Source organism: Strongylocentrotus purpuratus, unplaced genomic scaffold (genome assembly GCF_000002235.5).
Source record: "Strongylocentrotus purpuratus isolate Spur 01 unplaced genomic scaffold, Spur_5.0 spur5_scaffold_19, whole genome shotgun sequence".
Lineage (NCBI taxonomy): Eukaryota > Metazoa > Echinodermata > Echinoidea > Camarodonta > Strongylocentrotidae > Strongylocentrotus > Strongylocentrotus purpuratus.
In genome coordinates this window covers 20,372,488-20,437,745 of record NW_022145604.1, presented here as the reverse complement: position 1 = coordinate 20,437,745, position 65,258 = coordinate 20,372,488, and the positions used below count along the sequence as shown (strand labels likewise).

At 38.6% G+C, this 65,258-nt stretch overlaps 2 protein-coding genes across 2 annotated transcripts in view; both read right to left on the bottom strand.

The window, feature by feature from the left end:
• The window catches only part of LOC115925920, a 2,911-nt gene extending 340 nt beyond the window's left edge, over positions 1-2,571 (bottom strand). Inside the window, exons 1-4 of the mRNA XM_030989961.1 lie at positions 2,360-2,571; positions 1,996-2,117; positions 1,348-1,615; positions 165-409 (exon numbers count right to left, since the gene is read on the bottom strand). Of these exons, the coding sequence (XP_030845821.1) occupies positions 1,359-1,615; positions 1,996-2,117; positions 2,360-2,475 (495 nt within the window). The 5' untranslated portion in view covers positions 2,476-2,571 and the 3' untranslated portion in view covers positions 165-409; positions 1,348-1,358. The remainder of the gene's footprint in view (positions 1-164; positions 410-1,347; positions 1,616-1,995; positions 2,118-2,359) is intronic.
• Positions 2,572-51,982: 49,411 nt separating this feature from the next.
• Positions 51,983-64,409, bottom strand: LOC115926105 (coiled-coil domain-containing protein 89-like). The gene is made up of 8 exons (XM_030990554.1): positions 64,317-64,409; positions 60,451-60,743; positions 59,652-59,831; positions 58,614-58,711; positions 58,193-58,329; positions 56,912-56,994; positions 56,290-56,383; positions 51,983-52,139 (listed from the first exon to the last, which is right to left on the bottom strand). The coding sequence occupies exons 1-8, from the start codon at positions 64,371-64,373 to the stop codon at positions 52,053-52,055; spliced, it is 1,029 nt and encodes a 342-aa protein (XP_030846414.1). The 5' UTR covers positions 64,374-64,409; the 3' UTR covers positions 51,983-52,052.
• Positions 64,410-65,258: the final 849 nt, after the last annotated feature.

The following is a 65,258-nucleotide window of genomic DNA, read 5'->3' as shown; positions in this document are numbered from 1 at the left end:
CATTTACTAATTATAAAATAGAGGAAACATAGCAGTTACATACTCTCCAAAATGATGAGGACATATGCAAACAGAAGCACCATGTACTGCTATAATGTTATAAAGAACTAATTACTATTTCAAACATACACTGTATGAAGCCTAATAATGAACAGTACACATACCTTCTTGGAAATAATTTACAGGCGGTCAAAGAAAGAGAATGGCCTCCGGCGTCTACCCCGACTGACCACACCCAGTCTTTCTTGACCACGATAGTGCAGCGGGCCTGGTTTGAGTGACCATGCACTACCCGTCTCGGCTTCCTCCCTACTACTCCTATAGCAAGGCGTTTACGTCCCGAGAACCTCAGCAGTGTTCGACCCAGTATCCCCCCTCGGTCTCCCCCCTGCTGCTTCTGCGAATCAGTCTGTAGGAAAGAACAAAGTGAGTTTTTAAAAAAAATCATTCATACTAAAAGTGGAAGTCCACCTTGATATCAAGTTGGTTGTAATGAAACCATAAAAATTAGATTGATATTAAACAAAGTAGTGCAATATTAAATTAAAAACATGAAAGTTATGAATGTGTTAAGCTGTCATCATGTAAGCTCCTCTCCTACTTGCTCTGTACAGATTTTTTTTTTTAATTCTCTTAGTTATTGATGACGGAATAGAAACGTTTCATACAGGGGTTGTATGAAACCAAACTTGCAATGATTATACTTAGGGTTAATATATGATTGAAACATTTCTTAGGTGAAAATATACGTTTTTAAGATTTTTGGGGGGAAAGGACACCGGGAGGCGGGCTCACGTCACGTGAAACGTCAGAATCGCCAATTGTGTTTGATTGCTTGCTCCCATAATAACTTTCTTATTTTCAATCGGTTTAATATGCTCAAACTTTCACTGGCCTGTTTCTCTCATTTATCTGCTTCTATTAAAACCAACTTAATATCAGGGAGTACATACATCCCCTTTAATTTCATTATGAGCCAGATGTTTGGTTTCATACTTCTTTTTAACGTACTTAACAACAGAATATGCATTCAGTTTAATTCATTTTCAGAACCCCCTATATATAAGTGGCAAATAAAATGTTGCTGTTAAGGCCCTTTAGGGATCGATGATAAAAGAAACATTGAAACTACCTCGGCTCACTTTGTTTCAACTAAAAATAAACAGTTGCTGCTATGTTGGTAAAGTTTGGGCAGATTCGCAAGTCTTCAAATTTGAGATCTTTTGTTTAGGTACATAATTATATTTTGAATACATTGTATGCTCGTCTATTTTTTGGGGGAGGGGGGGGGGGTATTGTTATAATTATAAAAATAGGCGAGCGAAGAAATAAAGTAATTTTACTTACCCAGGCTATTATCACACATTGCCTCGCCTCGCGGCAATCCGGGCCGACCTCCGCAGGTTCTGGTTTGCCCGATTGGCGGCACGACGTTGCTCCCTCTCTGCGGCGAGCTGAACAGCGGCAGCGGCGATCTCTCGCTCTACCAGACGCGGTGACCTTCGTCTCGGGTGGAGTTGCTCACGCTCCTCCGCCCTCCTACGCTGTTCATCCTGCTGTTGGCGATTAGCAGAAACGACCTCCGCACGGCCGTTCTCGCGATGCAACTTGTTGACTGTATAAACCAAGCAAAATATAAATGTTAGGATGTATTTCATGGTATTTCACAGATGACATTAAAATACACGATTCTCCATTGATATTTGTTATATAGATCTACCCCCCCCCCCTAAAAAAAGGCCAAATGGTGGCCCAACTCCTTAACCTGTCACAGTACAAAGCGTACACTTTGAATGATCCATCATCTTACATACTTAGAAGTTATAGCTATAGGGGCAGTGTAATTAGTCTCAAAATATTTTCGTCATGAATCAATATTCACGATTCTATACATACTATTTTTAACCAGTAAAGGTCTATAGTCCACAAGACTGCCTTTTAAACAAATGAGAAGTAACAGTAATGTTGAGAGGTTTACTTTGAATAAATACATACCGTGTTGCGTGCAGTAGAGTTCAACGGCGTTTTCGTCTAGCGTGTGACGTCCACGCCGGCTGCAACGTCTGCCATTCCCATGAAGCCCAGTATGTGCAGAGCACTGGACCTCGGCTGGCTGTCTGTAATACAGGAAACATAAAACAAGGACAAATTACTTCTAGATTGCCAATAATAATAGATTGCAAATAATTATAAAGTGCACATGTTACAATTTTTAAACACTTTTGATTAGGTAAATTGGCAAAGGATGACTCTAAAGAAACCTACGTCAACTCACTTAGGGGTCATTATACTTCTTGAATGTATAATCAACTATGGTTGGTAAATTGGGTTTTAATTTAGGAGATTATTGTGTACTTACTGACGGTGTTGCCAGCACTCTCCTTCAATTCCTAAGGCTAGGGGAACCTTCCTCAAACAACGCGTACCCTTCTGGGTATACTCCACACAGTTATCGTTGTACCGGCCAGCAATCATTATGACACTAAGCAATACGACGACGACGAATTCAATTACGAAGCAAAAACTAAGTAAAAATCTCCAAGCGACTTGTCTAGGACAGAATCTAGCAGAGACAGGCAGATTTTTAGCTCTTCATCTTACACGAAACCTAAAATTTGATTTGCGCGGGCGGTTTCTTTGAATGCATCACGTGGTTTGAGCAGACGAACGAATCACATTCACCCAAGACAAAGGCATTTAATAATGGCAACGGGTTCCAAAAACGTACTGGTGATAATGACATTTTCCATCGGAGCTTTGACCCCACTTTGCATAATGTATGCAAGAGTCGCGTGGCGGGAAGGTTGAATAAGAGTAGGGCGTTGGTCATTGACTGCTATCTATAAACGAGGCAGTGCGGACCACCCGATTTTAAAAATTCTAAAAGAATTGTTCCTTCTTTACAGATTCTTTAGGAAAGTTGAATTTCATGCTTATGTTCTGCATGACTAGATGGTGCCAGGGCTTCGCAACCTTGCCTTAACAGGAGATGTGTGACAATTGCCTTAGTTTGCTTACAAGTTTGGCTCGACAGGTAGAGTTGTTCAATAGATTATGCTTAAAAGGTTGGCTTGACAGGTGTAAGAACGCACATTGACGAAAAGAGGTGTTCTTTTCATATGCATAAGTTTGCATACGTAAGTATTTTGAGAAGGTATATATCCCCGGCCCCCCCCCCACTCAGTGTTATTTAGGGTACGCCTATGCGTGTTCCAACCGACCCCCCCCCCCCCCCCCTTTTCAGCAAAAGTCCGGTGTGTAAAGTCAATACGGATCGACCTTTTTCTTTTGTATACGAGCCTTTTTCAGCACCCCCCCCCCCCCCCCCCACCTTTCAGAAAAAGTCCGGAGTGTAAAGTCAATACGGGTCGACCTTTTTCTTTTGTTACGAAAAGCATGGGGTCCGTCCAATCTCGGAGTTGGGGGGGGGGGGGACGGGTATATATCAAATTTCATTATCCAAGATAACCTGTGTGTATTGTTACTTGGTGCCAGTAAACGAGACGTCTGCAGCCGTCCTAGAGGCTGTTCACACCGCTATGAGATAGCGCGGTCTATCGTAGCACCCCCTTTTTTCTAGCGCGCGCTAGGCCGCGCTCTCTCTCGTGGACCACCCCAAGAGGTGGTCCAGTGGCACGCCGTTTTGGCTCGCCGTGGCTCGCTGTTGGGCGGACCAAAACGACGTTGTACCTCCCACACCGCAGAGATAGCGCGGTCTAGCGCGCGCTATCTCTGCCGGTGTGAACAGCCTCAGAGATGAGCGGTGCTCCCCTAAGTGTTTGGAAAGTAATTTTAATTTTCTTCAGCAGGTGGGTGAAAGCGCGATGGAAAATAATTTATTTTCGTTTGAACAGCGTGAATTAGAAAATAACTGTCATGCTATTGAGCCCACCGTGCTAAAAATATATTGTCATGCTAATATAATGTTGGAATTCCAGCGAACCTCGTACTTTCTATCGTCTGATTTGTAGAGGAATTGCTTGAAGCTATCGTCTTCAGCTGTTGATTTATAAGGCTATGCATGTACTGGACATACTATTGTGCTCCTGAATAGGTGATCAGTAAAGTGTGCCCCGTATGGCGTGAGCGTCTTTCTTTCATTTTGATGGACACGCAACAATAAACCTGCAAACAAAATTGGTGTCAGAGGCAGGCACGTAGCCACGGGGGAAGGGGGGGGGCGTCCCCCCAAAAAAATTCCAAGAACGGTTGAACCTTTTTTAGACCCCTTTTTGGACCTCGATCGATTACATGTATGTGCCCCCCCCCCCCCCCCCCCCCCAACATCAAACTCTGGCTACGTGCCTGGTCAGAGGAGACAGTTAGAAGAAGAAGAAGACGAAGAAGAAAGTGAGCAAAGTGTGGAAATATTTCTTTTTTGATATCACTAAAATCGTCAAACAATCAGACCGCATAATAGACTTACATGTATTTCCCCTATTTCGTCAATTTGTACAATCTGTTGAATTGGAATGTTGTATTGATTTGCCATGAGACAAACACAGATTTACCCTTCTATAATCACCCAAACATCACATCACTTGTGTATTCTACCCAGTCCGGATTCTACCAATAGACCAATTTGTAAGTCATGTTACGAGTTTAATGACCCCAATTTCCAACAGATTTTGGAGATGGCGCTTTTTGCATTTGAGAATAATCGCTGCTAATGTGATAGCGGTGCGTTACGATTCCCCCTTTTGAAAATAATACTTTCACTTGTGTAGGTACCATGCATGTCATGGAATTCACTTTGATTACGTAATTTCCATGACCTCTATCTGTTGTAGATCGTAGGCTATCATCGAAATAACTGCATACAAACATACAAAACAAGCCCCGCGAAACGTTTTAAAAGTGTGGCGAGGGGGGGGGGGGGGGGGGCTAAAGTATTTACGATCAGGTAAGTTCAAGTTCATTTTATTCAAAACCACACAAAACATGATATGATCTTTTACCTAAAAAAGAGACTGGTAATAGTACATTAATCATCATATATTAACTTGATCACATCATAAAATGAATGGTTTTAGTACCCCTTTAGAAGTTAAGCTTGTGAGCGGGGCCCTATATAGTCAACAAAATACATACATTAACAATAAGGTGAGCAAATAGAATGTAACGTAACTGTATATACAAGGGATGAAAATACTAAGCTATAAAATGTAGAAAACACACACACGCACGCACACACACACAAACACACGCACACCGCACAGTTAACCTTTATTATACTCGCACACTGTTCGACAAATAAATTATCGCCCATATCATCGAGTGAACAGTCAAAACCAACGTAAGGAAGCTGTGAAAGTCAGTGGCGAACAATCGAGAATAAAATAGAACAAAATTAAACACTGAAATGACTGACTCAATACTTGAGCCAGAGAAAAGGAAGCAGCACCATCTAATCACCATTGTTAAATGAATTGAAAAACAGTATATAGCCAGGCGGAAATAATCTTTCAGATTGGACAGACATAAAACTCATTTCTATAAATTGATTAGCTGTATAATTCCGGTATAATTGTAAACATGTGTCCATTTTGTGTGTGTTCTTGGTATATAATCTGTATGACTGTATTTGATACTTTCATAAAATGTGTTTTTTATGGATTCGAATTGAAATACAACTTGAAACTTGAAACAACAAAAATATAATTCACTCTAATGCAAAATTATGTCCCCAAGCAGACAAGTATTAACTGTAACTGCACCAGAAAAGAGGAAGGAGAGGTGGGAAAGGGAGGAAAATGTGCGTTGACGGGAGTGAGGGAGGGGGGGTCCAGACCTGCCGCCCCCGCTTTATTTAGTTTAATATATAATGAGCGATCGCTCCAATCACTCGGCAGGAATATCAAGAATCGTAATACTATACCATCTGCTTCATTTTGTTCTAAATCTATATCTTAAAGTTTCTTTTAAAGACATGTTAATTATGCGTAAATGACTATGCAAAATATAACATTCAAAATCAAACTATATAGCCCGAATTCACAAAGGAGGTTTGTCGGCAAAGGAGGTTTATGTGCGTCAAATGACGCGATTCGACGCGTTTCAGACCAAGGTTTGTCTGAACATTGGTCTGAAACGCATCGAAACACGTCATATAACGCACATAAACCTAGGTTTGTCGGCAAACCTCTTTTGTGAATTCGAGCCAATATAGCGGAAAGGAAATTTAAGTGTACGAACACGCTCTTAAACGTTCAAGCAACTCCTGCGGGATCTAGGAACACAAAAAGAAATCATATAAAAGTGGTCATGGATATGTTAATGGTGTAAATTTTCACTCAAAATTGTATGTCATTCAAACAAGCAAGCAAATAACATAACAAAAACAAAAAAAAATAATAATAATCAGTGGCGGATTCATGGGGCACAGGGGGCACATGCCCCCCCCCCCCGGTTAAAAAATAAAAAGGGGGAAAGGGGAAAAGAAAAAGGGAGAAAAGGAGAAAAAGAAGGAAAGAAGAGAGGAGAGAAAAGGGGAGAGGAGAGAAAAGGGGAGAGAGAAAAAGGAGAGGGGAATGAAGAAAGGGAAAGAGAGAGGAGAGAAAACGCGGAAAAGTAAGAAAGGGGGAAAGACGGAGGAGAGAAAAGGGGGAAAGGGAGAATAATGAGAAGGGAAAAGAAAGAAAGGGGGATGAATATAAGAAGGTGTTTTTACCAGGAAAGGGGCGGGGGCACGTAATTTTACAGTGTGCATAATATGGGGTCCCTCTTGCCAGGCGTGTAGCAAACATATTAGATCAAACAAACGATCAAACAAGGAATAAGATAATGTGCACCTCCATTGACCGACTCACAACTGCAGAATATCATTCATGAATTAAAAAGGTAAGTTTTCAGCAAGGACTTAAACTGGTCAAGAGAAGACACAAATCCTAACTTGGGTTTAAGCACAATCGCATTATGAAAGACCGAAAATACCTTGTAAGAAAGTTACAAAAAAATACATTAACTATCTAGCTAGCATAGCGAGCGTGCTTTGGGGGAAATTCGAAAGGAAAGTTGCTCGTATATAGGCGCTTGAAATGAAGGGCACATGTTATGGAGTAAGGAAAAGGGGGCACTTATATCAGAAGGGAAAATAACACTTATAAGAAAATAAAAGGAGCGCGTGTCGCTGAGTAAAAAGATACACTTCTTGTTTATCAAAAGGGGCACTTATGAAAATAGAAAAGGCCCTTATTACAAAGGAAATGGGGCTATTGTCGAAGGAAGAGGGACATCTATTAGATTTTAACAGGGGCATATAGGTGAGAAGGGGCATTAATGAGAAGAGGAAGGGGCTCTTAAAAGAAAAAGGTCACTTAGTAGAAAGGGAAAAGGGCAATTAGATATCTTCGAAGGCCAAAAGCAGATATATATTGCTATGAATTTATGCGAGACCTTCTTATCTTTTCAAGTTCACTTTTATGGTATTCTATGTCTTTAAATCTCATATGAGCCGCATTTGATTTCAAAGTCATACTAGGGAATTATAACCTTTCTTAAAGGTATATGTCCCGTTTGCAGTCAACATCAAATTCTGTAGAACTTTGCAGGATTATGATTATGTCACGTATGTCCTATCTGTTAAATTTAAACATTAGCAGTGTCCTAGAATTCAAATTATGCAAGGAAACCCGTTTACCTTCTGGACTTTACCGTCATACACTATTGAGTGACTGACTGGCATCTTTTTTCTTTGGTAATAACATAAAGTGAGCTGTAACAGGTACATTAGCATTTGTCTACATCAATAACCCATTACTTGTAATGGCCAAAATTAAACTGATTGAATCTTTGTCAAAGAAAGCGTACGACCATTCGATAAAAGGGTCTGAAAATCAGACTAATATTTAGATGATTGTAATCACCTAAATCGATTCGACAAACAATGGTCGGTATTTTACCACTAAAACTAAAAGCCATTTCAAGCCCTTTTGTTTTGAGGGAAGTTCTTAATTAGTAATGTCTTTCGAATGCTGTTGGAATTTAACCTTTTTATTTTTTTTAGCCCGCGAATGGGACATGGTACCTTTAAAGGGAGCACGCTCCACTGAAATGTCTTGTTTACCTAACGTCTTTGCTCTGGATTAGTTTAGTTTAGTTTATTATTAACTCAATAACCCATCGGGGGTATGTGAGTAAAATAATAATAAATCGATAACGATACAATGTTTATGTTTTATCAACGTATGTACAAGCTAGCATTGACAAGATCATCTTGACAATAAAGGTATCACTAAAAAAAGGTAAAAGAATTTTTGTTTAATGTTGTACCTTGTTGTACTACCATGTGAGTACAAAAAAAAAGGTTACGCTCAGAAAATTGTCATTTATTTTAAAAGTCAGCTATGACCAAAATGTTATCATGTTTTGAAAGAGTACATATCCCGAATCGTTTGGTATTATTTTTGTTTGGTATGTGTTCATGCTTGGATGAACATGAGGCATAATTATGAAGCATACACAATTATGATAAGGAATTAATTTGGTAAACAAGCTGCTCCCCATATACTAAGAGATCGTGACGATTAAGTGCAATTTTCCCAGTACGACATGTCTTTTTTTCTTCGTTTCATGAAAAGTAAATAATATCTTGCTATGACCATTCAGTGTCAGTGATACCAGGAAGAACCTTTAGTCAATCGTCATATTAAGTGATTCACATTTTTGGATGAATATCAAGACGTGTGGTATGAGACACTTCGCACGGAGTCGCCCAAAGGCGGTTTCAAGTTTGCAATTGATTTGGAATAAATTACCACTATAAAAACGGGGCTCGATCGATCTAGTCTAAATTTTCTTTTAATTCATTTTATTCGCGTATTTTTTTAATAATTGGATTTGAGTCAAGTCTCAACATTTTTAAGTTGACACTATTTCGAAATTTGCCATCATTCAATTCGGCGGTTCTTTGCCTTTTTAATTGTTTGGATAACATTCAATCCGCCTTCACTTACTTTTGTATTCATCCCTTACAACTCATGCATTTCTTGAAATATTTATTGGAAGAGAAAGAAGAAGGCACTAAACCAAGAGGGAAGGCGAGAACTTACTGGGAGGAGAAGACCTGGAGAATAACGAAACTGCAAGAGTGTAGTAGAATGGCAGATAACAGAGATGTGTGGAAAAATATTGCAATCAACCTCTGAGCTGGAAGAAGATACCTTGATAAACAAAGAGCTCATAGACCGATTTTCTTTCATTTTTGGTATAAATTTTATTTTATTCACACTTATGTTTTTGCAAAATAAGGACAAGGCTACTTTTTTTATTCCCTTTCCCCAATACATCTCTCCACTTATTCCTCTCTCTGTCTCACTTAATCTCATTTCCTCTCTTTATATCTCTTACCCTCTTCATCTCTTTCTCTCTCTAACTTTCTCTGTGATCGTTTATTATCGTTCTCCCCGTTTTCTCTGAGAAGATACCAACGCTATACAGAAAGAGAAGACACAAATCTCATTCCAAAGACCTTTTCTGATTTATTTCCATTTGCATCATTTATTTCAAGAGCTATGTTTTGTAGTCCTAAGCAGTTCATCGAACTTTGAATCATAATTCACGAATCAATACAATGGTGTATTCATCTTCCTTCCATCATTCTTTTTACTGCGGATGAAAACGTCTTCCTGTTACTCAAAGTAGAACCTCTGCTGGCCCGTCTTTCATCTGACCTTTGACACCTTGCAATGATATCGCTGAGTCACTCCTTCTTTTTCTCCATCTTGAATTCAGACGAGAATACCATAGGCGTAGTCGTTTTACTCCCTCCCTCCAACGTCATACAATGAACAATCATGGCCGTCATGTGAAGTTCATTGGATAATGGTGATCAATCAGCCCTGTTCTCAGTATTTTTACCGTATCTTGGTCAGGTTGTTGGTTGATCGACTGTTGAAAACACATGTCCTATATGATGAGCTTTCTTATAAACATTTTTTGGTGCCGAATATCTGCTTGTTTTCCTTTTCACAGCGAGGTTTGGTAGCAGTCACTCTAAGAAATTCTCGGCAGTGTTAAATTTGGACGGATTCTGCATTCTTGTTGAGATTTATTCGTTTCATGAGCTCTAGTTTGATTTGCTCTAAAGAATTTGAGTTGCTGAAGACAGTACTAATCTCTATCTATTAAAAAGTTGGTGATGTGCAAGGATTTGTTTCTCTCTAATTCTTCTACATGCATCTGAGTGAGAAAGAAAGATAAAAAAAGGGCTTTTTTTTAATGGTTTGAAAATGCATGCATGTAAAATCCAACTGTATAAAACTATACGTTTACTATTATGTATGCAGCTTTCCTATATGGATAACACTAAATCAGAGGATTTTCTTCCACAAAATTTGCGAATACGAGAAAATGTTATCTTAACTATTTCTAAATATTTACCCCCCGCTTACATTTCACTATACAACATCACACGATATACCAAAGTGCTTAAGGAAAATTAAAAATGCTCACCACAAAATGATAAGTGGTCTTTGTGTCATATCAACAGAGTATCTCTTTGATGAGATCTGTATGATCTTCACTGCTCATAATCTGAAGCTGGTTTCAGAGCTTAAGCATGATATGATCATGACTTGGTCATTTATCCTGCTTTGCTGCAGTTCCAATCTCTGTCTCCTGATGTTGTCTTCTGAAGCTGGTTTCAGGGCTTAGGCAGGTTATAATCATGACTTGGTCATTTATCCTGCTTTGCCGCCGTTCCAATCTCTGTCTCCTAATGCTGCATTCTGAAGGCGGTTTCAGGGCTTAGGCAGGTTAGTCATTTATACTGCCTTGCTGCAGTTCCAATCCTTGTCTTCTGAAGCTGGTTTCAGGGCTTAGGCAGGTTATGATCATGACTTGGTCATTAATTATCCTGCTTTGCTGCCGTTCCAATCTCTGTCTCCTAGTGCTGCATTCTGAAGGCGGTTTCAGGGCTTAGGCAGGTTAGTCATTTATACTGCCTTGCTGCAGTTCCAATCTCTGTCTTCTGAACCTGGTTTCAGGGCTTAGGCAGGTTATGATCATGACTTGGTCATTTATCCTGCTTTGCTGCAGTTCCAATCACTGTCTCCTGATGCTATCTTCTGAAGCTGGTTTCAGGGCTTAGGCAGGTTATGATCATGACTTGGTCATTTATCCTGCTTTGCTGTAGTTCCGATCTCTGTCTCCTGATGCTGTCTTCTGAAGCTGGTTTCAGGGCTTAGGCAGGTTATACTCATGACTTGGTCATTTATCCTGCTTCGCTGCCGTTCCAATCTCTGTCTCCTAATGCTGCCTTCTGAAGGCGGTTTCAGGGCTTAGGCAGGTTAGTCATTTATACTGCCTTGCTGCAGTTCCAATCTCTGTCTTCTGAAGCTGGTTTCTGGGCTTAGGCAGGCTATTCATTTATACTGCCTTGCTGCCGTTCCAATCTCTGTCTTCTGAAGCTGGTTTCAGGGCTTAGGCAGGTTATGATCATGACTTGGTCATTTATCCTGCTTTGCTGCAGTTCCAATCTCTTTCTCCTGATGCTGTCTTCTGAAGCTGGTTTCAGGGCTTAGGCAGGATAGGATCATGACTTGGTCATTTATCCTGCTTTGCTGCAGTTCCAATCTCTGTCTCCTGATGCTGCCTTCTGAAGCTGGTTTCAGGGCTTAGGCAGGTTATGATCATGACTTAGTCATTTATCCTGCCTTGCTGCAGTTCCAATGTCTGTCTCCTGATGCTGTCTTCTGAAGCTGGTTTCAGAGCTTAGGCAAGGTTATAAGCATGACTTGGTCATTTATCCTGCCTTGCTGCAGTTCCAATCTCTGTCTCCTGATGCTGTCTTCTGAAGCTGGTTTCAGGGCTAAGGCAGGTTATAATCATGACTTGGTCATTTATCCTGCTTTGCTGCAGTTTCAATCTCTGTCTCCTGATGCTGCCTTCTGAAGCTGGTTTCAGGGCTTAGGCAGGTTATGATCATGACTTAGTCATTTATCCTGCCTTGCTGCAGTTCCAATGTCTGTCTCCTGATGCTGTCTTCTGAAGCTGGTTTCAGAGCTTAGGCAAGGTTATAAGCATGACTTGGTCATTTATCCTGCCTTGCTGCAGTTCCAATCTCTGTCTCCTGATGCTGTCTTCTGAAGCTGGTTTCAGGGCTTAGGCAGGTTATGATCATGACTTAGTCATTTATCCTGCCTTGCTGCAGTTCCAATGTCTGTCTCCTGATGCTGTCTTCTGAAGCTGGTTTCAGAGCTTAGGCAAGGTTATAAGCATGACTTGGTCATTTATCCTGCTTTGCCGCCGTTCCAATCTCTGTCTCCTAATGCTGCATTCTGAAGGCGGTTTCAGGGCTTAGGCAGGTTAGTCATTTATACTGCCTTGCTGCAGTTCCAATCCTTGTCTTCTGAAGCTGGTTTCAGGGCTTAGGCAGGATAGGATCATGACTTGGTCATTTATCCTGCTTTGCTGCAGTTCCAATCTCTGTCTCCTGATGCTGCCTTCTGAAGCTGGTTTCAGGGCTTAGGCAGGTTATGATCATGACTTAGTCATTTATCCTGCCTTGCTGCAGTTCCAATGTCTGTCTCCTGATGCTGTCTTCTGAAGCTGGTTTCAGAGCTTAGGCAAGGTTATAAGCATGACTTGGTCATTTATCCTGCCTTGCTGCAGTTCCAATCTCTGTCTCCTGATGCTGTCTTCTGAAGCTGGTTTCAGGGCTAAGGCAGGTTATAATCATGACTTGGTCATTTATCCTGCTTTGCTGCAGTTCCAATCTCTGTCTCCTGATGCTGCCTTCTGAAGCTGGTTTCAGGGCTTAGGCAGGTTATGATCATGACTTAGTCATTTATCCTGCCTTGCTGCAGTTCCAATGTCTGTCTCCTGATGCTGTCTTCTGAAGCTGGTTTCAGAGCTTAGGCAAGGTTATAAGCATGACTTGGTCATTTATCCTGCCTTGCTGCAGTTCCAATCTCTGTCTCCTGATGCTGTCTTCTGAAGCTGGTTTCAGGGCTAAGGCAGGTTATAATCATGACTTGGTCATTTATCCTGCCTTGCTGCAGTTCCAATCTCTGTCTCCTGATGCTGTCTTCTGAAGCTGGTTTCAAGGCTTAGGCAGGTTATGATCATGACTTGGTCATTTATCCTGCCTTGCTGCAGTTCCAATCTCTGTCTCCTGATGCTGTCTTCTGAAGCTGGTTTCAGGGCTTAGGCAGGTTATAATCATGACTTGGTCATTTATCCTGCTTTGAGGCTGGGATCTACTAGGCTCGACCAGATATATATGCACACCAATGATCTCTGGCTGAGAAGAGAGCAGAACATGAATTGATTGAAACATAAGATGGAATGATTGATTGACTGATCCAGTTCCAATCTCTGTTGCTTGACTAATCGACCGTATATTAGTTTATTGACAGCATGACAGGCTGAATGATCGATGAATTGTTTGATTGATGGAATAACTTAGGACATGAATATTTAACTGACGGATATATTGATCTAGTTTGTACTTTAAAACTCAATATCACCTTTAAATATCATTTTCCTGTTGGCCATTTTATATCATTTATTTTCTTCATCCTAGGCACAATATTAAACATAATCATATATAACATAACCTTATATATCATAGTAACTGGAGATACAGAAAAACAGGAAGGGAAAAAACCGCTTACCATAATCATAGTCTCCTCAGTCATTAGAGCGTATTCCAGCTTCGTAATAAGAGCTGTATAATATTTATTTATCAGCTCTCATCCTCCTTCCTCCCTTCGTTCTCCAGTCCTAGCCCCAGTGTCTACCAGATGTACTCATCGCTAGACACATCCATGAAGCGCTCTGCAAAAAAAACCCAGAGTGTTTAAGGTGATTGATTGGTTGATGGACCGATTGAGCATGATTTAGTGTGTCCGTCTTGTTTGATTGGTTGGTTGCTCATACTAGTTGAGAGTGTAAAATCAAATGAATATTTGATTGATTACTTGGTTGCTTAGTTGGTTGATGGACTAATGGTTCAGTGACTGATTCTGTTATTATTTTATCGATGATAATGTTTTCGTGAGACGTTGTATTTGTGCTACTCTTTTGTAATATATACTTGCAGAATAAATTCAAGTTCAATATAAACCATGATTATTTCACAACTCACTCCTGACAATGAAGTCGTAGGTGGCGTGCTTGTCTCGCTTGTATGAGGTCGAGGGCTGGTCGATGTCAGTCTCGGAGTCCGTCTCGAAGTCAGGCGGGAAATCTTCATCCTCTTGGTGGCCTGATTACGGTTGTATAATAAAGGTTCAAAGAGGGATTTTTAAAAGCACAGTTATTGCAAGAATATGAGAGGTTTAATTGTCTCTTCATCAACTGTAATGCAACGAATCGTTATTATTCATTCGAAACTTCAAAAGCTCTATTAAAGTGATCCAAAGATTGCACCCTTTTAAGCTGACATATATCCATTATTGTGTAACACTATAAACAAATCTGAAAATGAATAATCTCTAGTAAGAGACCTAAGTAACACCTAAGTAAGATACTAATTACTTTTTACAACCAAATAAAATTAGATAATTCCGGTATACCTTTGTTTACAATCTGTCACATATTGATTCTATAATACTAAATGTACGTGGAAAAACTTTTTACAACATATTATTTTAGTGAACCGTGTTTTGTTATTTCATTGGACCTACCTATCATAACTTAAAAAACTTGAAACTGCTTTTTATTCTAATATATCCATTTTGTCGGTATATTAATTGTATTCCTTCCTCCATCCTTTCATTATATTTCCCGATTTATGATTTCAAACATTTACAAAAAAATACAGTTAGATCACTCCGGTTTGCGTTTTTTTCCAACATATGTTTTTACATATTGATTATATAATACTACGTGATTTCAAACCAACCTGAGGGAGTATGATCTCCAGTCTCCTTACGTTCGACAAGGGCCTTCCCGTCATCATCGTGGCCAAAGATGTCCAACACATTTTCCATCTTTCTGTCGATGTCGACGAAGGCCCAGAGGAGAGCGAAGGCGACGCTGATGTTGACGTGGGTGATCCAGGAAAGGGAGACCATAAACAGGAAGTCATTCTCTTCGACGAAAACATCGTCGATCTCTGATGATGCTCCGTCGTCACTGGTGACGTCATTAGCTAGAGAGCCGCTGGAGAGATAGACGCTGCTACCCTCCTCTGTATAGGAAATGTTATTGAATGAAACGTTCGAAAGCCTTATTCGTATTTTGTTAATTTAACATCTTGAATTCATAATCAAACAGCATTAATTTGGTAAGCTTTAAAATATTTGTAAGCCATAATTAATTAAAATTTCGTTCAAAAAGTATCAATTTGGCAAACCTAACATTATGATATAGAAATTATTTGGATAAATCATAAATTTTGTTTCATAAAGTTATAATCTTATATCATTAATTTGGGGGACTTAACATTCCAAAGCCATAGTCGTATAGTATTATTTGCCAAATACATATTGTGCTTCTAACATGTATTTGCCACATTTCCCGATCCTAAAGAATCAATTTATTGATTCCTTCTTTTTGGAGTTGTACAATAATCTTGAAATAAATTTAAAGAAAATATATTTGTTTGATATACACGTATCTGACCTGTCTGCTTGATGACGTCATCGTTCATGTCGACCATCGCGTCCATCGTCTGACCAATCACAGAGGGTGTCTCATTGCTCACATCAGCAGTACCTTTGGCCTTCTTTGTCTTACCGCCCTTGCCACGATTGACTTTAATTGGGATGGTAAATAAAGATAAATGACTGCATGATCTTTGAATGAATGAATGAATGAATGAATGTATAAATGAAAAAATAATTAATTGAATACATGAATGAATGGATAAACAAATACATGATCAATGAATCAATTTGCTCTTCTAAAAGAGCGTACCTTTAGCCTTGCAAGTGGCTCTGTGAGTGAATCTGTGGACTCTGATCCTGTCATCGATCTCGTCGACATCAGATTCGATGTCGGCATCGTCCATGTACTCATCGTCGTCCGATGACTCTTCGTCACATGACTCGTTCTCGCTGTCATCGTTGACGAATCGATCTGTTACGAGTCAAGCAGTATAACATGTTATCAAATGAAACAATTTTACTGAATATGTATAAAATAATATTATAATGTACTCTGAAAAATGTGAGAATCCTACTGTTCGAAATCATCGCTGTGTCTAATTTCTTAATCTTGGCTTTCACTATCATATTTATATCGTCCTGACGCTCTTTTTCATGGTTCTTTTAACTTTCGCTTCTTCTCCATCTTGGACATTAGAAATGTTTGTTTAAATAACATTGCTAAATGTTTATTTCCTTTTGAAATGTAAAATAAGTACCCGACAAATACAAATGAAACCCGCAATACTCTAACGGCCTTGATTCAGATAAGGTACTAATTAATTTTAACAGCCAAATAAAATTAGATCAATCGGGGTTTTTTTTTCCAATGAAAAAAGGACGAAAATCCTACTTACGGTAGTAAAGGAAGTTCCATGAAGATACCCTACGGTCAGCTGGGTAAGAGGTTGATGGACAAACCCTCTTAACTGGCAGCTTGCCCTTCTGGCCAATCAAAGGGCTGTTGATTGGCTTAATCTTCTGACCAATCAGCTCACGGAGAACAGGTTTAGAGGCGTGGCGACGAAGCTCCTCAGGCTCGACGGCGACGATGACTGTTGTTGGAGAGACTTGAGCAGTGTTGGAATTCTGCACAAGATCGTCATCGTCGTTTTTCTTGTCGTCATGGCCTCCAACCTTTGAATATCCCTACCCGGACAAAGCACATAATTATACAATCACTCGTATACAACGGCGGCGATCCCAGGGGGACGGGGGGGGGGGGGGAGACACGTACCCCCCTCAAATTGTTTAGGGGGGATGGTCCCCCCCCCCTCAAAATTTAAAAAAGTGCAACAAAAATATGTATAGCAAATACTGACTAAAGACTTCAACACACTTTTAGGCTCTGAAGGGCCCAAGAGTGCAGCGTTTAGACAAATAAAAATGCAAAAATCTTTTCACTCGGAAGCTACGCTCTGTCGCATATCCTTCAAAATGTACGAGTAAATACCGAGAAAAGTGAAATGTGAAAAAAGTATATTGCTTGGTTTTCATACTTTAGTTTTGCTAAGAACTGTAACAAAACTTCAAAAACCTGTGAGGGGGTAGTCACTTCCGTCACCTTTATCCCCTCTCATTCAGTATTGTTCCCTCGCACTTGCGTACTAATTGGGGGAGGGGGGCTTGACGCTCGCCGGGGCTTTTAGCCCCCCCCCCCCCCCTTGAAAAACGTTCCCAGGGCCCACGTAACGTGTTAGAGAGGTGGTGGTGGTGCGGATTTTTGTTCTGTCCCCCCAAAAAATGTTTTTGCTTATTACGCCACTTCCCCCTCGTGCCTCGCATTTCGTTCCCCCTGTCATGAAAGTAAACCGCCGCCCCTGCTCGTATAGGCATGTTTCTAAAAAAAAATAGCCACCCACGTAACGCTAACCCTAACCCTACTTTATGCAAAACACGATGTGCAAATGTTGTGCAGCTGCTATGTTTACAAAAATGCATCTATACGAATGATTTTTATTGCCTTCTCTCTTTCTCTCTCCGCCCCCCCCCCCCCCCCCATTTGAAGGCGCGCGCCCTCTCTCTCTCTCTCTCTCTCTCTGTCTGTCTCTCTGTCTGTCTCTCTCACTCACTTCCCCCATTTCTATTTCTCTCTTCCACTCTCCGCAAACATTGTTGCACGACGTATTGACCGATTGTGACAGATGCAAGCACATCATTGATGTTGTATGATTAGTGGGGGGTGGTCGGGTGTCCGGACATTTAACAAACATCAAGCCTTCTCTTTTGCCTTCCGATTAACGACAAATATTCATCATATTGCACTAGCTATAAACATCATGAATGTGTCCTTTATAATATTCTTAGAAAATGTATGATATAGGCCTAGGTCTAGATCTATTGCTTGTAAACATTTTAAAATTGCAGTTATAAATCCAGAAGTGTTCGGATACACAACCTGCACGGACACACAGCGTCTGGGTATACAGACTGATTAATTTAGGGTAAAAAATAAAAATACACCTCATTGCTCAGAATGTGTTTTGTATAAAGACGAAACACTAGTAGGGTCTATCTATTAGTTAACCATTTTCATTAAAAAATTGTTTGCGCTCCACTTACATGTATGTAAATGTGTGGGAACTGTTTATTTACTTTAAAAAAAATAGATAGACCCTATGATACTAAACATCATATGAGCAGCAGCGAACCAGTTTGATTGGCTTATTTAGCACTCTTATTACAGGGAGTGCTGGTGTGACCACCTGCCAACAAATATTTGTTGATAACCGAACTGGCTATTTTTCTGAAGTGTTCAATATTGATCAGTAGACTACTATCTAGATCTAGATCTATAAAGCATAAATAAAAAAGAAACAAAAATAAGTGGGCCACTCTGAAGTATTTGAAGGAGAATATAACCAGTAATATAATGAAGGAAAAGCAAAACGTAGAGTTAGGGCGTTACATCAAAAGTATGACAACGAAAAAGCCCACTGACAAGTTGATCTAAAAAGAGGGGAGGCGAGTGATTCTTAAACATTTGTCTTACCGTTGTGTTCCTCGAGAAGAGGTTCTTGATTCCCGCCCAGCAGCTAGTCCCATTGGTCTCAGTAGAACAGCTGCTTTTCTTTTCGAGTTCATCCTCGGTTAGCACAGGCACTTTGGATTTCGACGAACCCATAATTACAAGCGATCCGAAACAATTCTGAAGAAATTTCTGATAATTGCTAGACAAAAGCAAATAGCAAATTAGTAGGTTTGTCCAATAATGCCGAGTTTGTGCCACAGAACTTAGTCGAACAAGTCGATTATATTAATTTTATGTCATACGTTTTTATATATTTTTTTTATTTTTTTAATTTTAAGTCTTAAATATAGTTGCAACACGCAAAACTTACAAAGAAATTCAAAATGAAGCAAGGCACACTAACTTTTGTGCCATCTATTTTTGTTCTAGTAGTTGTGGTATTTGCTGTCAATATTTTTACTCAAAAGCGCGTAGGTAGAGCACAATCTATTAGTAATGTTTTCCAGTATCGAGACGTACATAGTTTTGTTGATGAACGGCCTTCTCTGGCTGTGTTAGGCGGAATTAAAAAATATGAATTGAGGGCCAGCTACGTCAATTGGATGTCCACACACAGACGAAATAGGAAAAACATTTTGGAAAGAAAAAGAACAAGTATACTTCTATTGATAATTATTTTAGGAGGAGATGTTGAATTAAATCCTGGACCGGTGAAGTTTCCCTGCTCTGTTTGTAATCGGCCTGTTGCAAAGAACCATCGATCTGTGCAATGTGATCGCCAAGAATGCCATCAACAGGTACACATTAAATGTGGAGGAATAACGCCTGATGAATATAATAACATACGGATACAGTGTCCTGATAGGAGAACGGTCTGGTTCTGTAATAGATGTGAAGATATGAACATTGTTCCTGATCTATTATCCATGGACTTACCGATCAACAACTCTTTCTCTGCACTCTCTGATATAGATACATTATCTAGCGAAGATTGTTCGGATATAGATGGAGAAGACAATAACGTATTGCATGAACACTCTAACGTGGGGGACAACTCTCCTGGAAATAGGGACACACAAGACAACCTACACCGCCGCCGACCAAAAGCAAGAACATTAAAACTTCTAAATGTAAATTGCAGAAGCCTGAAGAGTCTAAAGAAACAAAGAGACTTCCAGGCTTTAATAGAGCAAGAAGACCCGGATATTATATGTGGAACAGAAACTCATCTAAATGGAGAATACTTTACGAGCGAAGTCTTCCCTCAAACATACAACATTTTCAGGAAGGATCGTAATGAACATGGTGGAGGTGTGTTCATTGGATTACGGAAGGATCTATTGGGTATGGAAATGGACAACCTAGACACCGACTGTGAATCGATTTGGGCCAAAATCATCTTCGCTGGGAATCGAATCTTATACATCGGATCTTTCTATCGTCCACCGAATGACGACCCTACGAGTCTAATGAATCTCAACGATGCTCTCAAGAAGCTAACGGAGAAAGCAACACTGCCGAACATTATTTTATGTGGGGATTTCAACGCCCCACATATTAACTGGGAGAATAATACTGTTATAATAGATGCTGCACAAAATAAACCTCAATACGGGAGAAGACTCAATGAAACTCTCCTTGACATGACCCATGACAACATGCTCTCACAGATGCAATGTGATGCTACAAGAGAAAAGAACATTTTGGATCTCACGTTCACTACAATACCAAACCAAATCACCAAATCTGAAATTGTTCCTGGGATGTCTGATCACAAGGCAGTGTCGATTCACCTTTCCACCTCATTGAAATACACCCGCAAAAAACCTCGCAAGGTATACGTTTATAAAAAAGGCAATATGAAAGGTTTGGGTGACGACATTATTCAATTCAAGGACTCCTTTATTAGATCTGCTGGCGATAGGGAGGTAAATCTAAATTGGGAAACCTTCAAAAGTGAATTATTTCGTTTGATGGACATACATATCCCGCAGAAAAAATTGTCATCATGGCAGGATGTACCATGGATGACGAATGATATCAAGAGACAAATTCAAAAGAAAAAAAGATTATACAACAAGGCAAAGAGAGTTGACACTGAACAATACTGGCAGGATTTTCGAGACATAAGAAAGGCTGTCAAAGCTAGCATGAGAAAATCATACGAGGAGTACATAAATGGAATATTTACGGACAGTGACGATGAAAAACAATCACACAAAAGATTCTGGAAATTCGTTAACAGCAAGAAGAAGGACTCGGGTACGATTCCCACCTTAAAAACAGCTTATGGACTTGCAACAGACAACCTTTCAAAAGCTGAGGCCCTCAATAATCAGTATGAATCTGTATTTACAAACGAAACCCGAGAGGCAATACCAGACAAAGGACCAAGTCCTTATGTGTCGATGTCAAACATAACTTTTACGTTGGAAGGGATTGAAAGAATGCTTAAATCTCTCAATTCAAATAAAGCATGTGGCCCAGATCTAATTCCTGTCAGGATCTTGAAGGTATATGCAAAGGAAATAGCCCCTATACTTCGTGTCTTATTCATTCAATCCTATGACACAGGCAAATTACCACAGGACTGGTTGATTGCTAATATTGTACCTGTTTATAAAAAGGGAAATAAATGCAAACCAGAGAATTACAGACCTATATCTCTAACATGTGTCACATCTAAACTGATGGAACATGTGATCTTTCACTCCATTATGGAACATCTGGATGAAAATGATATACTTGTGAAGTATCAACATGGTTTCCGCAAAAAGCATTCTACTGAATCCCAACTCATCACTACGGTGGAAGAACTATCCAGATCCTTAGATAACAACCATCAAACAGATGTAATGATTTTGGACTTCTCCAAGGCCTTCGACAAGGTTGCTCATCAACGGCTTTTAAGTAAGCTGAAATACTACGGAATTCGTGATGAGACCCTAAGCTGGATATCGACTTGGTTAACTACCAGGACTCAACGAGTGGTTGTTGATGGAGAGACTTCAACGTCGGTTCATGTCACATCAGGAGTGCCCCAGGGCACAGTTCTAGGTCCTCTTATGTTCCTCTTATTCATAAATGATATTGGTGCCGAGGTCGATTCTACCATCAAATTATTTGCGGACGATTGCCTCTTGATGCGGAGAATAGCATCTGTAGATGACACAGTAAAACTTCAATCAGATATGGACAGACTCTTGGAGTGGGCTAATCGTTGGCAAATGCAATTCAACGCCAAAAAATGCTACTCAATGCGAATTCACAGAAAGAGGCATCCCATAATGCACACTTATACTATGAGGGGAGATGATCTTCTAGGTGTGGCCAGCAAAGCATATCTTGGAATCGTTGGAAATCGCATGTAGATGCGGTCACAAACAAGGCCTCGAGGACCCTTGGATTCATTCGGAGGAATCTCGGAAGACAATGTCCAACAGAGGTGAAAAAACTGGCATACATCTCTCTCGTACGATCCCAGCTAGAGTATGCTTCGGTAGTATGGGACCCCAATAAGCGGAATCAAATAGACCAACTCGAGAAGGTCCAAAGACGTGCACTTCGTTTCATTTGTGGAAACTACCAGCGTGATGCCAGTGTAACATCCATGCGAGAACAACTTAATCTCCCAACACTTGAAGAAAGAAGAAAACGGGCACGTTTGTCAATGTTCTACAAGATAGCAAATAACAAAATTGCGATACCAATACCGGAGTACATCAAACCGAGGCAGCGCACTACAAGGAGGAGTCAACAACAACGATATATGAGACTAGGCTCTTCAATGGACTCTTACAAATTTAGTTATTTCCCCAGGACACTTAAGGACTGGGACGAGCTACCTCAAATCATCGTTGAACTGCCCTCTTTGGAGCAGTTCAAGGTGGCTCTTGAAACAATTTAGTTCCCTTTTCAGGAACTGTACCGCATAGAGCTGTATAATTATACAACTCTATGCTTTATCCTCATCTAGATGCTGAACAGGCGTTGATGAGTATCACCATAGAAGTAGAAGTAGAAGCTAGTTAGCACAAAAGAGATAACTAGATTGTGAAGTAGATCTATAACGCACTTAATACGTTGATAGCTAGTTACCAGTGAAGTGCGCATGCGCATTTCATGCTGTAACGCGCGCTTACGTCATCAAAGGTAAAGATGCGCGCATACAAAAGTTTGGAAACTTTTCCTGTTTGATCCCGTGTTTGATACTTCCCCAGGTCCAACGCATTCTCTATTGGTTGCATTATATCGAAAGGCATTGCTGCAAGATTAATTTGACAGTGTTTGAAATACCCGTGGAAGTAATTGAACTTTATCTACCATGATCGTTAATATAATATTCTAAACCTTGCATTTATTCACGTACCCATAGAATCGGGAAGATATAAAGACCAGAAAAAACGCCCCCGAATCTACGATGATATGAAGACTGCAATATGAATTTTGTAGGAGATGAATTCCATATAATTATGAGAGGAGGAGGGTCTATTGTTTTTAGAGGACCTATAATAATATGCTAGCTATAATATATTTTGAGTAGTGCCTCAAGAGAGAAGGAACTTACTAGAAAAACTGGAATTAGTGATATTTTTGTACATGGCAAATGTTATCCATGTGACGTCCTACGTCACACAATCCACGAACCAAGCTACCAATTTGAGATTCGTACAGACTTAGTGATCTCATATTTCAAACATTCCAAACTTCCTTACTATTGGTCTGATTCATTTCAAACTGTTGCCATTTTGTTTCTGTTATTTTTCTGCTTTCATACAAATCAAATTGTTACAAGGGTTGGATTGCCTTTTAAAACTCTGTTGGGCTCTATGTGTGCATACCAAATCCCTGTTAGTGTCAACTCAAGCCCTTGTATCCAAAAAAGTTTAATTTTTGAGTTTGGCTTCCATTTTCTTTTGGTACAGGGAAACGATACTCCGATATGTGAACAGGCCGTAGGATTAATGAAGACTAACTACCATTGGGTGCTTCTAATGATGGACCCATTCCTACCTATTATCAGAGATGGTGGAAGGTAAGAGACAAGTAAATTCTCATGGCATCGATTGCAATTGTCTCATTGCTGGGGGAAATTTAGTACACGTCCTGAACCTCATTATATCAAAGTTTGTAACATTGTCTAAGAGGGTTAGCTGAAAACAATGATAGAAATGCAAAGAACTGGGACCATCCAACTACCATGTTACATATAAGAGTTTGTTTTAAAGACCTGGCCGGCCTAGCCGATAAAAACACAACTTGATATAAATGGAAAACTGAATGAATGTAGAATATAAATATAAAGGAATACAAAGTACCGTACCGTATACCCTTTCATTATTGCACAAAAGCAAATTAAAACCTAATTTCCGCACCTCTCCAAATTACAGGTCAACAGGGGTCAAATTTGCTGAAGTTACAGTGATGACATTACATGTGGACCTTATCGGTTCACCTATATAGCTGAGACGATGAGCCGTGCTTAATTAATGCAAAGTCATTGTGAATATGCGTTCTCCACATAAGATGATGTCATCAAGTCGATAGCAAGTTTTTAGGTCGACAACTTCTGATTTTCAAAGCTTTGGATTTTTACTTTTCAGAGAGCTGATACTTCTTTGACATATATTTTATATTATTGTAATCTATGGCTGATAAGCTTTCTGTTGATATAATTCATCCACTACATTTTTCATTTCGGATATGGTCTCCATCAGTGTTTTATATAGAGGTTCTGCTGTAATTTCTTATTCATCATTTATTATTATAAGGGTAGTGGTGGTGGTGGTTGTTGTTGTTTTTGTTGTAATAATAAGTTATCATTATTATTATTAATATAGGATTGTCCAAATAGCCGGCATTATTGGCCCCATGGCGTACCACAAGATAAGTGAAGAACTCCTGCAGAGATTCAAAGACGTCTCAACTGTAGAGGGTGTGACAGCTCTCATGAATGAAATCATAGAGTGAGTAGACCAATAAAAAATGGTAGGACTGAAGTACTCTCTCAGATGGGCCAGGTGTAATGAAACGAAATAAAGCATCTGTTTGAGCCGGAAGGGTGTCAAATCTGTCTTAAAGGGATAAATATATATACAGTGCGTCCAAGAAAAAACAAAACCGAGAAGTATCGATGTTTTGTCATAACTTATTTAAACAACTATAATTAATAAATGACACATATTTGCAAAGCTTAGCTCCTCCTCTGTCATTTGATGCTACTCATGATGCATATTGATGCAGATACCACCCATCAAATGACTTTGACATGAATATGACATACATGACATATTCATAATTCCTTCAAAGTTCTACAGAATTTGAAGTTGGCTGCAAAAGAGACATAGTATCTTTAAGGCTTGAGTGTCGTCAATCTTACTTTGATCACCCGCTGGTTGTACGAGTCGGCTCCAATGGTAGATCAAAGAGATGCTTGCTCGCTGTTACTCTAGCTTCTTCTAACTCCTTGCACAGTGATAAGAAACCACTCACATTTGTTTTAAAAAATGACAAAGTCAGTCAAAAGTTACCTTCATAGTTTTATTGTCCCATGATAATCATGATCAAATTCACAAAAAACTGATATTAAGAGCCATAACGTAATTTTGAAACGCCAATTTTTCTTTTTTAGTAATTGACCTTTTCCTTCTAATTAGTGCCGATTTTCCTTTTTTAATAAGAGCACCTTTCCCTTCTCATACACATGTTCACCCCCGATAAATGGCCCTAGTAAAGTTTGATAGGTTCCCCTTTTACTTCTACAAATACCACTTTTCCTTTATAATAATTGCTTCTTTTCCATTCTCATTAGTGCCCTTTTTCCTTTTAAAAAGGGCACCCTCTTTTTGTTCATAAGATCCCCTCCACTTTCTCATCAATGTCCCTTTTCACCTCTAATAAATGCCCCTATATCAATTTGATAAGTGCCTCCTTTTCCTTTGCAAAAAGTGTCACTTTTCCATTCTCATAAGTGCCACTTTTTTAATCTCTGGTAAGTGCCCCTTTCCTATGAGAACTGTCTCCTTCACCTCTGATAATTATCCTTATTCAAATCTGACAGGTACACATTTTAGTTTGACAAATGCCCCTTTTCCTTTGTAATAATAAATATTTCCCCCTTCCCCTCCTGTTAAATGCTCTTTTTCTTCTTTGTTAAGTGCCTATTTTATTTTGATATATACGTACCCCTTTTCCTTCTCATAAATGCCCCCTTTTCACCCAAATAATTACCACTATCAAAATCTGATAGGTGCCACTTTTTCTGTATAATAAGCGCGCCTTTTCCATTCTCATAAGTTCCCCTTTTCATCTCTGGTGATGGCCTCTTTTCAGGCGCGAGAAATTCCCCTTTTCACCTCTGATAAGTGCCCCTTTTATTCTTTTATATGAGCTCCTTCCCCTTTACAAAATGCCCCTTTTTACATTTGGTAAACGCCCCTATTAAAATCTGATAGATGCTCTTTCCCTTTAACAGATGCCCCATTTCTATTCTCACAAGTGCCTTTCCTCATCTTTCTTGAGAGTCCCTTTTTAGGTGCAAGAAGTGCGCCATTTTTGCCATTGATAATTGCCCTTTTTACTTCGACCCGTGTACCTTTTCTTTTCTATTAAAAAAAACTGTCCTTTTCCCTTTCAATAAGTGCATACTCTTCTTTTCTCCATAACATGCAACCCTAATTTACAGCGACTTAGAGCCCCTTTTTCTTTAATTCTGCCGATAGCTCGCTCGCCTTGTATGATAGGCCTACTCCTTTATTCTGTTATGTCTTTCTTCATTAGATTGTGCTCAAACCTCATCAGGATTTGTGTTTTGTCCTCTTTTTTAGATGAAATTTTTCGCACTACGACCTCACAAATCTTAGAGTGTGTGCTCGCTCGCATCGCTTGCTCGAACATTTATATTTAGACCATCACATTCAACTGCAATGTATAACGCTTAAACAGTGTCTAAGACCATGTAAAGTGAGAAATAAATATTGAAATCATCCCTGATAATGTAATCACAATGAAGGGTATAGATATATCTGAGGTTTCCATTTGAAGGTGTCCCTTTTTTCTCCAGAAAGTGCCCTTTTTGGTGCCACCCTACTTTGGAAGACGCTCAGACCCCTGAATATTGTGATAAGTTATATTAACTCGGCGAAATATTACTGCAGCTAGCTAGTTAGCTCGAGCGAGGAGCATACAGCTGGCTAGATGTTATGCCAACGCATGCACGGAGCGACTCGTTTACAGGAGCTTAAAGGCTGTCGGTACTAGTTTGGCTAGGAGGGATTAGACCACCCAGGGTGGTCAATGACATGTGGCAATCTCATCAACTAAGCTCTCAATTAACATAAGAAAAAGAGGATCATGGGGGACCAATGGTCACCGATTAGGCATTGTTTCTATATAGAGGGAGCAGGTAGCTACAAGTATTACAGTGGGGCTTTAAAGCCTCTCTAAGTCTTGGGAGCTTAACACAAATCTGATGGCAAAATTTCACCTAAATTGTGTAATGATTTGAAAGAGGATGTCATTTAACATACATTTCTGCAAGGATCTCCAAAACAAATATGTTTGAAGATGAATATTGATGAAAGAATATAAATTGAGATTTTCTGCGTACAGCAGTGAGTAAACCCAAATATGGCATTCTGTCATCAATATTCGTCTTCAAACACATTTGTTTTGAAAATCCTTGTAAAAGTTAGTGTGTGAAATGGCATCCCCTTTCACATCATTGTACAATTTGGGCGAAATCCCAACACTTTAGAGGGGCTTTAAAGCACCATGTTGCACTTTAACACAGACGTTTCCGGCGCCGGGTCAAATTCTAGTATACTTATCCGGTCTATTAGAGGGACATAAAGAGGTTCGTCATCCGGGTGGATCACAACCGTCTTTTTGATACGTACAGCACATTCAATCCAGCCTGGAATCTATAATATTATCGTAAACTTTTTATGAGAATTAAAAAGTGTAAAAATCAGTCGGTAAACATTAATTTTGAAAAAAGATTACGTCCGGGCAATCTTTGTATAGACATCCTTATTAAAGACCAAACATGTTTTACCTTCTATTCTCAGTTCTGTGGATAAGGAGTCAGGACTATGTTTACAAAGATCATGCATTGGGTCATGAATATTCATAACATACAACTTCCGGCAATCGGTTATTGAAAATTCAACATGGTTTTCACCATGAATTCATAATGTACGATTTTTACTGCAGTCCTCACAAATCAAAACTCACCAAAATGAACTTGTTTTGTTTAAGGTATCATCATCAGAACCTTCTTCAAATCATATGAACTGAAATCTGTGAATTTCGAGAAGAAGAACAAATAATTGACATGTTGTAACCGTGAATTACTTTGTATCATGAACTTGGGGTACATAAATATATCTTCAGGGCTTAAAAGTTCGGCGGTTACAGGCAATGTAGTGTCGGCATTCGTCCGGCGCCGGCAAATCTATGCCTCTGCTGACACCAGTCGGCTAGAGGTATATTGACATAATATCCACCCTCAAGGGGTGTGTATGTCTAACTACTAATGTACTAATTCTGAAGAATAGGTCCATAGTATAAAGTCCCACGCTACCGTTTGACGACCGTCTTTTTGATACTTACAGAGCACGATCAATCCAGCCTGAAATCTATTTCGTAAACGTTTTATGAAAATTAAAAAGTTTAAAAATCAGTCGGTAAACATTAATTTTGAAAAAGAGATTACGATCACCCGGCAATCCCTGTATATACACCCTTGTTACACTAAGCACAAGGCCTGTCTTTGTAAAGCTAACAATACAGTTATTATGGAACTCATTCAAAAATCAATCGTCAGGTAACCGTGAATATGAAGTTTAAACTCGAGCAAATTTGGGGAAATAGCAAACCATTGCTATTTTTTATTTTGTATATGTAACAACCTATGAATGAGCCTGATAAAGTTTATAATTTGCTCCATTAGACACCTCACCTATTGGAATACGATGTGGTTTTAGGATAGAGTTAAGGGTAACGGTTAGACTCATATTTTGTGCACGATTTTGGTGTCGGGTTGAAGTTCGGAATTCGGTTAGTGTTAGAAAATTCCCCACGGAGGAGCAATAATTGTCGCCGATTCGTACAATTTTTTATTTTGATGAAAAGGAATGTGTGAACTTGCTGCGTAATAATACCTATTAATGTTTTACCTTTATAGTCTATCAACGAGATATCATACACATTAATTTTAGCATTGATGTGGATGGTAACCGGGATGACTCCCGCATGCCCATGTAGCCTACATGGAATTTGTCATGCTCATTTTGCCAAGGTATCCAGATCATAACAAACCGGCTCCTATTTGCAAACATCACGTAAGAATCTCGAGTGTCCTAAATCCCCTCTATAAAATAATGTTGGGAGCTTTAGAGGGGCTTCAACTCTGCTCCTTATTGCATAATACAATTCCAAACACTATATCTTTACTTTACATCTTCCAAGATACTGCTAGCATCATTGCATTTGAGTGTGATGGTCTGAATTTGAGATTTGTGAGGGCGCAGTCCAAACGATTACATATTAATATAAAGAGGGAAAAGCAATCCTGTTGGGGGTTTTAATCACAATGTAATCATGAAAGATGAAAATATTAATTTATCAAATTTAAATGCAAGTGAGCGTAGTGAGCTAGCCTTGGGCGAAATTAAAGAAAAAGTTGCTCTTAATATAGCTTTAAATTAGGAGCACATTTTATGGGGAAAGGAAAAGGGGTTACATATTCAAAGATAAACGGACACTTATTAGAAAAGGAAAAGAGCACTTTTCAAAGTAAAAAGGGAAATACCAAAGGTGAAAATGGGGCACTCCTCGCACTTAATAAGGGGCACTCATCAGAGATGAAAAAGGGCACTGATGAGTGATGACAACGACAAGGGGAACTTATTACAAAGGAAATATTGGAATTATCAGAAGGAATTCGGCATTAACTAGAAAGGATAAGGGCCACGTGTCAAAATAAAAGAGAAACTTATCATAGATGAAAAGGGGCACTTATTACAAAGTTAAAGGGGCACCTCTTAAAATCTGAATAAGGGCACTTATCGGGGATGTAAAGCGTGCACTTATAAGAATGAAAAGTGGGCATACAAAGGAAAAGAGGAACTTGTCAAAATATAAGGGACACCGTCACACCTCTCAGATTTCAGTGAAAAAAGGCAATTGTAAGAGGTGAAGGGGCACTTATCAGAGATGCTAAGGGGCACTTCTTGTACCTGAACAGGGGCAATCGCCTGAGATGAATAGGGGCACTAGTGTTGATTGAAAGAGGCACTTATTATAAAGGAAATTTGCACTTGTCGAAGGAAAATGGGTATCTATGAGATTTTAATAGAGGCATCTATCAGAGGTGTCATAAGTCGAATTATGAGAAGGGGAAGTGGCTTTTATTAAAAAAAGAAAAGGGGCATTTATCATTAAGAAAAGGGCACTTATTAGAAGGAAAAAAGGAGGTACGTGTCAAAATAAAAAGAGGCACGTAAATGAGAGGTGAGTATTGGCACTTATTACAAAAGAAAGGGGCACATGTTAAAGTAAATTGAGCACCTCTCAGATTTGAATAGGGGCAATTATCATAGGTGAATGGGAACTTAATTATCAGAGGTGGTAAGAGGCACTTATAAGAATGTGGAAGGGACAACATTATTAGAAATAAGAAGGGGCACTTATCTGAAGTATAAGGGGGCACTTTTCCAATGTAAAAAAGGCGCACTTTATAGGGTATCTGATAAAGAGGGGCACTTCGCCCACCTCCCCTTCCCCACAGCTCTGTCGCCTCTAGGTTTTAGACATAATAACGGTCATAATATAAGCATATTTTGATACCTTATTTGTGACCCTGGCAGCCTGGCAGGTCACTATATTTTTGTTTAATGACGTTAATCATGGCCTGGAGCAATATTTCATTCAAATGAGACACATTTTGCTAAAGATTAGTAAATTTAACGTTGACCCTTTATTGTTATTAGTACATTCTATAAGTGAAAATAAATTTCTGTTTAAAATATAATACAGGCGAGAACCGTAACATCTCTCTCTCTCACATAATTAAAACATCATTGGCATATTCATAATATGTGCATGATTTACATATATTTGCAGGGCAACTAAGATTGGAGACCATGTGAAAAAGGGCTGGGCAGTCGACTGGCCTTTTGGGGCTTATGGGATCTGCAAACTTGGAGTGTTAGCCCTCACCAAAGTACAGGGGAAAACATGAGCAAGGATACAAGCAAGAAAGATGTTCTCATCAATTGTGTAAGTATGACCTTCAATCAATTTACTATCCAAATTCCAATAATGAAGCACTACATAAAACAAGGTCCATTGCAACCTTCCAATCAAACAGTGTCTCAAAGTACTACAAAATTTGGCCAGTCAAAATGAAAGTGATCAAAGTTTATAAACTGGTGTTTAAACACAATAGAAATGTATTTAACATTATACCACGGTCTTTTGTTCGAAGTTACTCTTGATAGTAGTTTATTGTCACATTGCAGTTGTTCAAACACACAAACGGACTTGGCTGCACCTGCATTGTGTGGCTATATTGTTGATTAGCTTGATGCATGCCTGACTGATCCATGAGTGAGCTAGACCATCATTTTCAGTGTGGGCAATCATATTTGTTTGCTCTAGCTGTTTCATCATGAACAGCAACTTCTTGGGATTTTTTTAGTGAGAACCCTAGATCAAAAAAGGTCGTGGGTTCGAACCCCGGCTGCGTCATACCAAAAGACGTTAAAAGACGGGAGTTGCTGCTACCTTGTTTGGCGGTCGACAATAAGGGATAGAGAAACGTCGATCTGGCGCTGCTCAGTGGCTGCAGGGCTCACGATCATTTGGGCAAAAAGAATTTCCATTTTCGGTTTAACAATAAAATTTGGAGTGCACTTTAAAAGATTATTATTATTATTATTATTATTATTATTATTATTATTAAGTAGGTTGTCAAGATCAAGATCTGGTGCTAGCTCTGCTGATCGACTGTAGATAGAGCAGTTGAAACGGCTGATGGCTTTTCAGTCCTGGTTGACTGCAGGTCCTTGTCCAAGTGCAATTGTCAAAGCATCCGATATGTTCTGCTTCCTGTTTAATATCACTCACCCTTCCAGTATGGGATGCAACGCTTCCTTCATTGGCTTGGTCAGAGACTTGGCATATCTCTCTGGAATTAAAGCCTCTGGAGTCTAGGATTGATATGCATGGTGTGGTCTTTGTAGACAGGTCCTTTAGTATATGTTTCAATGAGAAACCATTTTCAAGGGAACAAAAAATGTGGTCTTTGAAGACAGGTGGTCACTAAAGCAGGTTTGACTGTACTGTGATTATCATCCAAGTATGCCGACCGAGGCATAATTAATACTGTAACTTTCTGCAAGTTAGAAAACATCCTAAAGAATTCAGAACACAAATTAAACATGTGGCGGGAGCATGAGCGCAAATAATTATGGCCATATGCCGAAATGTAATGTGTTCGTTCAGTTCTTGGTTGTTGTATTTAAATGTATATTAAGTAGCCATGAATATACCACCTCTACCCTATTCTTGCTGTCCCCATTTGTAATCATGCAGTGTTGTCCCGGCTACATTATGACGACATGACAGCACATCATTCCGGCGAGAACACCAAACTTAGGCTCACCCCACCAGACCAGGGGGCGGACACTCCGGTCTACTTGTCCCTCCTACCGGCCGGGACAACCGACCTTCAGGGCAAGTTCGTGACCAAGAAAATGGTGAAGAATTACTTTGAGGAGTACATCGGGCCTATCACGTATGAATGAACCATACTACCTGACATGCTTAGCCCGCCCCTCTTGATTTTGTAGAGAACAGAATCTGTTGAAGGGGCCTTAAATCTTTCTTTGCTATATGCATTGTAACTCTTGGCTGCCACATTATGGAGTAATAATAATAATAATAGCCTAATAGTCCACTCCAAATTTTATTAAACCGAAACGGAAATTCTTTTTGCCCAATTGATCGTGAGCCTGGCAGCCACTGAGCAGCGCCAGATCGACGTTGCTCTATCCCTTATTGTTGAACGCCAAACAAGGTAGCAACCACTCCCATCTTTTACCGTCTTTTGGTATGACGCGGCCGGGGTTCGAACCCACGACCTCCCGGTTGTGAGGCGGACGCTCTACTGACTGAGCCAACACTCCGGTAATGAGTACAGGGTGCTCATTAAAAAGAAAACAGAATATCATACTTCTAATAATGTGGGGCAAATTTCTTTTGTACCGGTATAGATGGGGAATCTTTTTAGAACAAACATGATACAAACTTTGCCGAAATTTGTTGATTTTTTTCTAGACGCATTTTGTTTAACAATGGTGAAGACATCGACTTGTCAAAAAAGATTATAAAAATGGCCAATTTGATAAACCTCTCAATGTGTTACCAATTTAAGTATTTCAAAGCTTTTTTAAAAAAATCCTGGGGAGTGTTTCACAAAGTCTAAGATCCACTTGGAGTTGGACTTAACTATGATCTTTAGATGATATTTTTCGTTCAATAATGAATTATCAAAAAATGTAAATTATGTAGATTTGTGACCACGATTTGTACGTCCCTTGAGAGACTAATGCCAGTAAATAGTGATAGTAATAGTGGCATGAACGGCCTGCCATAGTGAAGTCCAACTTAAAGTCGATCTTAGTCTTTGCAAAACACCTCCCCCCCCCCCCCCTGGTGTTTAATGCAATATGGTCATGCAACAAAAAATGGATACAGTGTGTGTAGAAATCCTTCCCCTTTCTACCTCTTTATCTTGTTGTTTTGAGGGATCTAAACCTAAAGTTATTGAGCCAGACCACAATGTGGAATGATATTTCAAAAGCAAACAGTACTATGGTAAGTGTCAGGTATAATTTTAATCCCTGCCTTTCTTATATTTTTCTTTATGTATTTCATTCATTTCAATGTAAGCCAACATTTTGAAAAAGTGCTGCACTTTACATGCACATATACAGTGGCGGATCCAGGGGGGGCGAAACGGCCGCGCCCCCCCCCCCCCCCTATTGGCGGCGCAAAAAAAAGGAAGAAAAAAAAAGAGGAAGAAAAGAAGAGAAATAAAGAAAGGAGAAGGGAAAAGAAAAGGGAAGAGAATAATAAAGAGAAAAGAAAAGGTAAAGAAGAAAGCCCAACTCCCCCCCCCCCTCCCTCCCACTCCGGGGTCGAAGGGACCGAATTTGTGTTCCCAAAATTTCCGATAAAGAGTTACTTTTCATGCAACAAAGTCCGGCCCGTAATACACACAAATCCGGCCCGTACTGACTTACACCGGAGAGGGATGCTTTCAAAGAGAGGGAACATACATGTGCGTACCCTATACTGAGTGGGTGGGGGGGGGGGAGGGGGAGAAAAGTCGGTGAGAAAGGGGGAAAGACAAGGAAATGGCGCTAAGTGACAGTAACGACGAATAAGGGATAACTGTAATCGGGAGATTTGGGGTCATTCCAGAAGGCTTGGCAAACGTTATTGAATAGAGGGTGCCGGGCCGGCCGCATAAAATCTCGAGCCGCGGATTCAAAGTTAAACGTAAAAAACAGCCCCTGCGCTACAAAGGTCATCACTCTTTAGGGAGAAATTTGAAAAAGGCACAATATTTTGGATGTCTTTTAAATAGAAGCTATATACTCAACAGTCAAATTTTAAATTAACGGTAGGGCCACTTCATAACTCTTATTTTGCCCTTCATTTGGATTCAGCTCATACCAACTCGCTTGTGCTTGTATTTGAACTCATGTTGGTAGTAATTATGGACAGGGGCGACAATCCTGGGCCCGATAGGGAGACACGTCCCCCAGGAAATTTAGAAATATAGCTAGAAAGAAATATAGCGGAATTTTTCCAGAATGCATAATTTCAACACTGCAAAATATCGCTTGGGTAATAGATCTTTTTTCCCCCTTTCATTTCTACTAACCTAATTGTGTGCTATCACAATCATGATTGTTTCCCTTTAAGCAGGCGCGTAGCCAGGGGCGGTAGGGGCAGTAAGAGGACATAGGACGAAAAAGGAGTAGACAAAGAAAAAAAGAAGAAAATTCTGACAAGTCGAGAACGGTACAACGAATCGACTTCTTTCTCTAATAATTTAATAAAATGTCAAAGCTTCCACGCTTCGCTCAGGAGAGGGGCAACTGAAATCAGACAAGGATTTAGAGTCGAGAATGGAACAACGAATCATCTTCTTTCTCTAATAATGTAATGAAACGTCAAAGCTTCCGCGCTTCGCGCGGGAGGGGGAAAACTTAATTCAAACAAGAATTAAGAGTCGAGAATGGTACAAAGAATCGTCTCCTTTCCCTTATAATTTAATGAAACGACAAAGGCTTCCGCGCTTCGCGCGAGAAGGGGGGAAACTCAATTCAGACAAGGATTAAGAGTCGTGAACGGTACAACGAATCGTCTTCTTTCTCTAATAATTTAATGAAACGCCAAAGCTTCCGCGCTTCGCGCGGGAGAGGGGGGGGGGGCACTAAATTCAGACAAGGATAAAGAGTCGAGGACGGTACAAAGAATCGTCTTCTTTCTCTAATAATTTAATGAAACGCTAAGCTCTCGCGCAAAGCGCAGGAGGGGAAAACTAAATTCAGATAAGGATTAAGAGTCGAAAGTGGAACAACGAATCATCTTCTTTTTCTAATAATTTCATTAAATTATGAAAGTCCAAAGCTTCCGTGCTTCGCGCGGGAGGGAGGGGGGGGGCTGAATTTAGTTAAGTATTAAGAGTCGAGAATGGTACAACAAATCTTCTTCTTTCTCTAATAATTAATGAAACGTCAAAGCTTACGCACTACTTGCGGGCGGGGGGAAACGGAATTCAGACAAGGATTAAGAGTCGAGAATAGTACAACGATTCGTTCTTCTTCCTCTAATAATTTAATGAACCGTCAAAGCTTACGCGCTACTTGCGGGCGGGGGAAAACTGAATTCAAACAAGGATTAAGAGCCGAGAATAGTACAAAGAATCGTCTCCTTTCCCTTATAATTTATTGAAACGTCAAAGCTTACGCGCTACTTGCGGGGAGGGGAAAACGCAATTCAGGGAAGGATTAAGAGTCGAAAATGGAACAACGAATCATCTTTCTCTAATAATTTCATTAAACTAGTGAAAAGCCAAAGTTTCCGTGCTTTGCTCGGGAGGCGGGGGGGGGGGGGCTGAATTCAGTCAAGTAATAAGAGTCGAGAATGGTACAACAAATCTTCTTCTTTCTCTAATAATAATGAAACGTCAAAGCTTACGCGCTACTTGTGGGGAGGGGAAAACTCAATTCAGAGATTGATTAAGAGTCGAAAATGGAACAACGAATCATCTTTCTCTAATAATTTCATTAAACTAGTGAAAAGCCAAAGTTTCCGTGCTTCGCTCGGGAGGCGGGGGGGGGGGGCTGAATTCATTCAAGTAATAAGAGTCGAGAATGGTACAAGAAATCTTCTTCTTTATCTAAAAATTAATGAAATGTCAAAGCTTCCGCGCTTTGCGCGTGGGAGAGAAAACTGAATTCAAACAAGGATTAAAAGACGAGAATGGTACAGCGATTCGTCTTCTTCCTCTAATAATTTAATGAACCGTCAAAGCTTACGCGCTACGCGCGGGCGGGGAAAACTGAATTCAGACAAGGATTAAGAGTCGATAATAGTACCAAGAATCGTCTCCTTTCCCTTATAATTTAATGAAACGTCAAAGCTTCCGCGCTTCGCGCGGGAGGGAGGGGGGGGGGGGGAAACTTAATTCAGAGAAGGATTAAGAGTCGAAAATGGAACAATAAATCATCTTTCTCTAATAATTTCATTAAACTATGAAAGGCCAAAGTTTCCGTGCTTCGCGCGGGAGGGGGGGCTGAATTCAGTCAAGTAATAACAGTCGAGAATGGTGCAACAAATCTTCTTCTTTCTCTAATAATTAATGAAAGGCCAAAGCGTCCGCGCTTCGCGCGGGCGGGAGGAAACTGAATTCAGACAAGGATTAAGAGTCGAGAATGGTACAACAAATCGTCTTCTTTCTCTAACAATTAAAGAAAGGTCAAAGCTTCCGCGCTTCGCGCGTAATGGGGGGGGGGGAGGAAACAGCGAGCTGCCCGAATATGAGTTTTTGATATCTTTTCTCGTTTTTTTTGGTGATAAATAACACTTTCACAAAATACATATTATGCTCAAATTGTTGCTCGCTCGCTTCGTTCACTATTTCGAATTGTGAAACCAGAAAATTACTTTTCGGGTAAGAGGCTATAGCCCCCCCCCCCCCCCCCCCCCCCCGATGAAAATGTCAAATAGTGTACCGGTATGGTGCTTCTAATATGACCTTGTCAGTATTGGTATGTCGAGTTGAAAAAACGGTCTGCGCAATTTTCAAATTTCCGGCCCCCCCCCCCCCTATTGTAAAATCCTGGATCCGCGCCTGCATATATCTCCTAAAATCAGTATAATATGCACGATAAATTCTACTGCCAGACTTTTTGTTTCTATAAATATATGCATACATTGTCTTTATTTATTCATTGTCTTTGTTAATTTTCATTATGGTTGGTGCTATATTTTTTCCAGTTATGACATATAATGTCTTACTTCTGTTCTCTAACTTCCCATTCTTTGATAAAAAATAAAAAGTACTAAAAATACAATTTTTCCTAAATATGCAATATCTATTTATTATGAGAGGCCATGTAATATTAGACCAGTACCTTATTAGCACATTGTATAAATGACTCCCAAATATGCACAGCTCTTTTAGTCATTTGATATGACTACCCTGAAAGGATACATAATAATACAAATATGGAGGAACAAAATATTGGTAAAAGGGAAAAAGACAGAAAAAGGAAGAAAAAAAAAAGAAAGAGGGGATACACATCAATGTTCACAAACTTATGTGGTAGGTGGATTTCAATTTGATATATAAAGATTTAAAAAAAAGAAAAGAAAATGAAAATTTGAATATTGAGTGGCCAACTTGGGATTTAATAGAATGAGAAGAATCGCGAGGTTCGGACAGTATGAATGTGAATGTAAGATCGGCCAGCTGGTTTTAAACCTGGGCCTGAAGAAGTCCCACTTTTTGAATTTTAAGAATAATCACTACCAAAACTATGTGATTGGAATTTGTTTGCATATAGCCAACATTACGGCACATAACTGTTGCATATTCAAAATTCAAACATTTGTATGCTATCTAATAATATTGCTGCATGATAATTTCATGAATCTAGAGCAATCACAAAATTTGTGAAATTCTTTTTAATAGTTCTTTTGTTCAGAGTTATTCTGTTTTACAGTGCATTAGCACACAGCTTGTCAGTTGTCGAAAGAACTTCAGAAAAAGAAAAGGAAAAAACAACACTTGTGTGTGCCAAATATAGTATCAACTTTATTTGATATAGAGTACCTATGGGTACCTATGGGAACCTATGGGCTCTGGTTCCTAATTTTATGAACCAGAGCTCACTATAACACCGAGTTCCCATAGGACATATATTTATTCAGATGGTCATATCTCAGCCAATACTTAACATATTCAATTGGTTTTCGACATTCTGACATTATTTTTGATACTCTTTCGGAAAATGAAGAAAAAAATTAGAAATTCTAAAAATAGATTTTTGATGATGTCACACTTCACCACTCTATAAGACCATCAAAATCAGAAGCATGTCAATCTCATTGAATATTTATTCACATTTAAAGGCTTCATCATGGACATCACTGAATGTCATGAATATATTATTTCTCATATGAAAGACATGTATAATCAATATGATTTAGAATCTGAAATATACACTGCATATCAAAAAAGGATATCCAACTTTGGTAGTTCCCAATAACCAATATGAATTTTAAATCTATTTCATGTTGAAGAGTAACCCGTTTTCTGTCCAATGACACCCTATTCATAATATTACTGCCACAGGTGACTGAGCAGCAGGGTCTTTATTAAGTGCTGTCATAATCGCCTTGTACCAAGTTTGGGCTGATGGAACGAATGTGGGTCAGGCCATAATTATATACATGTGTTTCTTTGGTCTTAAATCATTTCAAAAGTCAAATTCTGCCTCAAAACTTACTCCTTCATTGTTTGAAATGATGCAATGTATCTATGCTTTCACAGAACCTTGCTTAGATCCATAGGATAACCTTTAATTGTTTTGAACAGCCTACTAGCTTCTTGTTTCATGATATCTAAGTTTTCTCTGCCATTTCACATGCATAAAGGGCAAAGTGTTTATCTTAAATAGCAAATGAAAACTCAAAGATTACTTAACCCGGCCACATGCAAGAAAGAACACATATGATATATATGTATCAAAGAAATTGACAGTAGACTTTCATGATTATGCATCACTCGATGAGAAGGGTTACCTTAAACAAGGGATGTGAATGAACTCAAGATTGTAATCATCATTAACAAAGAGAATATCATAAATTATGTTTGCATTAAGCATTTCCCTGAGTTTGAGTTGATATTAATATCTTATCTTTTTTTAAACTGCTCAATGGTCAATGTAAATGAGTGAGCAATTGTTTTTTGGAATGAGATAACATACTTAACATCTTTTGATCCACATTCTTTGCTTCAGCCCAACTAAGTACAAGAGGATTTTGATAATACCTGTTGAAAAGACGGCTACTCAGTCACCCGTGGCAGCACAATTATGAATAATGATAATGGTATCATTAATTACCTTAATTCATTTCATGTCTCCTTAGATCAAGATTAGTTACCTGTTACCATGTAATATGATTCAAGGCCACATAGGTTAATTACTTCTTAATTAGATACTACTAAATTTTGGTCTCCTTTTTTTCATACGCACTGTATAAAGAGTGCTATAGTATGTACGAAATTCAATGTATAACTTTGAGAAGAAATGATTTTTATACTCTGCAATAAACTAAAGCCTCGGTCAAAAATGCCATTACAAACTGCTACGAACGCTGTACGAACGATTTTTAGACCATGGAAATTCGTACGAACCTTTGTGACCTTTGATACTAACAATCATCGGCAGATCATCCCAATACTACATGTAGGAAGAGAATAAAACATAAGTACACAAATTTAAATCTAAAAATCCTTTCATATATTTCATTATCTATATACACATGTACATGTAAATACTAAAAATAGATTTATAGTAGTAATGATACTATTTACAAACAATTTATAATAAATATATCTAATTTAAACTATCCTGCAAACATGGTTTTGATGTAAGGGTGTAAATATACAACTTTATAACTATATAAATATACAATTGAATACCTAGTAATACTTTAAGTTTTTAGGCTTATAATCATTTCTTTTGAAAATACAAAGATAATACATGTCTGCTTGGATCCAGAAGGGTATAGCGCTGTATAAACAACTTATATGTACATGAGTAAACACCTTTTAGGTATTGAACAGACAATACGTTCCAGAGTCTGCCTAGTAGCACGCCAGGGCCCCGTTTCATAAAACTTGTTGTCAATAACAATTAAATTACGATGATTGTTATAAGCTACTGAAATCCTTGCATTGGATAGGCTGTGAGCAGATTTGTCATAGATTTGTGGCAGTAGTTGTAATTGTTAATAACAAGTTTAATGAAACGGTGCCAGCCAGCTCTCTCTCTCTCTCTCTCTTAATCTTATATTTTGAGAAAGCAAAGCACTACTTAGGCAATCAAATTTTTTCAAGGATGAACAAGTATGGACGGAATATCAAGTACATATAAAAAAATAAAAAAAAATCATATAATGTTCATCTCTGAAAAGCTTTGGTGTTCGTAATTCAGTGAGTAATGGAATCCCACTCATCTAATTCATAATACCGAAGTACAAAGACATTTCAGAAAACAACTTGAAAGAAAGATTAACTCATGGCTAATTTCAATGCTCTGATGTATTGCTAATATAAATCTTGTTTTGATTATATAACACATCAATTTTCATATTCCTGACATTTCAATATTTCATATTTTCAATGGTACATGGCCTAGCTGGCACCACAAACCCACAACAAAGTTGCTAGAAATGTATTTGTTAGCTTAGGTCTGATTCCAAAAGAGGAGCTTTGTACACTGGACACGGCATCAAACTTGGATGTTTCTAACCCAATGAAAAAAGGAGGGACAGTTACTTTAGGGAAAGGATGTTAAAATTGAGAACCACTTCAACAAACTGGAGATCATACCAACATATGTCTACAAAACACTTCCCAAAGTACCACTTTTACATTAGTTTGTACTGCTCATTAAGTTTCAAAAATACGTAAAAGAAATGCCCAAAATGCAATTTGATTATGCTGGCCAACTACATAACATGTGACCTTTTTGTGTGTGTATATGTGTGTGCAGTGTTGTGTGGGTACCTAGGGGTGTGAAATCCTAAGTTAAACTTGTCTCTATAAGTTGGACTTAACAATTATGGAAAGCCGTTGGCATAAAAGGCATAAAATGTTGATTTAAATCATTCATATTTTCTATTATCTAGGAGATTTCATGTTCTTGAGGTGGAATTTATCAAAAGTCTACAATAATTGAATTTAGCTTTTGAATATATTTCATTTTAAGGCTACAAATGGCTCTCCATAATGTTTAAGTCAAACTTAAAGTTAAGGTCAGCTTAGGATCTTTGTGAAACATCACCCTGGTCACATAGTAAGAGGCTATTAAAATTGCCGCCTCTATGGTGATATCTTGACTGAAAGTCTGCACGATTATGTATGGTGCATTTTCAGAAAATAAAATTCCAGTAATGCATTAATCTCCATGCTATGGACAAGTTTACTCAGCACCAGACAAGAAATTGTGTAGCTACACTGTAGCAACAATTGTGGGAAATCATCATTAAAAGCTGAGAAAAAAAACTGTGCGTAGATAATCCCCATAAATCTTATCATCTTTTTGGAGCAAAAAAGACATTTACTCATATACTTACACAAAGTTAACCTCCATCGTTATTCATATACACACATAGATAAACAGATGATAATAAATGCTGGTATCAAGGTATTTGGCACTTATTTTGGTGGGATGAACAATCAATACTGTCAAGAGTTCACGCAAGTATCAAATACTTTTTTTAAAGGTACATGTGTATGCAGGAAGACCCTAAAAATGGCAAGAATATTAAACAAAGTCACAAATTTAAAAGTAACTATAAAGATCAGCAAGATTACAATTTACAATGTCTTAAGCTATGGTCACAAATCAGAGCAGCGACCGACCGATCAGTAGCCTGCTCGGTCGCTGCTGGAATTAGGCATCGCCCAGCGATTAGGACGGTGCCCGGGCGGCGACTGCCCAGGCACCGGGCGTATTTTGGGCGGCGAGTGAAAAGTGAGCAGGCGCCGCCCAAATTTTAACTCCGCGCTAAAACTTCAGCGGCGACCGGGCGATGCCCTAAAAACGAGCGGTGCCTGGGCGGCCGCCGCTCGGTGGCCGGGCAGCCGCCGGGCAGAATTGGTTAAAAACTCGCCGCTCGGCCGCCTAGCAGGCAACTTTTGGCTAATGTGACCATAGCATAAAAGGTAATACAAAGTTTTGGTATGGGGTCATGAATTTGGTTCAAATGAACATATTGGAAGCATATGCGATCCTACAATATTCAGTGATTGTTGTCGCGGTTGAAATCGAGTCTAAAGTTATGAAATTGTAAATAATAAACTCTTTTTGATGTATAGCTCCCTCTCAAGGTCAAAAATGAATTAAGCTATAAAACAATGTTTTTGACTATAACCGACCGATTACCTGTTCCCGTTTGGAAAATATATATCACAACTACATTTACCGGGAGCACCGGTAAATTTTTATATTTTATTTTTCTCAAAAGCAGAAGTGTTTTAGGGACTAAATTTTCTAGTGCTTATAATACATCTACAGGGGCATCCAAATATATAAAAATTGTAAGAATGACGATCCACCCAATTTTCAAAATTTCCCAAAACTTTGTATTACCTTTAATTGATGAAAGACTCATACATGTATGTTGTACCAAAATAATATTTGAAGTTTATGCAAACTCATATTCCTCAAACATCCTGCACCATAATTAGTTCATATTTGGTTGGCATACCTCACAACTTGGTATGAATGGAAAGAGTCAACTCTATACAGAAACTAGATGGAATTTTGACTGCGCGCAGTCGAAAATGATGCCTCCGCCATAGAGCAATTTAAACAAGTTTGGAGTTTAAATCTCCAGTGGTTCTTGAGATATCATGATAACAATCTCAATGTATGGAATTTCATAAGTTGACCTCTGTGACCCTTGACCTTTTGACCTACGTGCTCCAAAATCTAATCAGATTGTCTTCCTATGGTGATACACACTATCATTAAGTTTGAAGTTTAAATCTCCAGTGGTTCTTGAGATATTATGATAACAATCTCAATGTATGGAATTTCATAAGTTGACCTCTGTGACCCTTGACCTTTGACCTACGTGCTCCAAAATATAATCAGATCGTCTTCCTATGGTGATACATACTATCCTTAAGTTTGAAGTTTTTACATCTCCAGTGGTTCTTGAGATATCATGATAACAATCTCAATGTATGGAATTTCATAAGTTGACCTCTATGACCCTTGACCTTTGACCTACATGCTCCAAAATGTAATCAGATTGTTTTCCTATAGTGATACACACTATCACTAAGTTTGAAGTTTAAATCTCCAGTGGTTCTTGAGATATCATGATAACAATCTCAATGTATGGAATTTCATAAGTTGACCTCTGTGACCCTTGACCTTTGACATACGTGCTCCAAAATCTAATCAGATCATCTTCCTATGGTGATACATACTATCCTTAAGTTTGAAGTTTAAATCTCAAATGGTTCTTGAGATATCGCGCTAACAAACTCAATACAAGGAATTTCATAAGTTGACCTCTGTGACCTGTGACCTTTGACCTACGTACTCCAAAATCTAATCAGATCGTCTTCCTATGGTGATAAATACTATTCCCGAGTCTTAAGTTTAAATCTTAAATGGTTCTTGAGATATTGTGATAACGGTCAAACGGGACGGACGTACGGACGTACGGACGGACGTACGGTACTACTCACGACAGTATGCTTGTGAGATTTTTGTCTTGTGTGTCTAGAAAAAGGGGTATCTTGTGTGTCTTTTCATTTTTTCCTTCTAAAGACTACTTGTGTGTCTTAATTCCCAATGCATCTTGTGTGTTTTTTAATACAATATGTGTTGAGATTGGTTTCTAAAATTAAAATTAAGGCTTGCATGCCCAAAAGACATTATTGTCTACCTCTATCCAAGTCAGAAAAATTAAGGCTTGTGTCCCGCAAAAACACATCATTTATCCGCCTAAGTCGTGAAAATTGAGGCTTGTGTGGCAGAAAGACATTATTGTCTACCCCTGTCCAAGTCATGAAAATTAAGGCTTGTGTGGCAGAAAGACATTATTATCTACCCCTGTCCAAGTCATGAAAATTAAGGCTTGTGTGGCAGAAAGACATTACATGTATTATATACCTCTGTCCAAGTCATGAAAATTAAGGTTTGTGTGGCAGAAAGACATTATTATCTACTCCCGTCCAAGTAAAAAAAAATTAAGGCTTGTGTGTCAGAAAGACATTATTATCTACCCCTGTCCAAGTCATGAAAATTAAGGCTTGTGTGGCAGAAAGACATTACATGTATTATCTACCCCTGTCCAAGTCATGAAAATTAAGGCTTGTGTGGCAGAAAGACATTACATGTATTATATACCTCTGTCCAAGTCATGAAAATTAAGGTTTGTGGCAGAAAGACATTATTATCTACTCCTGTCCAAGTCCAGAAAATTAGGGCTTGTGTGGCATAAAAAAAACATTACATGTATTATATACCTCTGTCCAAGTCATGAAAATTAAGGCTTGTGTGTCAGAAAGATATTGTCATCTACCCCAGTCCAAGTCAAGAAAATTAAGGCTTGTGTGGCAGAAAAACATTATTGTCTACCCCAGTCCAAGTCAAGAAAATTAAGGCTTGTGTGGCATAAAAACATTACATGTATTATATACCTGTACCACTGTCCAAGTCAAGAAAATTAGGGCTTGTGTGGCAGAAAGGCATTATTATCTACCCCAGTCCAAGTCAAGAAAATAATGGGCTTGTGTGGCAGAAAAACATTGTCTACCCCTGTCCAAGTCATGAAAATTAAGGCTTGTGTGGCATAAAAACATTACATGTATTATATACCTGTACCACTGTCCAAGTCAAGAAAATTAGGGCTTGTGTGGCAGAAAGGCATTATTATCTACCCCAGTCCAAGTCAAGAAAATAATGGGCATGTGTGGCAGAAAGACATTACATATATTATATACCTCTGTCCAAGTCAAGAAAATTAAGGCTTGTGTGGCATAAAAAAACATTACATGTATTATATACCTCTGTCCAAGTCAAGAAAATTAGGGCTTGTGTGGCAAAAAGATATTATATACCTGTACCACTGTCCAAGTCAAGAAAATTAGGGCTTGTGTGGCAGAAAGGCATTATTATCTACCCCAGTCCAAGTCAACAAAATTAGGGCTTGTGTGGCAGAAAGACATTATTATCTTCCCTTGTCCAAGTCAACAAAATTAGGGCTTGTGTGGCAGAAAGACATTATTGTCTACCCCTGTCCAAGTCAAGAAAGTTAGGGCTTGTGTGGCAGAAAGACATTATTGTCTACCCCAATCCAAGTCAAGAAAATTAAGGCTTGTGTTGCTAGAAAGATATTGTCATCTACCCCAGTCCAAGTCAAGAAAATTAAGGCTTGTGTGACAGAAAGACATTATTATCTACCCCTGTTCAAGTCAAGAAAATCAAGGCTTGTGTGGCAGAAAGACATTATTGTCTACCCCTGTCCAAGTCCAGAAAATTAGGGCTTGTGTGGCATAAAAAAAAACATTACATGTATTATATACCTCTGTCCAAGTCATGAAAATTAAGGCTTGTGTGTCAGAAAGATATTGTCATCTACCCCAGTCCAAGTCAAGAAAATTAAGGCTTGTGTGGCAGAAAAACATTCTTGTCTACCCCAGTCCAAGTCAAGCGAATTAAGGCTTGTGTGGCATAAAAACATTACATGTATTATATACCTGTACCACTGTCCAAGTCAAGAAAATTAGGGCTTGTGTGGCAGAAAGGCATTATTATCTACCCCAGTCCAAGTCAAGAAAATAATGGGCTTGTGTGGCAGAAAAACATTGTCTACCCCTGTCCAAGTCATGAAAATTAAGGCTTGTGTGGCATAAAAACATTACATGTATTATATACCTGTACCACTGTCCAAGTCAAGAAAATTAGGGCTTGTGTGGCAGAAAGGCATTATTATCTACCCCTGTCCAAGTCATGAAAATTAAGGCTTGTGTGGCAGAAAGACATTACATGTATTATCTACCCCTGTCCAAGTCATGAAAATTAAGGCTTGTGTGGCAGAAAGACATTACATGTATTATATACCTCTGTCCAAGTCATGAAAATTAAGGTTTGTGTGGCAGAAAGACATTATTATCTACCCCTGTCCAAGTCAAGAAAATTAAGGCTTGTGTGGCATAAAAACATTACATGTATTATATACCTGTACCACTGTCCAAGTCAAGAAAATTAGGGCTTGTGTGGCAGAAAGACATTATTGTCTACCCCAGTCCAAGTCAAGAAAATTAAGGCTTGTGTTGCTAGAAAGATATTGTCATCTACCCCAGTCCAAGTCAAGAAAATTAAGGCTTGTGTGACAGAAAGACATTATTATCTACCCCTGTCCAAGTCAAGAAAATTAAGGCTTGTGTGTCAGAAAGACATTATTGTCTACCCCTGTCCAAGTCATGAAAATTAGGACTTGTGTGGCATAAAAAAAACATTACATGTATTATATACCTCTGTCCAAGTCATGAAAATTAAGGCTTGTGTGTCAGAAAGATTTTGTCATCTACCCCAGTCCAAGTCAAGAAAATTAAGGCTTGTGTGGCAGAAAAACATTGTGTACCCCTGTCCAAGTCATGAAAATTAAGGCTTGTGTGGCATAAAAACATTACATGTATTATATACCTGTACCACTGTCCAAGTCAAGAAAATTAGGGCTTGTGTGGCAGAAAGGCATTATTATCTACCCCAGTCCAAGTCAAGAAAATAATGGGCATGTGTGGCAGAAAGACATTACATATATTATATACCTCTGTCCAAGTCAAGAAAATTAAGGCTTGTGTGGCATAAAAAAACATTACATGTATTATATACCTCTGTCCAAGTCAAGAAAATTAGGGCTTGTGTGGCAAAAAGATATTATATACCTGTACCACTGTCCAAGTCAAGAAAATTAGGGCTTGTGTGGCAGAAAGGCATTATTATCTACCCCAGTCCAAGTCAACAAAATTAGGGCTTGTGTGGCAGAAAGACATTATTATCTTCCCTTGTCCAAGTCAACAAAATTAGGGCTTGTGTGGCAGAAAGACATTATTGTCTACCCCTGTCCAAGTCAAGAAAGTTAGAGCTTGTGTGGCAGAAAGACATTATTGTCTACCCCAGTCCAAGTCAAGAAAATTAAGGTTTGTGTTGCTAGAAAGATATTGTCATCTACCCCAGTCCAAGTCAAGAAAATTAAGGCTTGTGTGACAGAAAGACATTATTATCTACCCCTGTCCAAGTCAAGAAAATCAAGGCTTGTGTGGCAGAAAGACATTATTGTCTACCCCTGTCCAAGTCCAGAAAATTAGGGCTTGTGTGGCATAAAAAAAAACATTACATGTATTATATACCTCTGTCCAAGTCATGAAAATTAAGGCTTGTGTGTCAGAAAGATTTTGTCATCTACCCCGTTCCAAGTCAAGAAAATTAAGGCTTGTGTGGCAGAAAATCATTATTGTCTACCCCTGTCCAAGTCATGAAAGTTAGGGCTTGTGTGGCATAAAAACATTACATGTATTATATACCTCTGTCCAAGTCATGAAAATTAAGGCTTGTGTGTCAGAAATATTTTGTCATCTACCCCAGTCCAAGTCAAGAAAATTAAGGCTTGTGTGGCAGAAAAACATTATTGTCTACCCCTGCCCAAGTCAAGAAAATCAAGGCTTGTGTGGCAGAAAGACATTATTGTCTACCCCTGTCCAAGTCCAGAAAATTAGGGCTTGTGTGGCATAAAAAAAACATTACATGTATTATATACCTCTGTCCAAGTCATGAAAATTAAGGCTTGTGTGTCAGAAAGATATTGTCATCTACCCCAGTCCAAGTCAAGAAAATTAAGGCTTGTGTGGCAGAAAAACATTATTGTCTACCCCAGTCCAAGTCAAGAAAATAATGGGCATGTGTGGCAGAAAGACATTACATATATTATATACCTCTGTCTAAGTCAAGAAAATTAAGGCTTGTGTGGCATAAAAAAACATTACATGTATTATATACCTCTGTCCAAGTCAAGAAAAGTAGGGCTTGTGTGGCAAAAAGATATTATATACCTGTACCACTGTCCAAGTCAAGAAAATTAGGGCTTGTGTGGCAGAAAGGCATTATTATCTACCCCAGTCCAAGTCAACAAAATTAGGGCTTGTGTGGCAGAAAGACATTATTATCTTCCCTTGTCCAAGTCAACAAAATTAGGGCTTGTGTGGCAGAAAGACATTATTGTCTACCCCTGTCCAAGTCAAGAAAGTTAGGGCTTGTGTGGCAGAAAGACATTATTGTCTACCCCAGTCCAAGTCAAGAAAATTAAGGTTTGTGTTGCTAGAAAGACATTATTATCTACCCCAGTCCAAGTCAACAAAATTAGGGCTTGTGTGGCAGAAAGACATTATTATCTTCCCTTGTCCAAGTCAACAAAATTAGGGCTTGTGTGGCAGAAAGACATTATTGTCTACCCCTGTCCAAGTCAAGAAAGTTAGGGCTTGTGTGGCAGAAAGACATTATTGTCTACCCCAGTCCAAGTCAAGAAAATTAAGGTTTGTGTTGCTAGAAAGATATTGTCATCTACCCCAGTCCAAGTCAAGAAAATTAAGGCTTGTGTGACAGAAAGACATTATTATCTACCCCTGTCCAAGTCAAGAAAATCAAGGCTTGTGTGGCAGAAAGACATTATTGTCTACCCCTGTCCAAGTCCAGAAAATTAGGGCTTGTGTGGCATAAAAAAAACATTACATGTATTATATACCTCTGTCCAAGTCATGAAAATTAAGGCTTGTGTGTCAGAAAGATATTGTCATCTACCCCAGTCCAAGTCAAGAAAATTAAGGCTTGTGTGGCAGAAAAACATTATTGTCTACCCCAGTCCAAGTCAAGAAAATTAAGGCTTGTGTGGCATAAAAACATTACATGTATTATATACCTGTACCACTGTCCAAGTCAAGAAAATTAGGGCTTGTGTGGCAGAAAGGCATTATTATCTACCCCAGTCCAAGTCAAGAAAATAATGGGCTTGTGTGGCAGAAAGACATTACATGTATTATATACCTCTGTCCAAGTCATGAAAATTAAGGTTTGTGTGGCAGAAAGACATTATTATCTACTTCCGTCCAAGTCAAAAAAAATTAAGGCTTGTGTGTCAGAAAGACATTATTATCTTCCCCTGTCCAAGTCAAGAAAATTAAGGCTTGTGTGGCATAAAAAAACATTACATGTATTATATACCCCTGTCCAAGTCAAGAAAATTAGGGTTTGTGTGGCAGAAAGATATTGTCATCTACCCCAGTCCAAGTCAACAAAATTAGGGCTTGTGTGGCAGAAAGACATTATTGTCTACCCCTGTCCAAGTCAAGAAAATTAGGGCTTGTGTGGCAGAAAGACATTATTGTCTACATGTACCCCTGTCCAAGTCAAGAAAATTAAGGCTTGTGTGACAGAAAGACATTATTATCTACCCCAGTCCAAGTCAAGAAAATTAAGGCTTGTGTGGCAGAAAGACATTATTGTCTACCCCTGTCCAAGTCAAGAAAATTAGGGCTTGTGTGGGATAAAAAATACATTACATGTATTTTATACCTCTGTCCAAGTCATGAAAATTAAGACTTGTGTGTCAGAAAGATATTGTCATCTACCCCAGTCCAAGTCAAGAAAATAAAGGCTTGTGTGGCAGAAAGACATTATTGTCTACCCCTGTCCAAGTCATGAAAACTAAGGCTTGTGGGGCAGAAAGACATTATTATCTACCCCTGTCCAAGTCATGAAAATTAATGCTTGTGTGGCAGAAAGACATTATTATCTACCCCTGTCCAAGTCAAGAAAATTAAGGCTTGTGTGGCATAAAAACATTACATGTATTATATACCTGTACCACTGTCCAAGTCAAGGAAATTAGGGCTTGTGTGGCAGAAAGACATTATTGTCTACCCCAGTCCAAGTCAAGAAAATTAAGGCTTGTGTTGCTAGAAAGATATTGTCATCTACCCCAGTCCAAGTCAAGAAAATTAAGGCTTGTGTGACAGAAAGACATTATTATCCACCCCTGTCCAAGTCCAGAAAATTAGGGCTTGTGTGGCATAAAAAAAAACATTACATGTATTATATACCTCTGTCCAAGTCATGAAAATTAAGGCTTGTGTGTCAGAAAGATTTTGTCATCTACCCCGTTCCAAGTCAAGAAAATTAAGGCTTGTGTGGCAGAAAATCATTATTGTCTACCCCTGTCCAAGTCATGAAAGTTAGGGCTTGTGTGGCATAAAAACATTACATGTATTATATACCTCTGTCCAAGTCATGAAAATTAAGGCTTGTGTGTCAGAAATATTTTGTCATCTACCCCAGTCCAAGTCAAGAAAATTAAGGCTTGTGTGGCAGAAAAACATTATTGTCTACCCCTGCCCAAGTCAAGAAAATCAAGGCTTGTGTGGCAGAAAGACATTATTGTCTACCCCTGTCCAAGTCCAGAAAATTAGGGCTTGTGTGGCATAAAAAAAACATTACATGTATTATATACCTCTGTCCAAGTCATGAAAATTAAGACTTGTGTGTCAGAAAGATATTGTCATCTACCCCAGTCCAAGTCAAGAAAATTAAGGCTTGTGTGGCAGAAAAACATTATTGTCTACCCCAGTCCAAGTCAAGAAAATTAAGGCTTGTGTGGCATAAAAACATTACATGTATTATATACCTGTACCACTGTCCAAGTCAAGAAAATTAGGGCTTGAGTGGCAGAAAGGCATTATTATCTACCCCAGTCCAAGTCAAGAAAATAACGGGCTTGTGTGGCAGAAAGACATTACATGTATTATATACCTCTGTCCAAGTCATGAAAATTAAGGTTTGTGTGGCAGAAAGACATTATTATCTACTTCCGTCCAAGTCAAAAAAAATTAAGGCTTGTGTGTCAGAAAGACATTATTATCTTTCCCTGTCCAAGTCAAGAAAATTAGGGCATGTGTGGCAGAAAGACATTACATGTATTATATACCTCTGTCCAAGTCATGAAAATTAAGGCTTGTGTGGCAGAATGACATTATTGTCTACCCCTGTCCAAGTCAAGAAAATTAAGGCTTGTGTGGCAGAAACACATTATTGTCTACCCCTGTCCAAGTCAAGAAAATTAGGGCTTGTGTGGCTGAAACACATTATTATCTACCCCAGTCCAAGTCATGAAAATTAAGGCTTGTGTGGCAGAAAGACATTATTGTCTACCCCTGTCCAAGTCAAGAAAATAGAGGCTTGTGTGGCAGAAAGACATTATTATCTAAACCAGTCCAAGTCAACAAAATTAAGGCTTGTGTGTCAGAAAGACATTATTATCTTCCCCTGTCCAAGTCAAGAAAATTAAGGCTTGTGTGGCATAAAAAAAACATTACATGTATTATATACACTGCACACACAAAACCATCCACCCATGACACACACACACACAGAGCCATACACTGCCTACTACTTTGCTTACAAATACTACACACTAACAAGTCACACACACACACACACGCACACAAGTACTGCAGATGCGCATAGTACTTAGCTACCTGGATGTCAACTGTAGATGGCACTATTCCGTTTGGCTACTTGGACACAACCCCTCTCTAAAATTTGGACATTTATTTTGGGCCTTTTTTTGGGAGAAACTTTTCTTGTGTGACTAAATCTTAGTTGATTAGAAATGACATGTCAGACATCTTAGACACTGAATATGATAGTTTTCTTGTGTGGCTAGACACACAAGTCTAAAGTGACACACAAGGATATCTCATACGTAAAACTAAACACACAAGCATACCATCGCAAACTCGGACGTACGGACGTACGGACGGACAACCCGAAAACATGATGCCTCCGGCACCACCTTCGGTGGCGGAGGCATAAAAAATCATTTGTCACACGCTTGTACACAACAGTGAATAACCATCCAATGCGATCCGATTCAATCCATTATTTTTTTGACTGCCATATATCTAGTAGCCTATACTCAAAGGTGCTTTGTGAGGCCGACGATATATGTATCTCGTGTGTACACGCACATTTGTTTTCTTTAAAACATACTTTACACAAATTTCCTCTTCATGTGAAAGGCATATCCAGTGGTGATCATGAGCATAGATTCCTGAGTTTTGAATTGAGCGTCTTCTCCTTGGCTAACAAGTTTGCAGTGTGCTTCTTATAGGCTGCATACTCCTGTGTGGAGAAAGGCAAAATGGATCAATCACTGTTAAAGTCAAAATGCACCACCAGAAAGGTGAGATAACATAAGATATTTATTTGTCTTTCTTTCAAATGTCACAAAGAGCATAACATTTATAGATCATTACACATTTACAATGCAAAACAAGTTATGGCAATGATAAAAAGATAAAAAAGTAAACTAAAAGAAAGATGAGGAGACCCTGGTAAAAGCAGAGTTTGTAAGTTTTAGGGTCCCCTCTGGACCAAATAATTGGTTGGTACATAAATAAGCACTCATTTCTTCTTCTTCACATTATCTTCATTTCCTCATGAATAAAATGAGATAAATATTACCCCGGTAACTTCAAACTTCAAGGTATTTTAAGCCTTTTAAGTTCTAGTCTGTGAAAATGTCAAATCGAATATTAGTCCGTGGTCTGTCATGCTGTTGGTATTACAATGCACAGCAGATTGGGAATTATCTCTGACTGAAAAGCTCTACACAAACTACAAGTTCTATATTTGTATGACAACGCGAGATCTCAGTGATGAGAACAAGTGATAAAATCAAAATTTCATATTCTTCTTCTTCAAGATACTCTGCCTCCTTCAATACTGAAGATTCTTGCAGATGCTGTATATACTTTGCCTGAGTGAGGTGTCGGCAGGTGGACCACTACACCGGGGTTTCCTCCTACTCTTATACGAATAGTGCAATGGGTTCTTAACGTGCAAGGGTGGTGACTCTCCTGTACACGGGGCCTCCATTTAACGTCCTATCCGAGGGACGGAGTTTTTTCCACTTAACATAGCCTGAATCTATGAAACACGGGGAAGGGCACGTTAACACACAACACAGGCTTCAGTCATCCGCCTGGGTGGGATTTGAACCCAAGATCTTTGGTTCGACAGGCAGACGCTTTACCGATTGAGCCAACTCGCCTCCCTATTATTTTATACAGGTATTTTGATTAAAGATAAAGGTGAGTTCTGGTAAAAAAAAAGAAAATGAATTCTCCAGAATCAAACGAAACTTACACTGAATGTTCAAGATTACAAATAAATGTCATTTGCCAAATAATTTTGGTAGAAAATGTATACTGGCTGAGTAATGAGCATAGAAAGTTTAGGAAATCAAGGTTAGTCCCGGCACCATTTGTGTAGTACCATATACATATTTCTGTGAACAGTGCTTGTTACTTTACCAAGACTGGGCCAAATTTATTATGATTTTGATGACTCCAAAACTTTGCAGTACACACTAATATTTACATGCTACATGATCAACTTTTTCTGATCCATTCCACACCTAATTTTCTTTCACAATGCAATCGGATGACCAGAACTCACCTTTATCTTTAATACAAAAATCCAGATCTAGTCAGGTCCTAAGATGTGCAGTAGTCTTAACATAGACAAAGAAATAAATGAGCAGGGGGGGGGGGGGGGTAAGGGGACACTTTTTTAATGGATTTGCTGGTCCAAGGAGGAAGTTCCATCACTCTGGACAGGAGCTATGCTGGTGTGTCCTTTCGTGATCTTCCTGTGACCCTCTTTATTGAGCGAAGGGGTGATGAAATTGTCAGCGTCAGTGTTGCAGATTTGGAAGATACCCAATGGATTTGCTGGTCCAAGGAGGAAGTTCCATCACTCTGGACAGGAGCTATGCTGGTGTGTCCTTTCGTGATCTTCCTGTGACCCTCTTTATTGAGCGAAGGGGTGATGAAATTGTCAGCGTCAGTGTTGCAGATTTGGAAGGTGCTGATATTTCGGAAGATGAAGTATAAGGCTGATTCCTTGTGTGTTTTGTTGCTGTTTTGACACCATTTTCAGTGACAGTGGGCTGGATGTGATATTTTTCTACTTCACTACCTTGAGATTTCTGCACTCCTCCAATCTCAATATGAGCTGGATATGATATTTTTGAAATGTTATTAATTTGTGTTTTCTGTAGTGTTTCAGGATTGTAATGCTGACATTGTTTACAAAGAAATTATTTACATAAGAGAATGTCAATCTCAATGTTTTATAGTAAGTGGGTTAAATCTTCAAAACAGCCATATTATTTCGCTCTGAATATCGCAGAAGTTTCATGTAGGATAATAACAGATTGTCCTGTTACTTTTTAATGTGTGAGGCATATATGGATTAGGAAGCAAGTGCTGTGGGCACAACATCCAATATTTTAATATAAAACAAATCTGAAGCAATGGAGAGATTTTTGTTCTCTACAAAAAATTCCTCTCATTTACAAAAATATATTTCAGGTGTGGCATACAAAGTTGGTTGTACTTGTAGTCATACAGTTTTTATATTCTATTAATGTTTCACTTTTGACCTTTTTTCTTTAATTGTATAATTAGTTATATAAACTGATATTTTTGGTTGGGCTTGGTAAAACAAACAAAATACATGCTTAATTGGTGAAGATAACAATGATAGGAAGAACTCTACAATAATTTGTATGCCTCCGTTACGAAGTAGCCGGAGGCATTATGTTTTCGGGTTGTCCGTCCGTACGTACGTCCCGTTCTCGTGATCGCGTTATGTGAAGAACTGATTGATGGATTCCTGACAAACTTTGGTCATGTATGTATCTCGCAGAGCCGACGAACTGATAAGTTTGATTTTTTTGTGATTTTTAGTCGATTCAGATTCTAATTGTTTTGAAAGATGAAGCTAGTTAAGGGCTTATCGTTGAAGGCTGACATATGTAGGTCATAGCTAATTGAGTTGTTGAATTTTATGTACAGGTTCCTTCTTGAGTTTATTTTAACATTTGTTAGTGTATTTGTATTGTAAGTTGGATGGTATTATAGGGATTTTAGTACTATTTGGCGATAATTGTTTATGTATGTATGTCAAAGGGCAAATGTGTACAAAGCAGTTAGTTTGTTTTTTGTTTGACATTCTGATCTTTGTTGTTTTGTTTGTTAAAGTTAGGAAAGTGGATGACAACTTGTTTTGGAATGTGTAAAGCATGAAATAAGTATATTTTTGTAACATGACAGTTTTATCATGGAAATAAGAGTATATTTGTTTGTTCATTTAAAATAACATGTATGGTTGTTATTTTATTTTATTGTCTGTGATATGTAACATAAAATACAAATTGTTAAAGGTATCTGCACTCAAAATGTATTTTTTTTTAAAGGCAAGTTGATTCTTATTGTTGTGTAGTATTGGATTTATCTTCTATATCTTTGTGTTTATACATGATGTAAATAAGTTTTATACAAATTAAACAAAGAGTGAAATGATTTTTCCAAGCTTCTAAGGTTCACTTCTCCCATATGGTCCAGATGTCATGTCTTTAGTGATATCATTTCTTGATCATTAGTGGGCTAGCTACTAACGGTAGTGGTAATTGTCGGAGCTTAATTACTTCTTTAGTAGTATAATGGACTGTATTTCAGAAGCCATTGAAAAAGCATTGGATTGTTGTAGAGTTCTTTGGCTGAACAGTACATAACAGTGAAGAGGCTATTCTGGATATAAGCAAGACATTGTTATCATTATTATTATTATTATTACTATTATTATTGTTTTTCTACTACTAATACTACTTTTAGTACAGATGAGTTGCTATTTCAGACATAATGTTTTAGTATCACAAGCAAAATTGGTTAAATGAAAAGTTGAATGTGTTGTATCTATCTCATTTAGTTTGATTCTTTTTGTGATTTTCGATTCAGACTCTCATGATTGTTTTGAAAGATGAAACTAGCTGAGGGCTTGTCACTGAAAGCTCAGGCTGACATTATGTATGCTAGTGCTTAATTGAGTTGTTGAATTTTACGTACATGTAGAGTTGGTTATTTTGACATTTGTTAGTGTATTAGTTGGATGGTATTATATGGACTTTTAGTGCTATTTGGAGATATTATTTTTTTATGTATGTTAAAGGACAAATGTGTTTAGAGCAGTTAGTTTGTTTTTAATTGTTTGACATTTTGATCTTTATTGTTCTGTTTGTTAAAGTTAGGGGAGTGAATGACAACTTGTTGTTTCGAAACATGTAAAGCATGAAATATGTATATTTTTGTAAAGTGACAGCTATAGTTTTACTGATCATGGAAATACAATTATATTTGTTTGTTCATTTAAAGTAAAAAAAAAAAAGAAGAAAAAAAAAAATAAATGAGCAAACACTGATGCTTACCATTTTGAGCCCTGAGAGATCCTTCTCTGCTTCATCTCTCTGATCCTTTAATCTGATGACTTGTAGATTGGTTGATACAAGAGCAGCCTCTCTCCTAATATGGTCATAAATATGACATAATATATATTACAGAACACAGTTGAAGATTCCCCCCTCGCAAAAAAAAAAATTAAAAAAATGTATACCCGTATGTAGGTATACATAATGACCGGCCTACTTGAAATATCCAGTAAGTTACCAAATTAATTATTTATCTACAGCAAAATGGTGATACATGTATAATATATACAATTGAGAACAAACTGGCAAATCTATACATGTACAGAATGCATAAATAAAGTTCACTATGTTTTTAGATCGGGCCCGTCTTACAAAGAGTTGCGATTGATCCAAATCAATCGCAAGTCCTCCTATCAATCACAAATTTGTAGTCCCCTATCTCTTATGTACATAGTTGCGATTAATATCAATCGCAAATAAGTTGCGATTGATATTAACTCTTTGTAAGACGGGCCCCTGGTCTCTCTATATATGGGAGATTCTCTCTACCAATATATAACCAGCATTTGCATAATATTCATCTTGTATTGCAATGGCAGCATAATATTCTTAAAATGCTCACTCAAATTTCTCCTCCATTTTATGAAGAGCCTTCTCTGCTTCCTTAACTTTGTCCACCATCTGTTTGATCTCTCGCTGTTTGTCCTATCAAATAAACAAAACAAAGACATCATATTAAAACTTTTACATGTACTTTTCTACTACAAAGTTTTCATTTGATGCTACAACAACAAAATAACTCCTGACGACGGACAGTCAAGCTGTTCGAAACGTCGAGCCACTCCCGCCACCCATCCTCTCCAATCGGTGCTATATTTCTCCTTAGAACTATAAGCTAAGAAAGATACCGGTAACCAAGTCTTTTTCAAGACTACACCAACAGTCCTTTTCCTCCCTCTCTCTCACATGGTGCATCCGCAAGCCTACTGTATAACATAATAACAACAATGATATTCCGTTCTTGTTAGGGGCATATCATATTATGATGTTACATCTCAATGTACTTCAAAAAAGCTTCAGAAATTGTAAAGGTACACTTTCTTCCCACTTTAAAAATATAATATGTAACAAGAAGTGTAACTAACGTACAAAATAAAAAGGTACAATGTGTTTGTTAGTACCACTTTTCTGACTTCAATGAACTTTTCAGTAGCCATTTATTCTTCCAAGTGCAATTACTCCTACCATAAAAACTTAGCTTTTAAATATGACCCAATAATCCCTGAGCTAAGGATTCATTAAATTAGGGGGAAGCTGTCAGTGTGGGGGTGTTGGGGGTGGGGGAGGAGGTTTGTCCTTACAGCATTGTTGATGGAGGGCTCTTGTCATAGGGGAATAGTTGATTAAATAAGGGGGTAGTTGTCAGTGTGGGGGTATTGGGGGGGGGGGGGTGTCCTTGCGCCATCGTTGATGGAGGGCTCTTGTCATAGGGGAATAATTGATTAAATAAGGGGGTAGTTGTCAGTGTGGGGGTATGGGGGGGGGGGGTTGTCCTTACGCCATGGTTAATGGAGTTCTCTTGTCATAGGGGAATAGTTGATTAAATAAGGGGGTAGTTGTCAGTGTGGGGGTATGGGGGGGGGGTGTCCTTGCGGCATTGTTGGTGGAGGGCTCTTGTCATAGGGGAATAGTTGTTTGGGAGTAGTCCTTGGAGATAGTTTTCATGGAGTAGTTGTCCCACCCTGGACAGGGTATGCCCTGGGGTAGATGTCTTGGAATCTTCCAAATCAAATGATATTTACCGCTGGACCCATCATGACCCATCATGTACTTGTCTTTGTTAATGCTATTATAATTTTCATTACCTCAACTTCTCTATGTCTCATCCAGTAATTTCACTGACCTGAATTAATTTCCCTCTCTGCATTGAAAGATCTAAGAACTCTTGTCTCTCCCTGCTAAGTTTCTCCAACCTCATGGTATTGCTAGAATCCGTAGCCATCTTACTGTCCCTCTCTTGCTTAAGTTGTGCCAGCACCTCTAAAAAACACAAAAGTATACTTGGTGATTAACAAGATATTGTAGTGACATTTATCTTTTGTTTAAACTGTGCATATGGCCCTCACTACAGGTATATTGACCCTCAAGTTATTGGGTTTTAGTCCGTTGATTCAACTATTATTATTTAGTCAACTGCAGGAAGGAGCATAATTGAAAAGATTGAGGCTGCTAGCCACTTCAGAGGTTAGGCTATTCAACAAAAATAATCTGCTAAAGAATAGATAAACATTCTAATACAGATATTGTAGAGGCTATTCTCTCACCTTTCATTTGATTCTTAGCAGATTTCAGCTCCTTTTCCAGGCTCTTTGCAATCTCTATGTGCTGTCTTTCCTTCTCAGTCATTTCTTCCTGTAGCAAACTGTTGTGAAAAGTTTCAAGAAACCATTTCATCATCATAATTATCAGGATAATTAAATGACATATATGTAACAGTTTTGATGATTTCAGATCTCCTGCTATTAAACAGGCCTCAAAAGAAAATATGTATCAATTACATGAAGAGTGTCGGGCAATCGACCGTTCACCAAATGTGAAGGGTGCCAAACAAGCAATTTCTTTTTGCTGTAGATGCTTTGGGAATCCATGCTGGTATCTCATATTAGAAATATCAACTTTACATTGTAGATTACTTCTGTAAGAAGACATTGCAAGTTTTGTAATTCCAACTGTTTAATGAAATCTACTGAATAAACAAAAGGTGGATTCCAACAGCTCTGATAGTGAAAAGCTTTCAAAGAACTCGATGTTTCTTTTGTTTCATTATGTTAGTTGATGTATATGCATATCAGCAAGTAGTGTATTATATTTTTAAGTTTCTTTTTATGCTGATAGTTTGAGAGATAAATGAGCTAAAAAATACAATTCAAATTCTTTTTCCACAGAATAGAATTGACTAGCAAGAAGCCAATTTTTTATGTCAGTTGAGAGTGTTTGTTATAATTTCAATACCTCTTTATAGAAGTAATATCTGAAACTCAAAAGTTGAATATAGTATAATAACAAAGAATATTAGTATGCAGAGTAAAATATCTGTTGGTGCTTGATACACTTGAAGCCTATAGGAATGAGAGGATTGTACTGAACGAGACGAGAAGCTTCGCCGGCACTTCACTCAAAGATGTCTTTGACGAGCTGTTCATGATAGTCATGGCCCGCACCGCATAGAGATGCCAGTGTCAAGCTGAACCTGCTTGAGGACTTTGTAGAGTCTGTATTTACATGGCTGCCGTCCAAGAGCTGCCCGCGACGACAAGAAATCTATTTCACAAGAAAACCGTCAACAAGTTGATCATTATTACCTGCATCTTCTTTCCATGTCTCTAGACTGGCCCTTCAGGAGTTTCAGGTCTTTCTGTTGTTCCTTGATCTTCTGATCCCGCTCCTCTATCGCTCCTGAGAAGAGGTTGCCGTTGTCTTCTCGGAGCCTTTGATTCTCTGTCCTCAAGATCTCATTCTGCCTCTTGTACTCATCTTTGAACCTGTACATCCAAAGACAATCATGATAGCTGAATTGCACCAGGAGGTTGCCAGCAAAGCATAATTAAACTACACCTGTACAAGAAATGGTCATTAAACCTTCAATCTGTTTGGAGCATAAAACAGAGTTCACAGACTACAATATCCTTAGAAATATCCAAGTTGAAAACTCATCCTTTAAAACAATCCTGCATTGCTGACTTCATGCTTGACACAAAGATATGGCACTCATTTAGACTCTTATGTTACCGCTATTTTCCTTGTGTGTCTAGTGCAGAATAGGCCACACCTATACAAATGCCCAATATAAATTTGAATATTATTCTGAATCCCAAAAGACAAGATTATCTCAATAGCATAAATTTGGTAAATATTTAGGATATCGATTGCACTTCCAAACGATATTGAATTACCCAGGACAATACGCTATCATTTACATTCAGGTCAATGATACCTGCTCCCAGGTCAATTTCCTCTCACATTAATCCTTAATTCAACTCTGGAACAAACATCATTTCTAATCCTAACTCTAATCACAAAAACCAAAATGCAACTTTAGCTCTTTATTCTTTGCGTATTAAAGCCTGGCCAAGTACATTTCCCCAGAATCCTTTAGCTTACCTGATCATTTCCTCATGGTTCTCGGCCAACTCTTGAAACCTTCGATCCACCATGTTGAACTTCTTGATCTCTCCTTCCAGCATCTCCTGGGCATGCTCCCGGAACTTCTCCAGCTCTCTGTTGATCCGGTCCAGGGTCTGGGCCTTGAGAAGCGACTCATCCGCTCGCTGCTTCAGAATGCAGATCAGCTGCCCCTGCTCATCGATGCGTGACCGCAGCATGGCGGCTTCCGTCTTGTCCTCATGCGTCAAGCGCTTCAGTTTGTCCAGACTGGCATTCATTACCTCCACATCCTGTAGTAGAAGTAGATTGTTTCATGAAACTTTGTGAAATTAGATTTGGACAAGTTTTATTGTTTGATATTTCTTATATTGTTTTTTTTTCCAATCTTGAATTGATTGTATGATGGGGGTCCGTTGGAGGATGGGTATTTTGCCACTCAACATGCATTCTAAGACTTCTCTTTTGCTTTCAGACGGAATAAAAAATGGTCGTCAAATAGCACTTCTATCTTGAATATTTATCCTTTACTTTAATCATGTTAATAGATTAGATCTACATTATTGTTCAAAATTAGTCTTAAAAGATTTATGAAATAGGGTGCGTTTATTGACCAAATTTTTGCCTAGAATCAGGTTTCTCAAACGTCTTTCAGGCAAATTTTGAAGATGATAAACGCAAAGCCTTTTTTAAACGTCTTTTGATATGGGCATATATCTAAAGACGCAAAAGGTGTGTTTTGAATGTGACATACAGCCAGAATCACGATTCTGAGACATGATAAACGCACAGCTGTTTTGAACCCCACATACAAATCGGACCTTCCCCGGCTAATTTCCGGTTCAGCGAAATAGTGCGCACCATGTGCTATGCCCTAGTTGACCTCCGAGCACCTCTCTGCTTCCCGGGTCAAACAGCGCAAAGCAGCTGCGCAGAGACAAGGCCTTTATTTTTAATCGTGAAGAGACGATAAACGCAACATCCCGAAAATCACATTCGTATAGTGGGATTCGACAGTGGGGTTCGATAGTGGGGTTCAATATGTACATATCTAGTGGCAAGACCCGATAAAATCACCCATAGTCTACTGATTGTGCCTTGTAAACTGTCTTCAAATCAACTGTCAGGTTGTGTCAACCTTTCCCGGACACACAATGATATTTTACTGATATTTAGCTATTTTAAATTCACTTTAGATTTTCAGTCTAATTTTATTTCTTCTAGGGCTAAGCGTCATCAATTCTCGCATTTCAAAATACATGCGCCACCAATGTACGTATCATGAGAGGACAGGTACTCGCAGGTCGACAACAATTGCAACTAAGGCTATGTCTTGGCCCCTCATCTCGCCGATAGTATTGATTTCACGAGATATCTAGCTAGTATATAGCTCTTTGTGAAACAGTTTAGGAAAGACATTCACTATTCATAGACATCCCTGTAGTTGGCAAATAAAGTTATGACTGTCTTGTCGTTGGTTTCGAAAAACGGGCCCCTGATTTGACGAGAAAGTTGTCGACTCATCTCCCAAAATTACCGCGTTAGCGTGACAGTCGCAACTGAACCAAATGAGGGCACAAGGATTGGGAAACGTGAGAATTGACAATCATGACAATTGATTTGTCATGAAACTGAATTCTGAAAGTGTCAATTTTTATAGACAGAAATAACCGTCTGATATGGGTCATTTCTTTAATAAAACTGACATTTGTTGACATTCCCCATATACAGACGGCAACCCAGAGATCTCGTACCGTGGTGGTAATCTGGCCAATCCAGCTGCCACTTATGGTGATAGAGCTTTCTCCCCGATTTTCACTATTTAGATCTAATTTTCTGATTTATAAATCAGATATAAATTAAGTATATGTATTGTACTCCTATTCACACTAAATAATAATAATTGACCTATCATACAAATGCGAAATTTTTGGACTTACTTATATGATTTATCCAATTTTTTTCTCCGAACCGTGAAACGTACCATTCATCCATTCAAATTAGTAATCTATGACTTCACCCGGCCGATATATTTCCGGGTCAACCTACCAAAACATAGGGAATGGCCAATCAGAGCACTCCTTTCGTATTGGGTTTATGAATATTCATATATCACTGGGTTGACTCGTACGTAGCTATTGGACGTTCGAAAAGAAAAAATGAATTTTCATTAATTAAAACCAAGATGGATGACAATGAATCATGTCAACTACGAGACTTTCTCGGATTAATAATTAATTTAGGATATAAATGAGCAAGCTATCGTAAGTCAAAGCCATATTTGTTTGTTATTTTTTATATTTTTATTAGCCTAATGTAATATTGCAGCAAAAGTGCATTTATGAGGATGTAAAGAGTGAAAATCTTGTTGCATATCTCATTCATCGCGGTCCTGCCGAACCGAACCATTTGATCCACTAGTACGGCATAGGCCGTACTTCAGTCTATGTAAAGAGGCGGTCAGTGGAGCCAGGGGGCCATTTCTCGAAACCGTCATAACTACAAGATCAACGACATCTCACCACTGTCGCGCAACTTGTCAGCTAAGTGTTTCACGAAGCCGTCTTTGCCAAGATGAGCGACAACTTCCGCGACAAGCGAGTTGTCACTGCTCCGAACCTGTCATATCTTTTTAATTGCTGTAAAGCGCCATCTCAAGTCAGTTTGTTGCCATTCCATGGGCCGCGAAATGGACGATTAGTTTCACTATCATTTTGAGAAAAATATAGACGAGTTCGGTACGTAATTCTCTGGGATGCGAAATGCAAATGTACAAAAGTGAGAATACATATTATACAGAAACTTTAAAAAGCTGAATATAAACATTAAATCACAAATCATTAAACTATAACATATAAATAAGAGAGATAATAATGTTTCACACCGTTTTCCATAGTCGATCCATAGTCTTTTCTTAGGATGATATACCATACCTTTGGGGCCTATGTGCATTATTATTCCCTCTCTAATTACTTCTTCCAAATTATATTTTCAATATCAAATCAATTATATAACGAGTATTTACGAGACTCTAGAACAAAAAATGGCTGAGAAAAGGCATTTTGCCTGAAATTCCTCGTCACAATAAACAAAAAGTATGTATTGATAAACTATCACATTACGGTATCCTTCAACTAACTTTTGATTCGACTGTCAAAAAAAAAACACTCACCGGTTTTTCTTCTATTTAAGAATCTTTACAGAAATATGCAAATCGTTTGTTGATGTAAATATGATAATGACACTATTTATTATTTGTTTTAGGAGAATTTATATGTATATATTTCTTTTTGAACAATTTTAGCCCCAAAACTTGTTTTGGGTTATTCTTGATAAATCAAATGGATCGTGACAAAGACTATGTTCTTGAGCTGCTAGTATCGCGATATATGGATATCATGTCTGGCATGGCTTTGTGAAACGGTTTATCCGCTTCATGACATCTCCGTAGGTCGGCGACAAAGATATGACTGTCATGGAGTTGGTTTCGAGAAACGGCCCCCAGATGCAATCTCAGCGGAACCAACGTCGATATCAGAGACTGAAGCTTTCGGTCTACAATTTTTAGTGAATTCTGGCAAGTATTGTAAAGTGGTGTTCGAGAATTTTCAGAATCAACAAACAAATTATAGTAATGACATTGCTACTCATACTAGTCATAAGAGCATTAGTATACTAATATAAATATAAAATAGTCTAGGGTCCTATTGATTTTCAAAATCTGAGCGATTGCCATACACGAAAGAGATCGAATGGGACTGACCAAAGTGAAGAGCAAAAACGATTTACAAAATGACATGAATTTCCTGATAACTATACCACGAAATGTGTGATAACTAGACTAGTTGCTCCTACAGTTTATCTACCTGCTTGCTTGCTGAAATCATGTTTTTTAGTTCCTTCGGACTTCGTGTGCCTGCCATTTCGAATCGAATTTGTTCTTGACTTGTTTACAGTCACGTGCGTTGATCCTGGCCGGAATCACGTAGATTATTGGTATCCGAAAAAGGCCAATTTAACGGTGCCAATTTAATGACGACTTTATGAAACTAGCGATTCATTATAGTGTAAAAGGCATGGAGATTGTCGCCGAATGCGAATCCCACTGGTGCGAAAGAGCATTATTCTAAAAACGTATCCGAAGTATATTCATTTTTTTTACAGGACAAGTTACGTAGTCTCTCATCCAGGGTCATTATTATATTTTTGTTTCTAAATTTTTCCTTTCTTGTTTGCTTCAGTGTTAGAGTATTTTTCGGATTTGTGTTGACCATCGGTCGAGTGCTGTAATAGTAAACAAATCCTGGCTTCATGCACGGTATCAGGGGCGGGGGGGGGGGCGTTGGGCGGTGGGGGGGGGGGTGGAGGCGGGGAACGTTTTTTTTGGGGGGGGGACACGTCTCCCCTCATTTTTTTTTAAGGGGGATCGTCCCTCCCCCCTCAAAATTTGAAAATGTGCCCCCGAAAAAGGTAGCAAATACTAAAGACTGCAACAAACTTAGGTTCTGGAGGGCCCAAAAGTGCAGCGTGTAGACAAATAAAAATGCAAAAATCTTTTCACTCGGAAGCTACGCTCCCTTGCATAATAACCTTCTAAATGTATAAGTAAATAGGCCTACTGAGCAAAACGAAGTGTGAAAAAAGTTTATTGCTTGTTTTTATACTATAGTTTTGCTAAGAAATGTAATTTTTTAATAAAACCAAAACTTCAAAAATCCGTAAGGGGTAGTCCCTCTCATTCACTATGCTCCCTCGCAATATTGATGGGGGGGGGGGGGAGCTTTGGGGAAGTCCCCCCCTCAAAAAAA

Coding starts and splice junctions, on each gene's coding strand:
- LOC115926105 (XM_030990554.1), bottom strand. CDS start 64,373: ATGGCAGGCACACGAAGTCCGAAGGAACTAAAAAACATGATTTCAGCA. Junction 59,832..60,450: donor AACCATGAGGAAATGATCAG/GTAAGCTAAAGG, acceptor TTGGATGTACAG/GTTCAAAGATGAGTACAAGA. Junction 58,712..59,651: donor GACATGGAAAGAAGATGCAG/GTAATAATGATC, acceptor TTTTCACAACAG/TTTGCTACAGGAAGAAATGA.